Source organism: Seriola aureovittata, chromosome 1, assembly GCF_021018895.1.
Source record: "Seriola aureovittata isolate HTS-2021-v1 ecotype China chromosome 1, ASM2101889v1, whole genome shotgun sequence".
NCBI classification, from domain to species: domain Eukaryota; kingdom Metazoa; phylum Chordata; class Actinopteri; order Carangiformes; family Carangidae; genus Seriola; species Seriola aureovittata.
In genome coordinates, this window is record NC_079364.1 from 24,456,843 (window position 1) to 24,528,931 (window position 72,089).

The window sequence follows — 72,089 nt, forward strand, 5'->3', positions numbered from 1 at the left end:
GATGCCTGCCTGCCAAAATGACACTCAAGTGAGCTGTAATGACTACATTGTTTTTACTGCCTCTCTCTCCACCCTTCTTCTAAGCAGCAGGCAAACGCACCATCGTAAGCTAGCGGCACACTGAAGTCTGTGTGCTCTGAGAACTTACGGAGTTTTGAAAGTTAAAAGACGGCTTTTCTTCTCCCTGATCCTGTTGTGATGTTTCCCTGGCTGTCTTTTGTGTTGGAGTGCACTAGACGATGCTATTATGTTAGAGGTAAAGTAATATGACTGTGACAGGTTTCAGTATCCATTTGAAAAGCGCGTTTGGAAGACAGCCTCGTGTAGTGCAACGCCTTCCTTTAAGAAATGCACTTTTCCCTCATGCACACTTTCAAGATTCTTGTTAAACACAAAAGGAGCAGCACCTGCTTCTGTGGGACGAAGAGGGGGGAAAAAAGAGAAAGGAGAAAATAACTTTCAAAAAATATATTATGAATGTGCTTGCCAGGTATATGAATGTCGAGTTGAATTTGGTGCAAAGCCTGAAACAGTGCAGTTAAAGAGCTTAAAGGCTGACCTTGAAAAGTCTACCGTCAGAATCGTGTTAGTAGACCTGCTTCTCGCCTGTCAAGGTATGGTAGAATCACGACATTGTTTATTCACTTTGATTTGTCAGGGATGCATGCAAGACTATTGACAAAAGATCTCTCCTTGCTGCACCTCCTGCCTGTGTACCCCTTCTGTATTTCCATCCCGCCGTTACTGTGCCTGGTGCCATGTGCGCCACAGTCGTGCCCGTGCACGGGCCTTTATTGATGTCCCACCCTAATTATGTACCTCTGCTAGTGGCACTTAGGGAAACATTGATAAAATGTTTTTTTTTTAAGGGTCAGCGACGCCCATTAGAATTAGCGCCGACATGGGCGAAGGCGTTTGTCATGCGTGTCACACACCACTCTCTCTCTCTCTCTCTCTCTCTCTCTTCCAGTTCTGCCCCCCCCCCCCCCCCCCCCCCCCCCCCCCTATGTGCACTCCATCTGGGGGGTGTTGGCAGTGGTGGTGAAGGGGTTGATGGGGGGTGCTGTCCATACGGGGGCTATGGTCCTCTCAGTGTGGCACATCAAACTCTATAAAGGGAATCATTTATGTGCCACTCCCTATTACTGAACAGCATGGAGACAGCTAATGAGGGCCAAGGCAAAAGGAATATATCCACCACTTTGCTGTTAGACAGACACTGGCAGGGAAAGAAAACCAGGAGTCTTCGGGGAATCATTGTTTTCAGGAAAAAAAAAAGGGAAGAACAAAAGGAATATGTGTGTGTGTGTATGTGTGTGTGCGTGTGTGTGTTTTTCTCTCACACCCGCTTCATCTATCAGTTTATTTATTTATTTTTTTCACCCGCTAGCGTTGTACTTAAGCTATGGTAACAGCTTGAGGTGAAGATTCTGCAAAACACAGAGCAATTTTTTTTTTTTTTTTTTTCTTTCTGCTGGAGAATTTATGATTGGTGATGATGGGAGTAAATAGGTGTGTGCTAATGTGTAAATAAATGTGTACCCCGGACGTGGGTGAGCTAATGGACATCTAGGTATAACCATGTATGTTTGCAGTGCATGTGTATACGTGCACATGTACGTGTACGTGAATTCACACACGCACAAAGGGGTCTAGTGGTGCTGATAAAAAGGTAGCTGTGACATTTCCAATTTGCCATGCACCAGCCCACTCCATTTTCTTCCCTGCTGCCTCTTACATGGTAGAGTAAGCCTCTAGGATTGACAATAATTACAGCCTGCATAAAATGAAGAGGGTAATATGAACACAGCTTTGCCATAATTGCCTTTTCATTATTTGCTAACAGTGAGCTATTCAGTCATAAGAAAGAGATTGCATAGTAATTGGCTGACAATGGGAGGCTGAGGCTCTGTTCAGAGGCTGTGGTAATTTTTGTGTTGCTGTGAAGGTTTTTTGAGGGGCTTTTTTTTATTAAAAATCTGAAGCATTAAACTGTAATTTAAAACTACAATTTCCAGCATGAATGAAAATCTGGGTATTAACATGAGCTCCTATTTAGAGTGGAACATCCTATTAGCAGTATTAGCACTATTTGGTAACTTTCCATATGGGCCGCCTCTCAGCCCAAATGGGATTTGAGACAGCTTTGTTTCTCTTTCAGTCACTCTCACACGTCAACAACACAACGTTGTTTACACTGGTGGAAATTTCCTGTGTAACATCTGTATATGCTAGTGTGTTTGTGGTGAGGAGAAAGTCAGACAGTCTGTTGCACACAGACGCACACACAAACAGAATCAGGGTGCTCACAATCACACGGCGTCACGCACACACTATAAACATCATCACATCGTAACGTTTGGATTTCAATACGGAATAAGTGGACAGCAAAACCCTCTTCTTTTAATATGAGAGGCACATACTTTTGCACCCTGGCAACATGAGAATAGATAGGCTGTTCATCCGATAATGTTTTTCAGAGCAATCCATCTCATATATTACATCACAAAGGGTTTGCTGTGTTGCAACGCCACTCCTAATGTTAATTTGGCTAAATAGGATTTTGAGGTTATTCCGGGGCCTCTGGAGATGCTGTTACAATATGATGTCAAGGACGATGAAACAAGGCAAACAGACTCTGTTTGTGTGTGTGTGTGTGTGTGTGTGTGTGTGTGTGTGTGTGTGTGTGTCTGTGTCTGCTCTGCATGCGTGTGTGTATGTGGGTAGTGAAAACATAGGACCCTGCGTGAGTGATCCTCTACAGACATAAAGACCCTCTCACATATCAGGAAGAATTCAGGTCACCTCACATTGTTCCTGTCCTGTTTTGATAACTACATTTTTGGCACTTACAATAGATAACACGCACACACACCTTGAATGCTTTTTAGAGAGTATGAATAAGTCTAATTATTTTTCCTGTAACTCAGCTTCCAAACGTGGAGGTTTAATCTTGAAATGTATTCCTTTGCCAATTACTTGTTAAAAATGTCACGAGTAACATCATTCTATTGAGAACAGGAACTAATTACTTTGTCTGTAGGACACAATGATTTGAACTCTTATTGTCGCCATTATTTGATATACTTGCAACTGGTCACATCTTTAAAGCATTCGTGATTTGAAATATACTCCCCTTTAATAATGCTCAATATGAATGTGAAATAATATAATGATTAAAACTATTTTAAAATCAAATTGATTTAAATCAAATGACCAGATTGTTGTACTTAATGCTATCCAGTTACAGATCATGTCTTACAAATTAACCTGGCCCTGTCCGCACAGAGCACAGACAAGCATGTCAGCAGCTTTCAGCACATTGTAGCTAAATGGACAGGAGGAAAATTCATAGCAAATGATGCTCTCGTCTAAAGAGAGCGAGTGAGAGAGAGACCCAGTCTGTTTGGTTTTAGATCTGAAAGACTGAAATTCCTGTGAAATGGTCGTTTGTGGCTGAGCCAGGTCGAGCCAGCCTATTCTTTATTTGGAACAAGCCTGGTTGGCACAAGACAACTCGAGCCCTCCCACTCCCCTCTCCTCTTTATAGACGTCTCTTCTCACTCAAACCTTATTCTTCACTGTAGCTAACAAACCCTCCATTCAATCAATATTTATCTTATATAGTGTGCCGCTCCTCAGTAGCCATAATCGTTTAGCTCAAGTGCTTGCATGAGTGAGAAATAAATTACATTTACAGTGCTATCATTGAGGGCCTGATGTTTCCCAGGCATTAACGGATATTTAGAGATGGCCAAACGTGGTAGGACATTAAAGAACAAGGCTGAAGGAGATTGATTAGATGAGCAAACAACAGGCCAAGCAGATGTAGAGAGTAAGTGGAGGTTAATATGATTGCTGAACTGAAGACTTTTCCATCTAAGTCACTTAAGCTAATATTGACTATTAAGTTTTTATTTTAGTTAAAAATAAGTGATGTAATTCACTCAGGGTGGCGTCCAGCCCAATTCAGCTTCTGGAATTGTTTTTTAAGTGTGTTTAGTTTTTCATGAAGTGATACGCATACAGTGTAGTGTAGACACTTACCTCATTTAAATACATTTTTGCTTGTTTTTTAAATGAATAATTTAAACAAATAAGAAATACAAATTTAAGGTTGCTTGTAAAAATATTTTTTTGATTGAGGAGAATTCTTCAAACAAGTGATACGAGTGAGATTATGTATTTGGTCCATTTTTTTTGTACCTTATATAATGATCAGAATGTGTTGTAAGTGTGAATATTCTGAGATACTGATGCCAGTAACTTTCTGTGTCCTTCCACTTGGTCTACACGAGTCTACGCTTGATTCCGCTCTTCCCCCATGATCATGAGAGCCATGGTACACCCGCCAGCCAGGGGCTCTGTGTGTTTGAGGTGCAAGTTGGTGTCATAATTATCTAACACAACGGGGTTGCTGCTCTTATTAGTAATTAGCTCCTACCAAAACTGATTGGTATGGGTTCCTCCGCTCATCCCTTTTAATGTTTAAACATTTACTTTGTGCTTGAAGGATTTGTTTGTATATATCTTGTGTGTGATGAGCGCTTTTCAAGTAATTGGCTCCTAGGGGACAACACTTTCTAACAGTTAAAGAATAATTACAGCCCTATGAAATGTTAAACTGCCCCGACTGTCTTTTCGCAGGGGCTTAATTGCGTGCAACAAGTAAGGCAGGCTTTTCATTTTGTTCCATCACAGGAACGGACTGAACTCTCATGGAAACACACAGAAATTTTGTCGAGTTGTAAATAGCTTCTCATATGGTAATTTTGTAGGACACCAAAGCAGTTTGAAAGGCGTAGCTCTCATTGAAAGCGATGCCGGTAGTTTTTTTTTTTCATGTTGAGGAAAGGGGATGCGAGGGCTTGGTGTCTGTGTTTTTATGCTCTAATGGACTTTTGCATATATTCATTATAAGATAATCCTTAAAGGGGGAAAGACAGCATAAAATACTGAAAATTACTGGGCTTATGCTTCCTTTGGATGTGTGGTTGAAAGGGTTTGTTTATATCTGTCCACTGTTGATACCTAAACTAACACATAGATGTTATATGAGCTTATAGAGCTTATGATTATGATCCTGGTTGTTTTATGAAACATACATTTTTCAACTGACATGTAACAGTGTATTATCATTTTAGTCTGAATCATTTACATGTATACATTTAAAAGCAATCAGAGGTATCCTGTGAACAGCTGATGGTTTGTTTATATGCCTGTGTGTGAATGTCAGTTAGCATGTATGCTTGTGCAAGTGTTTTGACATTTCTTCTTGGTATTTGCAATTTTATAAATATAGATTTCAGTGTAAAATTTGATACATCAGCTAAATATTTGGTTTGGTATCACCCTTTCCATTAAAACCAATGCAAAACAGCCATTTAACTCAGAATAATATGCTGGTATTATCATGTTGGATATTCGCAATACCAGATAAATGATGTGGTTCTTCTGAGCCCCAAGGGTGCAATAGGTCAGCCCATAGGTGATATTTTCACCCTTGCATAAAGTGGAGATTATTCAGATAAGCTGTCAGTTCATAACCAACAATGAATATGAATTGAGCCATATATTTTCATACATTGTGCGCATTGTGCATTCATTGCACTCCATATGTAAGTACTGCCGTACCTTGAACCTTCTATTTTGACTGCGCATCGGATGTAAATGTTGTCATTGCTTGAATCAGTCTGAGAAACGAGTAAGCCATAAAATGTAATGACCAAAAAATATTTTTGTCTTTCTGCTCATATTCGTAGACACACCTCTGCTCCTCATATGCATTGATGAAATTCAACATGTTGTCACCATGTATGAATATTTACTATTTCATAATCTGCTGCACCACAAACTAATGATTTAATGTTTGGTATGCCTTTATGTTTTCCCCTCTGCGCGCTGAAATAGTGTGTTTTATTGATTTTGATCCAGCGGGTTCCTGGCTAAATGCACCATTGATTTAAGAGGAGTGGATGGGCGTTGCGGTCTGCATGCTTCACATTCCTTCCTGAAATACAGTCCTGCTTTGGGTCCTTGCTGGGGAGGCGATGCCGGTCCTACTATAGTCAAATGGAACGATTTGGGTCGAGCGGGTTAGAGCCGACTGGCCCTCCCGTGTGGTCCTCATCATGCCTCATCATTCTGCTTTTATAGCTACTCTGCTCTTCTTTGCTGAGGCTTGTGGGTGTTGGATTAGGTTTGCCTTACAGGTATCCATCAGCTCTCAGCTGCTGATAACCCAGTGTGACTACAGCGCTCCCTTTCCCCAGTTGGATTGCCATATAATGCATTCAAGTGAATTGCATTGGCCTCAGTTTGGCAGTGTTGGCATGCATTGTGCCCAGTGGGCCCTTTGTAAATAAAATGTTATTACACGCCTTGATATTTCATGCCCTGTGTGCACATAGGGCTCACTGGTGCCATACTTCCACGAGATCACACACAGATGTTAATCAGAGATTAACACACACTCAACACAGGACTCAATCAGCCTCTCAACCGCCATGCTTCCTAACACACTGATTAAGAGAAGAGCCTACCATGCAAAACTCTCATGTAGCTTTTTACTCAAGGATCTTAGGTGCTGATAATTATTTTCTTAATTAGTGGATAGGCGTATGATGCAGTGAGGTATGTGTTGTACTGATGCGGATGTGATGTTCCGGAAACACTTTATGTGTTTAATTTTCTCCCCTTCTGGTGTTTTCCTACTTGTTTAATTACAGGGGTGTATGGAAGCGAGGCAGATGAGCTATAGTCGCTGTTGTGACTGCCAAAAGTCAAAGAAATAGATAATCAGATTAAAAACTTGATGTGCACCAGCCCGGTCGTCGTAGTCCCTGATTCCTTCACTTGATTGTCAGACTCTCCTGAAAGAGAGGATTGTGGATAGTGTTACATGTTTTCACACTTCTCTTACAGTGTGTATAGTTATGGCGAGGTTTTGACAAGACATCCAGGTGTGGGCCTTGCAGCCCACCAGACCTCTGTTGGTCTTGGGGGAGTTTGCTATGACTGATTAAATCTAGCTGAGCCTAGACAAAAGACAAGCTAACCGAGACTGCTTTGTTGTTTTCAAGACGACATACTTTAATTTTGTGGACGTTTCGGTTTGGATAAACCCGTCAGGGACATGCATTTATGTCAGAGGTAGATGTATAGTGTTTAATGTTTAATCTACTTCAATTATGTGGGTCTGTAACCCAACATATATTTGGGGATTCTGTGGTAGCTGTGATGAATTTGGGAGATAGTGCTAATAGACTGTGCCTGCTAGATTGAGCCCTATGATCCAGAGGGGAAGAAACACAGCCCATGGCTAAACAAATCCTCCTTTGTTTTGGGGTGTGCTGAGTGATCTCCATTGAGAGGAGGGGATGGGTAAACACTGCTAGCTCTATAGAGCTACACATTGTAAACACACAGCGCTCATTAACTATAATGAGATGTTATGAGGAACCCTTGAGCTCATTGTGTGGCTTCTACAGAAGAACCTGCCTGCTATTGTTGTTGTTGTTGTTTATGCAAAGCAAATCATGGCTTTAGGTAGAAAAAAAAAACACTGCATTCCTCTCACAGTTTTCACCCACTAATCATCAACGCCAAGGGAGATAGTTTAGAAACACCTTGGCCCGTGATTTTTTATTTATTTTCTTCGTACTCTTACCTTTCATGCCCTGTGTTTGCCCCAGCCTTTCAAGTAGTATTCGCTTCTTTCTGTAGGTCTGCATGTTTAAAGTGTGTTACCGTGTGTTTCCATGGCCTTCTAAGATCTCACCTTAACTCTGTGTGGTCTTAGTGTATCTCTGTGCTTAAAGCTACATCCACACTAATATGTCTTAGTTTTAAATGCATCACTATTTCTTTTTTTTTTTTTTTTGAGCCCCTAAAGCAGAGAGTTTTGGAAACGTTGCCGGCCCCATTTTAGTTTGAAAACTCTGCCATTGCATTTTAGTCTGGATGGAGACAACCAGAGACTTTTGTGAAATGATGAAGCAGACATCCATGTTCTCTTCCTGCATGGTTCTCATCAGTTATGACGTATCCTTCCCTGATTTGTCACGCTCTTATCACATGACCCTTTTCCAGAAGAAAATACACGGCGTCAGCCTCGACTACCAGTGGTGAATGCAACATGGATAATGAATTACAAGTCCTGCTGACCTTGTCTTTGCTAGCAGCTGTTGTACAGTTAAATCCTGCGTTTTACAATGCTACAACTGCCTGCATACACAGGAGGCAAGCTAATGACCGTGAATGGTCTTGTGATACACATTTTCAGGCGTTTTAGTATGGATGTAGATTATTCCTGATATGGAGCTAAAACACTTGTCTGAACGGAGATCGTTTCTCTTTTTTTTATTCCACAAACACTGTTTTGAAAAGCAAACAGAGCATCTCCTCCTCTTTGTAAAGCTCAGGATTTTAATGAGGGCACAAACTGGGTTACCATGACCTTTCTCTGGGTTTCACCCACTGTGACATTCCAGCCAGCCCTGCCCACTTCCCCACTCCCATAAATACTGTAGACCTACTTTACTCTGTGAATGTGTACTTACAGTTCCACCGCTGTACCTACCCAGCATGCTCTCCTTCATGTGTCATTTAAGGCAGCACTGAGCCCACCGCCATGCAGCACTGCTCCGCATTTCGAGCCTAATTACAAAAGTGCCATCGGATGCTGGCAAAGTAACGGGGAGGGTAGGAGTCTAACATGCATGGCTAGCATAGTCTCTTTGACGACAATGAGTGGCTTCACCTTGGCTGTTAATTGCCCCTCCCGCTCGGGTCCCTGGCTCCCAGTTGCCGGATCCTCTCCTGCCTTTTCTTCCTCGTTCGTCTCCCCGCTGATTGGGAGCGATCTTAAATCGGCTGACAGTTGGCTGAGATTTCAGCCACATGCAGCCTGACACCCCTAATTAGATGCTCCTATATGGCGGTTTACATTAGACAAACATTTGTGCAGGCCATGGGAGATGCCAGCTTTTGTTTGGAGAGCTCCTTACTCCCGCACACACACACACACGACACACACACACACACATGCACACACAATATTGCTGGAGAAACAAGCGAGTTTGCTCATTTGCGCCTGTTTCCAGACTTTGTGTGTGCTGTATGTCTGTCTGAACGATAGCATGGATTTGGATAACTGTGCAGATAATGAATTTTAAATCCTATCCCAGAGATGGCACATTGGTAAGAGACCCTTAAAGTTAATTTGCTTCCTGAAAATCATTAACATATTCCTAGTTATTGGCATAAGGGCTGTTGAGGAGCTTCGCTGGTTGTTTTTGTTTCGTGCCTACAGCTTGCCAAAAGCAGAGTATGGATTCACAGCTACTGTCTGCCCTTTCTCTCTTGCGGTGGAGATGCTCACTTGATAAGCGTCCTCCAACGATATGCGTAACACAAATGCAGACATATTTCCATCAGGCCTGCCTTTTAATTTTCAGAATAAAAGCCACCCCTTCACACCCCTTCCGCTTATCAGCTCCACTATCTCTGGCCCTTTCAAAGCCAACAAACCAGGTTTCAAATGGCCTCTTCAGTCTGTGACAAGATGTAGCTCATTTCCCTCACAGACCCACAGCAAGGTCACCAATCTTTTAGATTCATTCTGTGGAAGGAAGAAAGGGAGAAGGGGAAGGGGAGGGAGCCACAGAACAAGGCCTTGTCCTCTGCCTGGAGGTCATTCCAAAAGCCAGTCATCATATTCAGTTGGATAAGGGAATTGGAGAGATAAGTGTGTGTGTGTGTGTGTGTGTGTGTGTGTGTGTGTGTGTGTGTGTGTGTGTGTGTGTGTGTGTGTATATGTATGAGTGTGTGTGTGTGTGTGTGCGCACACTCGTTTAACTACACATACATACTATATAGTATTTCTGTGTGTGTGTGTATGTTTGTTTTCGTTATTTGTATGTCCACAAATATGTGCATGTCTGTAGGTGTTGCAGTGCGTCTGTGTGCCTCTGTGTGCGTCTGTGTCTGTGTGTGTGTGTTGTAGACGTGATGGAGAGGTACTACATCATTACCATAACCCCACCGTTGGCTATTCTTGGGGATTTTCTATAATAAGAGGGCCTTTGTACTTTTGCCTGTCCTCTTGTGTGGCTGCTGGGCTTGTCAGCCTGATAGTTTAATCAGCCAACCTGTCATAACCAGTGCTGGAGTGGGACTTTGCCCTGTAAATGCAGATTTATATCTAAGTTACATCATTGAATTACATTTTCTGTCTAAATAGCAGAGAAGCTGGTTGAGGGATGTAATAAAGCTAATCTACATACAGCCCTGGGTGGATAATCACATCTAATAAGTGGGACTCACGCCCCTATTAGCAGGGAAACGATGGGGGGAGGACGGAGGACAATTCAAGGAGTCAGCTGTGCTTGCTAATTATCTCTTTGCAGTCCTGATGCCTGTGTGTGTTTGTGTGAGCGCTGTTGTGACATGTGAGTGTGTGGATTTAGATTTCAGTGCTTGTGCAGCAGGTCTACTTGCTCTGCAGACTCTTTGTGCATTTGTCAGGGTGTTTTGGATCACTGACTGTGTGTTATATTAGAGGTTACATGCGTTTCCTGTGGAAGTTGCACATGCTTTTCTTTACACACTTACAACTCTCAACATGTATGATATGGGCATCTGGTAAATGTTTTTATTTGGTAAGTGCTAAGGATGGTTTTTTTGCATGTGTGACCCCAGTAGGGATCCTACACCTTGCTAGCAAAAATGCACTTCAACTACGTAGTTGTCGGGATACTGCCCTGTGCTTGACAAAACCACATTAGCATTTTTCCATGTAAACCCATTCTCACAGTCTTAGTTTCCCTTGCTCTCCCTCACAACTTTGACAGGAAGACAGAGAAAAGAGGGAGGAGAGAGGGGAAGACTTCAGTTTCAGGCTTCAGGGTTTGTATCCAAACCCTCCGTGGTTTGGCTAAATTATAAGCGTACATGCTTAATAACTAGTCTATCCAGGGCCAGCCAGAGGCTGCATCCCAAAAATAAGCCCTGACACATTGAGAAAAATGCCATCTGCTTTGAATGATGGTCCCAGCGTCTTCTCCTTATGTGGGTGGGGGCCCCGAGGTGACAACCTCAACACCTCTCTTCCTTAATCTGCCTGTTCCTCTGACCCCCGGCGCTACCCTGTGCCATGGCCCTCTGGGCACCATTATCCAAAACTAAGGCCCTGTGTCAGACTGGACCCTGTAGCCATGTGTCCTCTCGCTGCACATCAAAGGAATGATTAGTGACAAATATGCAGGAAAGATTTTCTGGAGATATAGCAAGCACAGCAAACCATCACATTATTTTGTTTGGATCTGCAGAAAGAGAGAAAATATCATAGGTTTGAGTGTAAAGGCAGTCAGGCTCCTCTACGCTCCCCTAGATGGAGCTGGTGAGAGTAGACCAAGATGTACATCTTCTGTTGTCCCCCCTCCTCTGCCTGTGAGCAGCTCTCTCAAATCATCACACACACACAGCAATCAATATTCCGATGCAACTGACACAGTCCTCTCTAATACGTCACAAAGTTGTTGCACCATTACAGCAAAGAGAAACAACACCGAGCTGCAGAGCAAAATTCGTTTTTTTCTGAATAAAGTAATTTGAACTTATAATAATAGAACCATACTCACATGCAACCTTTACTGTGAAGAGATTAGATGCTTTATCTCCTTGACATTTGATTTACATATGATATTACACATGGTTTGCTTTGAAACTGAATTATTCAGAGATCTGCTCACATCATTTTACATTAATGAAAATATAATATGAAATTAATGAAGCATTAGCCATTTATGATTTTTCCACCTTACTTATTAATACCACACCACATGTAAAACTTGACTTTGTAATTGCCGGACAAGTATTTCAAACATGATCTTCAGCTCATGCAGAAATAGACCTCTTAATCACTGCTGCATTTTATTCCTCATCAATTATTGATTGCCGTATTAAATGAAGATATTTCCACCTATACTGAAAACCATTCCCTCACGTACTGCCTCCATCATGTGGGGAGAGAGAAAGAGAGCAGGAACTGAAAACAACAGGTTATGACACTTAACACAGCCCTGTGCAGAGCCTTGGTTTAAAATGACATGTTTGGGTGAAATTCACAAAGACATTATCATCATCTCCCCGAACTGTGCAATCTCGGGGCCCCTGTGTGTACCGCTGTGTGCCACTGGCTGTTGTTAGCCAAGCGGTTAAATGAACGTTGTTTTACCCTGATTGAACTGTCTGCGTAGCACGGAGCAGTAAGGCCGCACAGCCAGCCTATTTAGAGGGGAGGCTGAGCCTGCCTCGCTGTCGCTGCACGCCAAAGTATTACCTCCCTAACTGGAGACTCCTGTTTCACCAGAGAGCTATCACATTTCATAACATGGAAAAATAACACTTTAGCAGGGGGGTCAGGTGGGGAAATGGCACCTCTAAATGAGGGTTAAGGCCATATCATTGTCTTCTCTGGCGGAGCCACCCCCGCCTCCAATAATTCTGCTGACCTTCGGTGCCATGCGGCTGGTTCGACATGGAAGGGTGAGCTGCCGGGGAGACGATCCTTTTCACGCAGCCCGTTCCCCTCAAAATGGCTTTTTCTTCTGCCAGACAATCATCTGATACGGAGGCTGAATGAAATCACAGATTACATAAGAAAGGTCCTCTCTCTGCCGCCGATAAGGGCTGCACCTGAAGTGACTGCTCTCACAGCCCTCCTCTCATCTTCCTCTCCCTCATCTTCCTTCCTCTCTACGCTTATCTGCTCTTTTCTCCTCTCCTCGTTCCTGTGCTCTCTCTCTCTTTCTTCTTTAAAACCTGAGCTCTTGATTTAAAATATGTCGATTGCAGTAGGCAGAGCAGATTAATATGTAAATGTCTGTAAGCTTTTTAATTATATAAGATTAACTGTATTGTGGTATAATACTTGAGTGAGATGGTGAGTTCTACACAGTCTATTGTCGGTTCTCAGGTATGTATTGCTCAATTTTTCTCATAGACTCTGACCTAATGTTTCCACTTTTATATCTTCTTTCCGTAATATAGGGACATCATCAGACGAAATATTTCCCCTCTGTGCCACATGCGGAATTGAACTAAGTATTAAATAAAGAATGATATCCATTATACATTTGAGGATGAAAAATAATACTTTATTTCCCTTGTGTACATGCACTATATATGAGAAGAGAGAACAGTTCTATTGATCTTGGGTTTCATTAGGTGAAAATGCCTCCCCCGGTGTACAACAGCAACTTTTCAAGCCCATTGGAGTCAGGGTAAACCTATGAGAGGGACACTCTGAAAATATATTCCCCATCTGAGATATTCTTCAAACAAGGCCCGAGGAATGTAAATGAAGAGGCTTCGGTGATGGAGGGATTGTAATAGATTCAGAGGCATCCGCAGCAATGAGGGTAGCTAGACAGAGCTTAATCAAACACATGCACATACAGACTCCCTCTCTCTCTCACACACACACACGCGTGCGCGCGCACACACAAACACACAAACACACACTTGCTCACATGCGCAGACGTTTAATAGTGTGAAAAGTGGGGGGGGGACAGATGGCAGATGCCAAAACGAGGCTCATCTCAATCTGCTTTGACTCAGTGCAACAGACGAGAGAGCAGAGCGCCACACTGTGGACTGGAGGGAGATTGAGGGAAGCGGAGGACGTCAGGAAAAAAAAAAAAAAAAAAAATTGGTAATTTGGTAATTTTGGTAATTTTACAAATCACACAGTCACATGATTTTACTATACACGAATATGTACACAAAGCAGTAGGATTTCCTTCAGAGGCAGTACTGAAAATATAGTTTAAAAAAACCCCAATACACACAGACACACACACACACACACACACACACACACACACACACTCTCTTTACTATTATCTCCATTCCTCTCTCTTTCCTGGCACTTCTCTCCGTCTCTCCCTTTCACTCTTACAGCAGAGGCAGAGATGGGGCTGGAGGGTTGAGACTAGGTTTAAATCAGTAATCAGTAATTAAACTTGAACATGGACCTGATGGTTTTCCTTCGTGTCCTGGGGATCTACTCAGTAAAATTAAATATTTTAGTGCTGGGAGGTAAGAGGGGGGTGTGTCACTAAATCCATCAGGAATGGAAATGGGCTTAGAGCTTTTGCATAGATTATCCAAATGCAGTTTTGTCTCTATTTTTTTCCCCTTTTTTTTAATATTGTCTTGCTTTAAATTAATGTTAATAATAATCTTTAAAATGAAAATATTACAATAGATTAACATAGATTAAACCACGTCACTGTAATAGGTATATGACTGAGGGCTGTGCGAGCACAGACTCGGGAGTGGGAAGTATGGATAAGAAAAATATTTTTGATACAACTGCAAGCAAGGGAACATTTTTACAATGTTGTTTGGAGGGTGGGATCATGAGTTGTTGCAGTTTTCCTTGTTGTGATTAATCGGATATATTTACATCACAATCTTGAAAGACTTATTCATGCACCGAGTTTCTGGTATCAAGTGTTTGTGAGATAAGAGGAGGAAGCCAGGTCTTGTCAATGGCTGTACTTATCTTGGGAAGAAGTGAGAGGCAGATTGCATTTCAATCCACATGTATTATCTTAGACGCTTTGAGGTATTTTGTATAAGAGCAACTTAGCTACTTAAGAATGCTTTCAGTGTTCATCTGGGGATGCACTTCAGAAAGTTTTCTGAAAACAAACATCTGCATGGATTAAAAAATTAAAAGATTTCTTGGGAAAAGTGACCTGAATATATAATCTACAAACAATACTTCCCAACAATTTCATTTATTTACTCACAACACAGGGATCTGATTGGCTCCTACAAACACAAATTATAAAGTAAACTATCTTACACAGCAATAGCGACTGCTCAGAATGAACCCTGTCCCATATAGCTTAAAGGTTCACTTTTCCTCACTCTTTGTGTAAGAAAATGTCTAAATCAGGCGTTGTTATCTTAAGCAGCTCTTCCTGATTACAGAATGAGTTTGTGAAACTCTTTCCAACTTATTTAGTCTGATTTGTTTATCTCTGAGTAAAGGGGGTAATTTTCCGATAAGTATTCCCCTGTTGAAATCCTCTTTAATTCATTGGTTAAAAAGCACAAAGGAATGCAGAGGGCTCTAATGCCGGGACAAACCCAGGCGACGGCAGAGTGCACATCCAAGACAATCCCAGTGCTACCTGTGCCATGAAGATTAGACCATTGTGTGGGGGGAATGTTATCGTCTGCGTGCCAAGCGCCGACTGTGCACTGTAAAAGTCGCCAGTAAGGTGCTTAAGATATGCAGTTTTGTCCCAGGATTTATTGATACTGTTACAGGAAAAAAGGTGACCTGGTATCTTGGATATAGTCTTCAGTAGAGCCCCTTTGTGGTTTTTATGCTCGTATATATATATTTTTACTCCTCCTCAGCAATGTTTGGGGACAGTATCATATTCGGCAAAGGCCTGACTCTGTTCACTGGTTAAATTTTATCTGTATTCTACAGAGATCAGGAGCCTCAGCTCAGTGCTTTGCAAGTTGAGTGCTGCTGCCAGAGGAAGTGCAGGGCTCAGGGAACCATGAACATCCCTCAGCCCCCCACCCATTTAGTCCCTGAAACTGCTAAACCTCATCTGACTGCCACCACCACCAGCACTACTGCCTCCACTGAGTCACACCACTGTAAATCCGTATGAACTAACAAAAAAAAATCAAGTTAAAAGACTTTGAACTTGGTATGTAAAAACACAACGCACTAAACGTAATGGCTTGAGAGACCATGAAAAAGCATTATGATCATATAACAATAGTCGTATATCTCAAGCAGACCTTATTAAAAAGACAAACAACCATGTGGAACGAGCCGGGAGCCTTGGAGCCATCTGTAGACCGTTGAGTGGACTCTGGGCGCCGTGGCCCCTGAGGCTGTTGGGACTGGTGAGAGCAATAAACAAATGAGGAGAATAGGAGTGGAGTGGCAGAACGTCGTGTATCAGAGCTCTGCTGTGTCGGCACTCTGATTTCGTTTGTGCTATTACATAATTAAATTTGGACTTGGATCATGCTTTTTAAGAGATTATGTGAGCATATGTTGCTTGAACATGTGCCAGCCTGTGAAATGGGCCTCCTTTCATGAGCACTGTATTAGGTTTAGAGAGTTTATTGAAAATCAGAATTAGTTCGCTGCCAACAGTTAATGAATTGGTGTTATGATCTTAGTCCAAAGGATGCTAGTGCGCTATAACTTAGACTTGACGTCAGAATAAAGGAGAAAGAAGTCTGCAAAACAAAGATTGTAAATTAAGATTTTTACTTTCCTCCAGTAAAGAAATTTATATACTGCAGCTTCGAATATACTTTTCAGTGCGTTGCACTCAATACTGTAATACTGTCTGTGTATTATTTTTTTCTTCTTTTTTTATTAGATGCGTGTTAAATCAAGTAATTCAGATAACGCAATTTGACTCATAAATATATTTATGCTAATTGTACCGTCTGTTCTCAACAACATGAAATTCTTCATCCATAGGCTACATGTTACTGAACACACAGATGCAGTTTGAAGCAACATCAGGCTCAGTTTAAATAATTTGCTTAATACACTATATTAAGTTCAAGTGTCAAATAAGCGCAGTGTTAGGTCTGCATTGAAACTGCATTGACGCACTGGCAAGATATATTTAAAATATATATATATATATATTATTATAATTATCATAGTATTGTTATTTTGTCTTGTATAAATACTATTTGATATTTTGTGGATATCCCACAGAAACTGCACTTTTTTTTTTCTTTTCTCTTGCCATTTTTTGTTTGCCCTCCCCTCATGTCTCAAGCCCCATGCATCACTTCTGTCTTCTCCCTCTCGTCCACTCCTCTCTCCAGCTCTCCCTGTTGTGCATTCATCAGGATGGGAATGGACAAGCCAGTTGGCTCCACTTAAAGAGACACACATATCAGGGTGCTCTCCCTTTGCATCTGTCATTTTCCCTTCGGTTGAAACATGGCCCCTGTCAGTGCACTGGCTGAATATATCACTCTCTCTCTCTCTCTCTCTTTATTCCTGCCTTGCTCTGCTGTCACTGCTACCATGCGGCTGTGCAGGTCCGTAAAGGTTTAAGCGGTTATTTCAGTCATTATTGGCTGTTAAATCTGGTGATGGTCGTAAAGGCCCTGGCTGTTCCCCCGTGCCTCAGAGGTCAGCTGATGGCCTGCTTTATGAGCTTGCAGCGCCGTGCATCACTGCTGGGCCACCGTTTCATTCCCGCCCCCTCCCCGTCCAAGCTTCATCCCACAGGCAGGATGGATGGATAGTCAGGCCACTGACCGCCATCTATTTGTCCCTGTCTGTTGAGCTAACCTGAGCTGCCAAAAAAGCCTCAAAAGTCCCATATCGCTCCTCGGAGGCTGGGAGGCCCTCTGTGATTTGTGACTCCAGATCATGTGAAGTGACTAGACTTGCATGGCCCACGGAGTGAAAGCAACCATCATCTTGGGGATGGCAAGAGCAATTCTGCAAATTTATAGCACATTTCAAGAAATTGTCATTTTTTACAATGCCATAAGTGCGAGAGTGAGTTACTCGCACTCGTAAGTTGTGTCGTTTTCCCATGCCGTTTGTTGGAGTGAAATTCCCCAGATTATCATTGAGTTTCAAAAAGTGAATGACATCAATTTTATTTGACTTGTTTAAAGGCCTTTGCCTCTTAATAAGCATTGTTATATGAGACTACTGCTCTAAACTGCTGTGCCACATCAGTTATGACTCAAGGAGAGGAGAGGACAACTTCTATCATTATCACTGGTTTTATTGAATGCTCATTCATCACATTGACACATTATTCTCTATAAAAACGATGAAAGTTTTCAAATAGAATAGAAGGTGGTCGGAGTCAGCGTGAAAACGAAACGCTCGTTTTATTTTTTATTTAAGAAATCCGTTTACTCGTGTGAACCTCTGTTCTTTTAAAGGAAAGTCACATTTAGTGGAGCTTCCACCAATAAGGGACATTGTTCTTGCTGTAGCTACTGCGTGTGCTAATAATTCATTGGTCTGCCAATTATTATTTCTCCCACAATGGGACACAGGAAAGAGAAGAGAAGGCAGGAGCGAGAGGAAGTTCGTTCCGCTCGCCTCTTGCTCAAGGACTGCCGCTCTGGAGCCAAAGACACTTGGATGTTTCCCTCTTTTTTGTCCTCTTCTTTCTTAAAGGTCTTTTTTGGAGAGCTGCACACAGGCGTGCTGTCTTTATTTTGAAGTGCAGCCCCTTTATTACCAGGCCTCCTGTGACCTCACCCTGCTGAATGAAGTCATTGACTGAACTGCAGGAAGACAAACCAGCGTTCCGGGGAATTAATCAGGTCCATCAGCGGCAGGGCTGCTGGGCGCTGGACGGCCATGCTGGCTCGGTTGGCTCTGCTGCCCCTGGGAGCGATGCAGGGTAGTTACCGAGTTGACAGCTAGCTGATAGCCCTGCGTCCTTCATATTACGAGCACATCAAAGGCAGGCCTCCTGGATAAAGCGTCAGGGTCGTGGAGTGGAGAATGAGGCCTCTCACCACTGGCTGGATGAGTGCGGCATGACCTCATCCCTAACACACTCAGCCAGAGTTGGGATGATGGAGGGGACCGAGGGGCCATTGGGAGGGGAGCAATTTGGATGTTTAGCCACCTGAAACCCAGTTTTCTAAACATGTCTTTTCCCCATGGTGAATAAAATAATAATAATGATAATGACCCTCCTCCCTCTGCTCTCACTTTTTCCTCTCTCGCTGTCATTTGTGTCTCCTCTGTTGTGTTCCAGCCTGTCTGTCTATGTAATTTGCCTTGCGTGATGGCATGCTGCTCTGTCCAAAAATAAAGAGAAGACCCCCTTTAGACATCACCAATTAGAGAGACAATTAGACTGAGCCAAGCCACTCTAGGGCTACGGAGCGCTCACAAGGCTGTCCTGCCTGCTTCGTCTGAGTGTGTGTTTGTGTAGTCGTGTCTGTTTCATAACGCCTTTGGAAACGTACTAATACCCCTTGTCGCATGTTTATTATTTTAGCTGACTTTGTGTGAGGTGTGATGTGTGGATGTGTGTAGACTTTGAGCTTGACATTGGGATTTCCAGTGTTTGAGTGTAGGAAGGTCAGGAGCAGAAGTAAGGTGTTGTTTCAGGCCACTTTATGAGGAGCACAACAGTGAAAAGCTAGTGAGCCCCTTGTCACAGATGAAGAGCCATTAGCTCGCCAGCCAGTGCTTTGTTATGCTAACAGTTCAGCACTCTATGCAGAAAATGACCCCTTTTTACCCTTTTTGAACAAAATAGACTTTATTTTATCATTTTATTGCCGTCTTTCTTGTCTGCGAAAGGCAGTCATTTGGTGATGTTTGATGGTGCGAGCGTGTTTGTGTGTGCCTGAAGAGAGGCGGGGGTGTTTTGCGTCTGAATTCCTGAGCTGTGTGAAAAGGATCGCTTTCTTTGGGGCTGAATTTAATGAGATGATCAATGACCCTCAAGATTCACATTCACAACAGGGAGAGAAAAAGAATGAGGGAGCTGAAGACTCAATAGGTTTACTGCGATTGTATGTCAGCTGTGGTCCCCTTTGAAAATGTGAATTGTTTTTGAAACATGAAATCCTTCTTTTTGATTGCCGAGGGTTGAGTTTCCTTTGATGTAGCTGAGGCAGACAGAAACAGGTCTAGGATTCTTTTTCAAGTTAGTTTCTGTATTAGATGAGACATTGGTCAACAATAAGTATGAGAGCCTGATTAGACAACCGCGGTTTTTATGCATGTTACATGGGTTACAAGGGTCATGATAAGAGGGTCATTCCACGAACGGCAAATGGACTCTGATGTCTTAGCATAGAACAATGCAGTCGGACAATTTGTTCTGACTGATTTCAGCTAATTGTACTCACCTTCCCCTCTCCTTCCCTTTGAACTGTAAAGGTAAGAAGGGAATCGGAGAGGTAGGCTGGAAACAGTACTGACAGATAGGACTGTGTTCTCACTTTGAATTATGGAGCACACAGTTGGATGTCAGAATGTATCGCTTTTGAGATCATACAACCCTAATATTTACGAACAGTATGGGCGTATTTGTTCTGTTCTGCATATAAATTAGACTGCATTCTATATTAATTATGTTAAGTGATGTTATGTGATGCATTTATGTTGATATCAGCATCAAAAGGTAAAAAGTAACAACTACGCGTTGCCCACATGAAGAAAACAAAGTAAGAGAATGTTTGTCTGCTTGCATAGATCTGGTTGCTTGTCTCTTTGTGTATGTATATACTGTATATCCATACACTTATGCAGCACATGAGCAGGTGGGGCTACCGATGTGGGTCATATGTCATGACAGAGGAAGGACACTGTCCTCTGGTATGTTGTGCTGTGCCCTCTTCCTTAATTTGCCTATTGTGAGTGTGTAGGAGAGCCAGGAAGATGACATCATGCAGCAGGCAGTGTTTGAAGTGCCAGTCCTGAAGGAACCACTTATAGCAATTAGGATATCCTTGAACAAGCGTTTGCGAAACATTGGCTGGTTTTTGGCATTTGCCTCCCGTTCCTGCCTACTAACTAGCGAGGTTTGATCTCCCATAATTATCTACCCACCGGCTCCTCACTCCTGACAGCTCTCTCCCTGGAGAGGGCTGAATGCCGGGGCTACTCACTGATTGCATCAAAGTGTCAGAAATTGCAACATCAAAAATAATAACTGATATTCCGGCGGCAGGCTGCTCTTTGAATATTTCCTTTAAAATGCTCTCTAATTTGTGTCTCGCATGGTGCCAATGTGTGTGTGACTGTGAGGGCTTAAAGCAAATAAAAGCAGGGGAAGTGCATTCATTATTGAACCCCTATTTACATATGGCAGACTATTCTGTCTGAACTGGCATGAAATAGATATGCGTTTATTCTGGTGCTGCTTTTACACCATCCCGCACTTCTTTCAGGACTTGCTCAGCATCTGTCCCTTTTGCTTCCTTCCTCCTGACTTTGAAATATTTCTGCGGTGCCTTACAATGCGGAATTTGGCATCAACATTTAAAGTGTCCCATCAGCAGAACTAACAAAAGGTGACTCGGCGGTGCGGTGGTAAAAGTGACCATTCTGCAACTAAAACACAACATGTTTGATCCAGACCACAGGCACACACAGCGTGAGAAAGAATTGCGGCAAAATATTATCGTAACTACCCTTTTATTGTAAAAATGTGAAATCGAACGTCTTAAATATCAAGATTTTCAGACAAATTCTCTTGCGTGTGTGTGTGTGTGTGTGTGTGTGTGTGTGTGTGTGTGTGTGTGTCTTCATCTTCATGTGTGTTCACTGGTTAAATATGGCAGAACTTTGGACATAATGAATGACAAACTGACATTAAATGAAAACCGGGTGCAAAGTTCTTCATGAGTCGCAGCCATCGCTGGTATAAGAAAAATCTGAAAGCCCTTATTTTGTTCACAGCTTACCTGCTGTGGTTTGGTAGCATGACCAGTAATGCACTGTCCTCAGATAATGCTCACACAAAAAGTAAGTCTGTGTGCTGGCAAACACATAAATATTCTGTCAGGCAGTGTGTCCAGAGGGTCTACTTGCAGCAATGTTAGCGGGCTCTTTGAGGGTGACATCCATATTTCAACACCTATCTTGACTTCCCCGACCTTGCCGCGTTACGCATTAATAACACATTTATAATACATAATCTCTTTCTTGTTCCTAGCGTGTACATTTTTCTGTTCAGCGTTGATGGCATTCGTATTTAATTGTGGACATCAGACGAATAATTTGCAATGTCTCGCACGCTTTAGTGTTTCACTAAAGACCATTTGCATCACCTGCTCAGTGTCTATGGATAGGGCTTAGCCTTGCTAGTGGTGAGTATTACTTCAATGAATTGAAGGGGACAATTGTATGTTAAAGCAATGAATTGAGATAGACAGTCAGCCAAGGTTTTTGCAAGGATGAAATTAAAATCAGCGCAGCGGCGAATGGGGCTGCTTTACCAGAATAAATTAATGCCAGAAGAGAGGGGAGAGGCAGGTTTGCTTTGCAATGACAAATGTTGATTTCCCCCGAGGTATTTAAAGTGATTTGACCCAGTCATTCTTTTAAATCACAGACAGGAGATGATAAATGTGCTACTAATGAGGCCTCTGCATTTTATCTCTCACTCTCCCTCCTGCAGGATCGCCCAGGCTCTTAGAGGCGCCTGCTATGCCTTCACAGTCATCTAAAAGCACCCTTAGCTTGACTAAATCCCAACAATGCAGAGTACAGAAAAAAAAACATCCACATGTATCCCTTACATGCTGCGAAAGATTGTCAGAAAATTAAAATCAAACACGCAATCACATTGTTCTGCAAATGCACCCTTTTTAAAAGCCCCACTAATCTGAAAAGAGTCACTGAAATTCACCCCTGTCAGCGTTTGTAGACATTATGATAATCTTCCTACCAAGGGCCCTGTTTTTTCTCTTTTTTTTTTTTTTTCACTGTCGCTTACCTCCATCTTAAAGGTAAGCACTTTGCTTATATACACATGACAAAAACCAGAGCTGCAGGAGCTGTTAACAGCACGACTCTCATTATCTGCAGCATTGAGCATGTTGTGGAAGGAGACGAAGGCTCTTTTCAGGTGCAGATGTAGAGCATCATTGATAGGGTGTGCTGCTTTCCTCCTTTACAGCCAGCCTCTGATCAATCAGTGCTGACAGGGCAGGGGCTTTGTGTGCCTCATAGCGGGACAAATGTCTGCCAGGGAGCGGGGCACACCTGAAAAGAGGAAGCGGCACACACCACCCATCCCCACGCCTGCAGATTAGCCCCAGCCCGCTTTGATGGATTAGCATGTAGAAAAATTGCTTGATTATTGATATGAAAATGTTTTGGGAGGGGGGGTTGAAAGGGGAAGAAGAGGGTCCCGGACTGGTGTGTTTCTGAAGGCTTGTGTGTGTGCGGTGGTGGTGATTATCTACCTCGCTTTCCCTTCTCTCACCTGCCCCCCTTTCATCCCCTCTCTCAGAGAAAAGAGTTGTACAAAGGAAAGACGAGGACATGGGGAGGAGACAGAGTGAGCCTGGGCTCTCTCCAGGAGAGACACATTCAGACGCCCTTCATGAAATATTGTTCATCATCATATTAACAGGGCTGAATGTGGGGAGATAAGGCCTGTCTAAAAAAGTAAGCAGAATGTCCCTGTGAGATATTTCAAACCTCGCCCCCCCCCCTACATTCCTTATTCATTCATTCAGAATGAATATGAAATGTAGCAGGACCTTTTTTGAGCCAGCCCCAGGAAAATGATGACATAATCACCTCCCCTTTAATTGCTTGATTTGTCAATCCCTCACAATCCTGTGCAGCTGCACTGTACATCCCCTGTCTGCAGCATCTTTTCACTGTCAAATATTACCCTCCGTGATAGATCATCCATTTGCATAGTATTGAATTATGTTGAATTATGTTACAGTATGAATTAGATACAACACTTGCAAAAATGTAAAAAATTATAGCGCTTAAAATGCACATATAAAAGGCCTGAGTGAGCAGCCTGAACTTTGTGACTTAAACCTAATCAGCCCCAGAGAATGGCAGCACACTGGCATGCAGAAAGCATAAAAACTGGTTCCATCTTACCTGTGGTGGTGACCCCGCATATACAGAGGGATGTTTTCATAGGAAAGACATCAGCAACAGCTACTTGATTCTTGACCCTGTCGGGAAACAGCAGAGCTGAGGTTGTAAACTGAACGAAGATTCCCTGTCAGGGCTCCGGCATTTATTACCAGGCCTTGCTGAAGTACGAGGTGCAACTCCCATGAATGGGATTGACGTAATTATGGTGTGCTGTATCAGTAAAGAATAGAAAATGGCAAGTAAAACCAACACTAGTCACGTAAGTCATCTATTCAGAGCCAACTGGTGCAATTTAAATCAAGCAAAGAGCCTTTGTGACTTTGTTATATTTATCTATCCCTACTCTGGGACATCAGGTTTGCATCAGTGGGAAAAATGACATTAAACGTGTTTTTATAGACTTTCGCCGAGAGCAGCTCTCTGAACAAAGCATGTCACAAGCAATCAAGTGGGTTGGGGTTTATTTTTTACAAATATATCCACTCATTCTAAAAGATGTTCTGAATTAAAACATTAACCAAGTAGTATTTTGAACTGAGACGTGCATTAAACAGATCCCATGTTTAGCCTGAGCATGCATATACCAGCTGAGATCTGGAGGTCGACGCAGGCGATAGTCGTCCCACAACTATCAGGCGCTGCCCATCTCTGACAGCCGCAGGACGAGGGTGAGGGATTTGTGAGAGCCACGGATTAGCTTCGTGGTTACTGCTGTTCTGATCACAGGAAGTTGGGCCCTGTCTGTTAAATGTCATCATCCATGACCGACGGACGGGCCACTCTCTCACGGCCCGGGCCCATTACTGCAGACAGAGGCCTCTCGGAGGAGCGGTCCCTGACTAATGGAAACAGTGTGTGCACAGTCTGAACTCCAGAACTCTGGTGACAAATACAAGTAACGCAAAAAGCGTGTGTTTTACAACCCCACGTGTAAAGGTCCAGTCGTAAACTAAGAATTTACGCCCTTCATTAGAGGTAATACAATGCACATAACTCTAACGTATAACAATTGGGATAGCTATAAAGTAACCATTTTATACCTTCTCAAATCTGTGACTTGTAGGTGACCCTGGCAGAGGCAAAGTTAAGGCAGGCAGATTTACAATGACTGCATATTCCCTCTGATAGGCCTTTGCGTTTTTAGGGAATTAAAGGTGCCAAAATACAAAATGACTTAAATAATAATTTTATGTACCCCATCAGATATATTAGTCTCCAAAGCATAACTTACAACTTGTAACTTGAGTTTTTTGTTCAAGGAGATTTCACATTGATTCATGTCTAACTTTGGTTTTATAGCCAGTCAGGGACAGACAGAAACCCTTCTCTGTTTTCCTGGTTGTTTCTTACTCTAAAGCCTCACCCTGTCGGGCCATTAATATGACATATGAGGTGTAAAAATAGCTCAGGTAAAGGTATTCAAAATTAACAGACTGTTCATAGAACGCTACAGTGTCAGGGCATTTTCTCCAGAGACTTGGTAGTGGGGGTACGAGGCCTTTTGTTCAGCTGTGACCACGTCTTTAGGAAAAAAAAAGCCACAATTCATCAAAGTGGGCATGTTTTGTACACACCCTCTGTGGAAAATTTGTAGCTATATCAGTAACCGTACTGATCTCATAGCAGGAGGGAAGAGTTGGAATCAAATCCCCTTTTCAACTTTGTCATAGTAATCTGATATTTAAACCTGTGCCACAGAGTGTGTTTGTTTGCTTGAGGTATGGCACTGGAGCTGGGAATGAAACGGGGGAAACAATCCGGCTGCAGTCCATTCTTCTGCTCTGCAGCATGACACAGTTAGTCACCTGACTGCCATCAGTGTCGAAGGGTGGCACTCACTCAGCAGGGGATCCTGAGTTGAGCACATTGATGAGATGAAACAGGTTGACTTCTCCCTCGGTCTGAAGTGGAATGAAAAACAAATGTCATGGAGGGTGACAGAGAGCGTCTGTGTCTTATCAGCCTGGCCAATGTGAGTGATGGCTCTTATCTGGCCCCCTGCTCCGTGGCTGTTTATTATCCTAAGGTGGCAAGGCGGTGCTGGGAAGAGAAGAGGACTGGGAGCCCCTTCGTGATCCATCACTCCGGAGGTCTCCTTCCCCTCTTATCTGACCGCTACATGGATAACTGCAGCTCTTGTTTACAGACGCCAGCCCATTTGAATGAGTAGCAGGCGCAGGAAACGATTCCTTTGCTCTCTTTATCAGTCCAGGTGAGTCATAGGGAGATGGAGTGTGCCACATCATTTTCTTTGCACACCCAGACATGCACATGCACACACACATACACACACACAAAAAAGCAGGCCAGCATGTGCTGAAACACACATGTACACTAGTATGCACACACACACACACACACGCACACACTCACACTCATACACATAAATGCATACTATTCTTCTCCTGTGTGAAATAAATGGAGGTTGAAGGGAAAAGGAGGTGATAGATGGTGAATGCACGGCAGTGCTGCACACACAAGAGGGCAAGCTTCTGTGTGGCCCAGTTTATCTCTTTTCATGAATTACATTCATTTCTGTTATCATGTTTTTTTTTCTTGGTTATCTGAGCCAGCATGTGTTGTCAGTGTATACAAGAGTGAGAGTTGATATGAGAAAAAGAAATGATCTACGCCTGTGGTGGTCAGTGGGTACTCTACTGAGGTTATAGCATTACAGAGCATCACATCCTGAATAGGAAGTGTTGCTCCTATATTTACTCGTGTTTTTGAAAGGAAAACCTCAATAAAGATGGCTATTTTTTTCACTTGTTCCATTTCCTTTCGCCGTCTCTGTTGGGATATTCCTGGTGCTCCCTGGCAGGGCAGAATGTGTGGGTTTCCATTTCAAACATGGCTCTCATGTCCATCACATCACCAGGGGTCTCTCCTAAAATACATACCTTCTGTCAAAGCTGTAGGATAGAAGGTGAATGGAATGGAGCAATGGAAGAGGGGAGGGAAATAAGTGAGGGAGAGGTGTTTAAGGCTACCGGTCGCCCATTCCCTTGGGGATCAGTGGCAGGCAGGCTTTTTCCTCAGATCCAAGTCAGCTTTCACCGAAGCTGAAATAACTAGAGTTTGTTTGAATGCACAGAAGAGGAGAGGAGGCCCGGAGGCCACTGCCTGTGGAACACTCTCCTACTGCCACCCCACTGACTAACGGTGACATGGCGTAGCTTGCGCTCTCCGGTTTTAGCCTTGCAGAGCCAACCAAGCAGAACATCATGAAGGATGCTAATTGCAAACCACCAAAGACAGGCTGCCTTCACGAGGTGGGAGTGGGAATTGCCAAAGTGCCAGGGTTGGGAGTGGATACGGGGAAGTGGCGAGGGGGAGAAAGGGAGAGAGGAATGTAAACACTAAATTGTGTGCTCTCATTAAAGAGTTGTGAAAAGGCCTTGAGCTCAGTGCAGCATGCCAGGCTGTGCCAGTGGAGATGCCATTCTAATGATGAACAGGACTCTGTAGACATTGGCCAAGTCATCCACTAAGACTACTGGAAAAAAAAGAGGGTAATAAGACAGATGACAGTGCAGTGGTTACAGTAATGCCTTCATCGTATTAAATAACTCCATATCCCTTCTCTCAAGATTTGTTTTCACTGTGTATTCTTTCTTTGTACGATATGTACTTAAAACCCCACTATACTGCTCCTGAATACCAGCATCACACTCTCCATTAAATCCTCTGTTTCACTGCCATGTGTGCAGATAAATCTCCACAACTTATTTGGATGTATCGCTGCCCACAGAGTTGATCGCTTACCACAACTCCTGGAATAGATTGTCCTAGTCCAAAACATTAAATCCACTATTCCGTCCTCCAAATCTACTTTAATATTTAGAGATCAATCAGTGCAGCAGTTTTAATCCAGGAGTCAAAGATGGTTAGGGTTTGGGCCGTGCAGAAATGAATGCATTGGCTACTGTCTTAATTGTTTTGATTCATAAAAACACATTAATTTAGTGCTCTGTGTAGATAAAAGCAAATGCATACTTCAGATCCTCCGGCTAACACGGCTGTCTGCAGGCTGGGGTTTGTGTTCGAGGTTACGTGGTAGAGTAGAAACACGTCTCAGAGCTCATTCTTCCCACTACAAGGCTAAGAAAAAGCCAAATGTCTCGGCCTGATGCTTACCAGAGCGTGGTCTGTTGTTTCTCTTGTGTCTGGAGCCTGCACACACACACACACACACACACAGCATAGCACAGAGACACACGCCATAACGCTTACATGTCCAATCTGACATTGGCCAACTCTCTAAATCATTTTTTATTACTATGCCACAAGAAACAATGAAGAAATAACGTTACCATATTTCTTGCTTCTATCATAGAGAAGCCAACGGAGGCAGAAGCTTAACGCCACCAAAAAGTAATTTATTGTAATTTGTCTGTGATTAATTTGTAATGTAAAAGCAGCATTTATAAACAGGCATGATCCACCTCAACTTAATCATATTCAATTAATCACAGGCTGGCCCCACCAAAATAATGGCAATTTAATAACGCAACGCATATAACAGGGCAGATTACCAAGTATTTATAAATGTCATTTGCTAGCCTCTAATACACAGTGACAGGGAAACATGCGCTAGGCCCAGCAGTGTCTGCTCCTATGTAATGCAACAAATGTACCATCCCCATAGCAAAGAGGCTATGAATAACTGCGATAATCACAGCACAATGGCTTCATTTATCATTGTATGAGGAGTGCAAATGTTGGGGCGATTACGCTGCCTTTCTTCTCCCGTGAAGGTTTGGTTTTGCTGGAGCGTTGGACAGGCGTGTCTGCGGAGTGATGCACAGGTGACTCTTCAGCTGTCCGTCTGTGTGTGACCTCTGTTTTTTTGCATCATCTGTGACACATACAGAGCAGATCAAGTCCTTGTGAATTTGACTGAGAGTGACAATGATTACCAAAATGTCAGTGGCAATGTTTAGTAATCCACACCAAGAGAGACTGACCTGCTAATAATTTATGTGGAAACTACTGTATATTATTATTAAAACAAAAGTGTAAAGAGCTTAAGTAATGTCCAAGATCATCAAGTTCAGAAATGAAATCGAATGTAGAGGTCTGTAGATAATGAAATAATTACATTCACAAAGCTTTAAAAAAGCCATTTAAATTCATATTAATTTAAAATCAAATTAATTCATAGTAAAGTTTGTAAGACTAGTCAGTGGGACCTGTTTAACCATCACTCATAAAAAAACAAAAAACATAAAAATATGTGCAAAAGAAAAGAATGCTTATCAAAGAAGTGAAGTGAACATGAGTTCAAGTTCAAGGTTAATGGCCACATACGCAATCACAACTCTTCACCTTCTTCATTTGATGTTGAAATGATATTTAAATCAATGACTTCTGCTCTGTCTTTTAAAGAAGAAGATGTTTTCTTTTTTTATCATTTTTAAAAAAATGTTTTATTTTAACTGATTCAGTGCATATTTCTTACACCTATTTCATGATACACTCACAGTTTGTCTGCTGTCATAGAGATTTCAGTAGGATCGGCCAGGTGATTTTTTTTTCTTTTACTACTATCACCACTTTAAAACAGCTGTGTAAATTTGCACCTGCTTCATACAAAAGTGACCCTTGCAAATTGACTGAACCTTGGTAAATCCAGTGGAATTTTCAATTAACCACTTGTCGTCGCCCCCCCCCCCCCCCCCCCCCACACACACACACACACACACACACACATTCATATGTAGACAGATGTGAAGCACATTTCACTGAAAACATGCAAAATATTCCTCAGATTACACACAAGCAACTTGTCTTTTACTAAATCAGGTCCATCACAGTCTTCCACAGCAGATTGAATCAGTCAGTCAGCTGTCATGTCGCTGTAGATGTTCAAACTCTCCATGATTCTGTTCTTCTCTGTGACTTCTTCTCCATGTTGACTTAAAAGTTGAGGTTACTCTTTGTTGCAACTGTGCTATTCTGTCAGCCTGATGAAACTTCTAAGATATAAGTTTTTTTTTCTCTGTCACATAAGAAAGTGACAATGTTTTGACAGGGAAAGTGCTTGAGTAGGGATTATGGCTGTGACTGGGCACTTTTCAACTGTGACAATGCTGACTTTCCTGCATTGGTTACCATCCTGTTGATACCCTGAAGTTTGCAACTGAGTGAGCATTGATGTCTCACACTAGATTGTTCAATCATGCTGACTCATTTTCTCATTTTTTATTATGTATTTCATCTGTTTGCTTTTAATCAGGGATATCCACTTTTGAGGCTTATTACTGCAAGGTATTGTGGTAATTAAGTACTTCTTTTTTCTCTCCCTATGTACCATATTTCAATATTTGTTCAGCAGTATAGTCGTCTGCATCTAAAACAAAAATCAAAAAATTATAGTTCGCACAAAACAGGGCTGCCAGGCTTGTTATGGGCTGCTATACTAGAATTAGCGCTGAGAAGTTTTCATGGTTCACCACTGAGCAAAGGATTTCAAAGCAGTAACAGTCATATTGTGGTGCTCAGTCCAAGGACCAACTTGTTGAACTGTCATTTACAGAGCCATAACAAATAGGAATAATTTACCTCTTAATGTCTGCCTAATAAAAAATTAATCATCCTTTAAAAACAATATGCTGAGGCATTTGTTGGTATACAGATGACAGACTTAATGGTAGCTAGTTTTAATTGCTGGTTTTCAGTATTTGTGCTTCGCTTTATATGACAATTTTTCAATATTTTTAAAGGAGCTATTTGTAAGTTTTGCTATTGCTACATAGACAGCATTAGCATTAACAGCATTTACTCACCAGTCTAGAAGAAACGTTGCGAGCTCAGCATCGAACTCTATTCCTTTACTCGCCAAGAGATGTCTCTAGAGGTGGAAAGCAGCATCAATGTTAACTCCTCATTTTCACTTTCCAATACTGACTCACTGTAGCCTCCAATCTGCCCTGAAGATATACTACTGCTCAGAGGGCTTATTATAACTTCTTGTCTTGTAAATGCAACGATGCCCAAAGCTCTTAGCAAGTGACAATCACCACCACCTGCTCCCGGCAAAAAACAACATTCGGCAGCAGAGAAAACTTACAAACAGCCCTTTTAAATTTAATCTATATATTGATTTTTAATTAGTATAATATGTACATTTATGTACAGTGATGAGTGGCTTAATGCATTAATGAATGTTGATTTAATTTAGTGTGTATTATGCAATTAATGTTCATCACATTATGTTGTGTATGTCAGGTGTGGACCCCAGAAGGGTTAACTGATTGCCATGGCATCAGTTTTAACACATTTACCTAAACAAACAAACAAATTACTGCATTGTTCTGTTGTGATCACACAAAGATTATAGTTTGTTACATATTGTCTGGATGCTCATGGTTTGACCACTGCATGCCCTTATTGTTTCCATTATCTGTCTCTCGCTGGATATGAGTACAAACTGCTGTATATGTCTAAAAAAGTCCATGTAAAAATGGTACATATAAGTGGTTACAAGAGTGAAGGGTGTGTCCAGAGTGTGTCAGAGTTTGTGCGGTAAGTCGGGTGACAAACAGCTTCCCGGCATTGTTGGCATAAGAAAAAGTCATCACACAGGTTTTAATATGAAAGTAACATTTGGTGGCTGAAAACAATACTAACAGACACTAAGAATAGCTTGGGTGTTGGAAATGGATGACTCCCATCCTGAGGGGAAAATTTCACTGCAATTACAGCTTTATTTAGAAGTAGTTGGTGGTCCTTCATTTGATATGGAGTTGTTTAGATGTAATTTTCTTAGTATTCATCAGCTCCATATTACTTACGCATTTGCACTGTGTGCAATGCTAACATTTAAATCAGTGCAAACAGCTGATGAGAAGATAAATGAGCTATGGGAATTTGATCCCGTTGTTGGCGGGGGGGGAGGACTTTTCTGTCCTGTCCGAGCAAAAGTGTGAGATGGATAGGCTGACACATGAAAAAAAGAGTGACAGCAGTTGAGCGGAGGCTGCTCAGTGGGGATGTGAGAGGAAGGAGGTAGCGGTGGAGCTGACCACCATTGGGACCGGAGAAAGGTCATGGTGAAATGGAAACTGATTCTCCACCCTGGCTCCCTGGGTAATATCCAGTAACTCTGCCTTTCTTTCCCCCTGTACGACAGCGTCGCGCTGCCTCCACAACCTGAAGTGTGTTGAGCGAAGGAGAGAGCAGGTCACCAAATCTGTTGGGGTACATCCTTTATCTTAACAAAAGGAGGGGCTGTGTCACGGTGGGGGTGCAGTTGCAGAGCAAAGTGATCATTTCTGACAGCCTTTAAGCTACAAATCCTGACTCTACCAGAGGTTCTGACCCGAGCTGCGTGATAGGAATGCAGCGTTCTGCCTCTGATGGGCCGATTTCCTGCTCACCTCTTCAAAATGCGTGCAGGGTTGGTTTCAGCAGAACCTTCACATCAATTACCCTGAGGGAAACCAACCTGCGGCCTGATGCTGTAGGTGAAGGGAGATATTCATTGTTAGGACATGCAGTAGGAGTAAAAAATATATATATGTGGAGCAGAGCTATGGTTGGTAATGCTGTGTTATGTGTGTCAAAGTATGTGTGAGATGAGGATAAATAGTTACTTTTGTTCTTTTTGGTTTTTTTCTTGTTTTTTTTTCATGCGCTGTGACATGAAACTTTCCCATAACTTTGTTTGTGCAGGTTATTTCTTTTCACTTGTTTCTTTTTTCATCCTGTCACAGTACCTCATTATTATCCTGCCAACATTATCCTCACCAGAGTTATTCCATCATTTACACTTCCTTTAAGCAGCAAATTCTGTATAACCCGTCGGTTTCAAATGTCATCCTTTAAATTGCACAGCACTATATAAAAGAAAAGTTCTTGATGTCTTACACTCGCCACATAGCCACCAGTGAATGTTATTGTTGCCAACTGCTTCACTGGCCTTTTTTTCCCATTTCTCCTTGTTTGAAAAAAAAAAAAAGATCTAAGAAAGTAAACCTACTTTCTTGAGATGAAAATGTCAGTAGTGTTACTGCACCTCTGACCACTCAAAACCTTGATGGCTGCTACCTGTGACACCAACTGGTAACTTTACAGTCATCATCCACCTTCTGCCTTCTTAAGCCAAAACGCAGCTCTGGCCTGCACATACAGTACACTATTAAAATATTAAGGGCTCTGCACAACACGCCCTGGGCTCAAACCCCTAAAGACAGCAGACTGTTTAACTACACTCAGCACAAACACTTCCCCTTTCACTTTTCCCCTCTGAACAGTCATGCTCGGTGGCCACGTGACGTCCGTACCCCTGAGTAAATGACACAACTTTGAAAAAGGCAAAAGCAGCGTCAGCTTTGTCCTCCTTTCAGCTTTCTAACATCTCGCACCTGGGAAGGCGAGTAACGCAAGTTGGGCCAGCGGTAAAGAATTCAGTGAACTGTACCAGAGGCGAGATTACTTTGTGAGACATTTAAAGGTCCACCCTTTAGAGTTACAATGGTGTGGTAAATAGCCATCATAATGTGGAGTGTTTAACAGAATTGCTTCTCATTTTCACTTTCACGGATGGTTTGAGGATCTCCTGCAGTATTGAGTGCCCCTTTGTCAGATGTTAATCAGTGCTCAGGATTGTTTTGGAGACGTAAAACGTTGTTAAACAAGTGTAAAGGGCAGACTCTGCCACTGCATTGCCAAATGACATGCTGCGAAGATAGCTTGTGATTTTTGGGGCTTTGTAAGACGTGACTTCATGTGAATGTGACATTGCGAGGAGTTTACAAGTGCTGACTTGCTGTTATTTTTGTGTATAAGTACAGAACAGTTTTGCAGTGTTTATTTTGGTTGTCAGCGTGTGTTTGTGTGGACTTGGCTTTCATGGCACCACATCTGCTCTCTCTCTGTTCTTTTTTCACATACATGATGGAGAACACAATTGTAGGCTTCTCAGGGTGTATGTACATTTGTCAGCTGTTCCTTTTTTTTTTTTTTTCTACCTTTTAGACCCAACAATAAAAATAACATTTAGAAAGTTACCCAGCCCAAACCATTACGGGACATTTGCTGCCAACTATCCAGAAAATGTGTTTCTGGTTCCTTACACTATTATATGGTTTTCACCAGCAAGGGGCACAGAGGTTGGCTGGCTTCCTGATAGAGATTTATATAGGCTTCATGGTTGTTTCTTGTGTTAGAGTGTGTGTGTGTGTGCGCGTGTGTGTGTGTGTGTGTGTGTGTGTGTGTGTGTGTGTGTGTGTGTGAAGGGGGGGGGTGTATTTGGACATGCACATATGAACATTAAAGGTATATTTCCTTTTCCACTGGGAAAAATATGAGGTCAAGTGTCTTTGGCTCTATTCCCTTGCATGTCTTGTTGATGTGTAAGCAGTAGACTGTGTGCTGCTGATAGCTTTTATTTGACTAGTGTTTTAGTTCCATTTTAACACACAGCTAAACACTGATGGAGAAGTATTCATGGACTGTTGGATTGAAACACAGATTGCACCAGCAAGGTGTTGATAATGCTCAAGATTAATGGCTCAGCCGTGGATAATCACCCTCATCCCCCACTTTTCTGCGCAGCAGTCGCAGATAGACTCATTCAACTTCTCACACCGGCGCCCATAAGACGAATGGCACATATGGTCTTGTCAGAGAAGACACATTCTTGTTCACTCATACACACTCATAAACAAACGCGTACAGTACATCACAATCATCCACACGCAATCTCACACACACACGAATATACAAGGCGAGCGAACGAGGCTCACCAGGATGTGTTATGTAGAAATCATGAGAGTCAAATGTCCACAATGAAGGAGGTACACACACTGTGAAAGCAGCCTTCACTCAAATCTATTTCATCCTGCTGTTTCCCCGTCATCTCCATTATCCTCCCCTGTGTTGCAGATCTCTTGCACTTCTTTCGGCCTATCCCCACTTTGTGGCCATAATTCACTATGGTCTGGCTTTTTGACATGCGTGCAAATTGGCAAATTACAGGATGGCGAGCTGTCACAAGTCAGATTCATGTGGTCACAAGGGGCTTGTGGAAGGTGGGGAGTTGGGGAGGTGCTGGTGGTGGGGGTTGGGCAGAGCGAAGAGGACATTAGCCCTTCTTGCTTTGGCCTAACATTGTTAACGCTGACCGCTTGATTGACACTCACTGCTGCCATGATTTGAAAGGGCCCTCAGTGCTGTGCTGCTTTAGGAGGCCTTCTCCCCTCCCATCCTTTCTTTGTGTCCGTTTTCCCTTCATGTTGTTTTTCTCTCCTTGCCCCCACCACCTCATTTGCATTAGAGGCCGGGAGGTTTCATAGTGTATGGGAGGGAAGCGGGGGACTCCCCGACTAACCCCCTCCACCCCAACTATCCACCCTCCAGCAAGCACTCTTTGTTTCGTTCACCCAGGCCAGATCGAGGGCGCAGCGGGCCTCCTGCCTGGTGCTCCTGGCTGGGATGGGGCTGGTGTTTCAGGACGGGCTGCTGGGACGAACAGCATGAAGGTGTTTTCGTAACTGGGCATGGCCAGGCTAAAGCAGCATCTGCATCTCTTTGTCTGGTTCATCCAATCGATCCCCCAGGAAAGGATGTCTCACTTCAAGGGAACAGGAAGCCGCTGTGGAGGATGGGATTTCTGGGTAAATAGCAAGGCTGCTGGGACAGTGTCTCCTGTCCCACTTACATGGACTGAACTGTACTGTTATAAGAGAGAGGCTGAAAAAGAGAGAGTAGAGGATGCTTTTCAATGTAACATTATGCTGACTGATTGTAGTAAAAACAAGGCATTACCAAAAAGGTTAATTGTTGTTAAAAAAAAAAGTCTTTCACTCTCCTTTGCTGTTATCCATTATTAAAATGAAGGACTCTTTCCAAAATAACAACTCTCTATACGTTTCAGTAGCCATGTAAACCAAAGCAGACCTGTTTTCCCTGCAGATAAATGCCCCCCTCTTGCTTTTAAGTGGTTAGAACATGATCTTAGTCTGATTAATTACACCCCTTGCTGCTTGCCCCCTCTCTCTGCTCTCCTGGCTAATGGCTAGTGTTTATGCTCAGAGTACAGCCGTGGTTTCAGGGGGCGGGTTGGTGGTAGCAGCGCTGAGTCCTCGTGTGAGGGGAGCAGTTTTAATTAACGTGGAGACAACACCTCTCTCCCTACTCATCTTTCACCTGGGAGACATGGGGGAACTCTGACACCAGCCCGGCATGCCGCTGATTAAAGCGGGGCCTCATTTACCGTTGCCTGCTGTCAACAAAACACCACTAATGGCATTATGCCCAGGCCTGAGGGGGGGCAGGCCAAGGGACTATCCCCACCCAGGTTCAAATGAGAGAAAACAAACTTAGCCTAATCTCTGATATAGGAGCTTAATCTCTCTGTGATTTTATCTGGGAGAGGTCTCACGTGTTACAGGACCCGACCCTGCTGAGGTTAGATGGACAGGGCTTAAGCAGGTAAAAGCTGCCCTGTTCTCTTTGTTTGGGAAGGTCAGGTCTGACCGAGAGTCGGTATTTAAAGGTGACTTAGTCCTCTTAGTGGTTTGGCCATATTCAGAAGGCAATCGCTGACCCTGGACTGGCAGGGGAGAACTATTTGCACTTCTTTCATCACCTGATGGATGTTGGCATGGATGTTCCTTGCATTCTGACGGTGACCTCATACATGTCCAACTCCCTTCGTCCATCACTTCCTCTATATATAGATGGGAGTCATTGTTCAAATAGCTCGGGTTGTCCCTTTGATGTCCTGGCAGAACAAAGCTGCAGTGTCCTTACACACTTGGAGAACACTCTAGCCTGGAATCCTGAACATGATGCTTGTGTCAACCAGTCCATTAACACCTCCACGCTCCCTGTCCACGTGTTCTAAATGTTAAATGGATCTGTTACCTATGACAGGTCCAGAAAACTTTGTATACATTATGAGGGAAAATGTGACATTGAGTTAAAATTTGAAAAACCCAGATGCATTAAACTGATCGGTTTTAAACAAATGTCTTAATATCCAACATTTTTTTTTCCCTTTCATTATACCCCAATTTCCTATCCCCCCCAGTCTGTGTTTTACTGTTTTACTCCATTATTCCCTCTCTCTTTTAACAGTCTTAATAGTCTGCAGGCAGCTCGACTATTGGCACGCCTGTGCTGTTGCCCCCGTTTTACATTTTGATAAGTTACATATTTTAACACGAGTGAAAGGGTAGTATAAAATTTAATGCTAAAAGCTAGGTCACTTCTCTTTGGTGTGCATTGTACTTTTACAGTCTTCCTATTAGTTTCTCCAGAAAAGAAAATTTAACAGCAGCCTTTTTATTGATTTATGCCAATAGCCATTAGTTTGGGCTTTGCCTTTTCTTTACCTTTAATAGGGGCATGCATTAGACTCGAAACGCATTAAAAGACCAGGGGTTATTAGTGCGATGATTAATTAGAAAAGTTTGTTTCTTGTAAAGTGACAGCTCTTCTTTAAGCAGCCCTGTAAACTTTTATAGGACCGTACAGCTGACCTCAAATTGGAAATTAGTGTTGGAAGCAGCCTGGCTCACCATCATAGCTCCTGACTGTTGTTAATTTTATACTTGTCCAATAAAAGGCAGTGGGGGTTACAGGCATGCGCTGTATGCTTCCCCATGAACCCTACTCCTCCTGCCTGCCTCTCTTTCATGTGGTTGATGAAGGGCTTCCCAGTGTTTGAGTACAATGGCGTAATGTTTTTGGTCACAACCTTTACGAAGTGAGGGCTGGATAAAATCAAATAGGTTTCTATTTATGTGTTGAGTATTGTAATCTAACATTTCATGGAAATGTGTGTGTAGCATACTGTAATTACATTCAGAAGGCGAGCGGTGTACATAATGGAAATCCCACAGTGACATTAGAGTAGACTTGCATTGGTTTAGTTTGCCATTGACCCAGATGACTGATTTCTTTGTATTGATAATGGGTTAAAAATTTCTGCTGTTAATTAAACCCGATCATGACCTGCAGACACCTCTACTAGTGGAAATACGTACTTTCCTACGTCCTTTAGTCCAAGTCACCATAACACAACAGAGCTTCTGTTGGTCGGCCCTCTCTCAGCTGTTTATACTGAAGTCAGCGTAACGTTAAGAGGCAGAAGAGGAAGTGCACAATGAAGCTTCTTGATTACCGCCCTGGGGAGACCGAACTGTGGAACCACTTAAAAGATAATGCCCGAATGATGTTTTTTAAACTCTGGCCGCCTATTTTGCGAGTTGAAACAATATCAATGATGTAAAGGAAATGGGACCTGAATGGCACTGTTTACAGTTGTTGGATGTTCACACATAAGCAGCAAGTTCCAACATAAACATCCACTTAGTGCATGTAAATCTAAGGGCTATTAATAAGCTCTTTTATCTTCTCTTCTGGAGAGTGGCCCTGGAGGCCTTAGGGTAATCTGGCCCTCACTGACTAGCTCTCCAATGTGTTTTTTTCTTCTCTCTGTTTCTCTTTAGCAAAGCCTGTGCCTTTGGGCAAAGAAACTCATTACCAAGCTTTAAACACCTCCATTTCATAGTGCCTGCTCATTTGCTAAAGAAAGTTTGTTTTAGACTTGTGTTTACACCTCTGTCTATTCCGCAGACTGTTCTGTATACCTGTATCCCAGACATCCTTAAACCTCACGAACCTGCCAATGTCTGTGTTGATGTGGAAGGGTTTTACTGAAGAGTTCCCTGGCTCTCAGTTCACTCTCCACCAGCCTGTCCCCTCTGTCTTGTGTTCAGGAGGACAGTGACAGCGCTCATATGGTTGCATCTCCCTTACATATTTTCCCTTTGCAGACTGATGAGTTCTGACGGAGCGAATGCCTCTGTCTCGCGCTCTCTCTCTCATGCAGACCCTCTTTCAACTGTTGTTTTTCTTATTCCTGTCGACAGAAAGTTGTTTTTGCTGCCTCCCTTCCCTGCATGTCCGTGACAGGCATACTTCCTGCATTGTGTGCGTGTGTGTGTGTGTGTGTGTCTGTTTGTGCGGGGCTGCATGTATGTGTGTGTGTGCACGTCTGTCTTTGTGTGTATGTATGTGTGTATGTATGTATGAGTACTTCAGTGGAGTAGAAGCTGCTTTTATGTCAGTGCCAAGTGTGGAGAATGGTTCTGCTAGTGAAGGACAGCCTCTCGTGCTGCACTGGGCTTCCCACTCTGTTCCGAAGAGCCAAATGCCTTTATCTGATGTTGGATCTTTGTTATTTGTCCATGAAACTACAACTGAGAACATCTTATACCTTTGGGACCAGCCGAGTGATCTCCTCCATACTAGCATGTGGACATGAACATAAATGGAGCAGTTTGCTCCTTTGCCATCCTATATTGTTATTAAATTGCCGCCAGCTTCTTACTTTGACTGTCTTTGAAATATCAAATGCGGTTTCTCACAAAGTCTTAGTACGACGGGCATACGGGCAATATCCTGCTTGGCCAAAGGCTCACTGGCATCATCCCAAAAAACTCAAATGTTTGTGTCATCATGTCACACCTAAAGCGGTTCCATATTTCGGTCCTATATCCTTCAGACTCAGAAGAGCTTTGTGGCTTGTGTTTGCGGACCGGCTTCCATCTTGAGTTGTGTGTTTCAGCCACTGTCTTGTGGTTTGGGCTGGTCCCAGGTCTCGAAGCAGATGGTGGCACAGTTTAGCATGAGCAACACACTGGTGGCACCAATTTCCCTATCATAAGGCATCTACTGAAGTGTGGGCTTCTCAGTCCTGTTTCCTCACTGGGTAATTGTAGTCACACCTCTGATCTCCTACAATTAGTAAGTTAACACTCACCGTTTTCCAGTTGACATCCAGGTCTCTTGACTTGATAGTCTTAGTTTCACTGCACATATACTTCTGTGAATTTTTTAATCCTTATAATTTTTTGCTTAAACTGTGTTTTCAATATGCTTTATGTAACAGACTACATTGTCTTTACTGTATGTATAAAAATGGTATTCAAAAAGCTGAAAACAAGAAAAAGAAAAAGAACAAACAATTTGCAAAAGGTTACAATGACCATGTCTGAAAAGTAAGAGGCTTTATTACTTTATTACTAGTCAAATCAGAGAGCAACAGCAAAAGTAATGCTGTGAAGTCTTGGACTTATACATTTGTAAAGTTTTTTTCTGTTTTCCACTACATGCCAAAATAATCAGTGTGCAAAATGGCAAACTACATCTTGCAAATGAAACCCGCAGATGGCCGTCTCAGTCAGAAGTTGTTGTTGCCCTTGTAAAAGGTTTGCACTTCAGCATTGTAACTCTGCTTCACACTTGAGATGGAAAGTACAGTCTAGCTGCCAAGGATAGATGATCCAGAAGGACGCTTTGATATCTGCTTACGTACCTTTGATGCTCACAACATGAGATGTGCAGAGATATTTACCGAATCAAACTAACTTTTCTCTCAACAGCTGCATAGAATTTGAGATGAATGGAAACAGTTGTATATCGCTGAAATGCTATAACAACAGTACCTTAAGGAAAAAGTGATGTTTCCACGTCTGGTGAAATGCAATACCCATAATATGGCTTGTATTTAGTGTATGTCAGGGAAAAAGCAAAATGAAAGTTAAATGTAATAACGTGAAACAGAATCAGCTTGTACATGTTGTGTTATTAATTCAACAGCGACAGTGTTATGGTAATCAACTTAAAGTCAATTAAAAGGTTTGATATTTCAGTGTCATTGTCATCAATACTATACGGAAGACTTATATAGGTTACGTTTGAAGCAAGTTTTTCTTTTGATTTTGTGGATTGATTAGATGCTGGGAAAGATGCCAGAAAATCCCAAACAGGCAGCGAGGGTGAAGTGGGAACTCCTGGCTGAGCCCTCTGCCCATAAAATGTTCAGCTCCCACTTCCAAAATAATTTTCCCCCAAATCCTGCAGGAGATTGGGGACATGGACTACGAACGGGTTATGTTTAAACCATCAAGAGGTCCCTTGCCCAGGCTGTTCTCAGCTAGAAAGAACTGCTGAACCTCAAGTTGGTTTATAGTGGCGCAGTGGAAGGAGCTCCGAATCTGACAGACAACCTCATAAGCGCAGATAGAGCTGGAAGATTAGAGGGAAGCCTTTCCCAGCTCTGTGGCCAAGGTTAGTGCGGTAGTTCAAAGGCTTGACAGACTTAAGATCAACAGGCAGATTGGTATACTGTCCAAAGTAATGCAGGTGTTTAATTTATGCATCAGTTTGTAGTTTGTAGCCCTCACCTTTGGTCATAAGCTCTGTTCAATGACTGAATAAAGAATTTCGTGTGTGTGGTGTCTGACTTCACCAATATGGACAATGTGATGAGTTCAGATATGATATAGTAACTTTGAGTAGAACCACAGCACTTGTGCGTTAAAAGGAGAAAGTTGAAGTGGTTCAGGCCTCTGGTCGCGGTGGTGTAATGTGTCTCCCTTTAGAGGTGTTTCAAGCAGAGAGGGAGGAGACTCTAGAGCAGACCCAGACCATGCAGGATGTACACCTACTGCATGGCTTAAAAACCTCCCAGGATCTCCCTGGTAAAACTGGAGGACATGGTGGAGGAAAAGGAGGATATTTTAATTATGTATTGCCACCAAGACCCAGATAAGTTGGAAAAAAATGGGATAAATGGATATTAAGCATATGAATATTTTGAATGTTTAATTATTTCAAATGCAACATAATCGTTTAAAAAAAAAAAAAAAAAAATTATATCTAAATTCTAACATTACACCTGAAACGTATTATTTTCTCAGCACTTCTGTTGGAATTCTTTCAACCACCTAAGACAAGTGTTGAAAACAACCCTAGAATGTGTTTGAGTGACAGGAGTGGCACTGGAACAGGGCTGGCTAGACAGCCCATATCCCTTTCACGAGCTGGAAGTAGAAGCTGGCTGAAAATGGCATCTCCCAGGGAAAGCCAACAACTGGCTATCACCCTGACCGTTTGTCTTCATCAATCAACCTGCGTTTGTTGACCAAGCAACATGATGTCACTATTAATTTCATGCATTCCCTTAATGGGGTCCAGAGGGGAGCCTTATCCTCACAGTAGGCATTTCCTGTCCTGTTGCATTGTGGGATGTGTCCGCTTCCTTTTCAGAGATCAGTTGGACTTTTTCAAAGTTTTACTTCTTCTCTTGTTGTTTTTTCTCCCTCTTTTTCATCTCCCCTTCATTCCTGTCTGCCTGTTTCCCCCCTCGTGGTGTTATTTGCTTTGCTTTGTCATAGCTACTCTGGTTGGAAGCAGCTCCACTGTGTTTGTATCCTTGTTATGTGAGTACTTGTGATGATTTCCACTTATTTGCCGAGGTATACACTGAACTGGATGTACCGAACCTTTTGATCAACCCTCAGATTTCATGAACAGATACTGGCGCTGTGTGCTCAGATCAGCGCATTAGCGTTTCATTTGAAAGAATGGTGTCACTGTGTTGACAAGCTCATGATAAGTTGGTGGCTTCTAAGGGAAAATGTTTAAAGCAGATAAATGCCTGAGGACTCCATCTGTCTGTCTTATTGTCCTGATTGTAGTTTATTTTCGGTGATTATGAAAACGTGCTTTAAACAGGCTTTGGGGATGTTGGTTTATTAGCTTTAGATGAATTATGCCCCTCGCGTGATGATTCCACACAAGGTACTTAATGTTATCTCCTCTGACTTTTGTGCATCTGTATTTACTGTGTACATGACTGGCTTTTTTTTATCGTTCCTTTGATTATCACAGAGGAGGAGGGAGTTGTGAATGATATTCTTTGCTCTTCGTCTCACTTACTCCCTTCCTTCCTTCTCAGTCTCTCCCCCCTCTCTCTGCCTCTCTCTCCCTGTTACTGCACCTCTCCTCTGGCTTTAAGAGGCTTAGCAGCAGCTTAGCGCCCAGGTCAAACTGGCCTTTGCCCTTCATCTGTCAGCCTTTTGATGTGGTGCCAGCCTGGGCTGCTTGCTACGCTCTGCATTTAACAGCACGTCCAGGGGTCAGAGGAGGGCTCCGCTTCAGGACCCCACCCCACCTTAACACCCTCCCGCCCCGTCCCCAATCCACAAGCACCGCTACCTCCCACCTTCCTTGCAGATGTGTCTGTCTGTGATGCCCCCCTCTCCACCACCCTCTACCCTCCCTTGCCTCTTCCCTGCCCCAGTGCCCATTATTATTTTATAGTTTGGTTCTGCATTCCTTTCACTCAGGCTGCGGTGGAAGGCAGACCTTTGGCTTTATTGCTTACACATGTCCATGGCTTTCTCCCTCAGCAGGGAGAGACAAAACAGCAAGAGGGAGATGGCCAATAGGGGCCAGCCATCTAAACTCTCCCCACCTTGAACTAATCGTTGGGGGCCAGAGAGTGGCTCTACCTCAGCCTTGTGCCAGTGGGGTTTCAATTTGTAGAGACATAAACAGATACTAAAGCCAGGGTAACAACACAGTGATTTATCAAGCCAGTTCACATCAAATTATCACAGCGCCCCCCTACTGTCAGGCCCCATAATAGCCCCCAGCTCAGCCCCTGCTTCAGAGGTGCACCATGGTCACACTTCATTTAGGAGTGCACAAACATGTGTCCCTCTGTCTGGTTTCCCTCTGAGCGTGACGCTTCTCACCAGCCAGTTATCATCCTGGACAGAGCGTCAAGAGATTAAAGAGGATGTGAATGTCTGCAATTGTGTGTGTGCTGATAAAGGTATATGTGTGTGCATGTGCTTCTAAAAGTGCATAGAGGCAGTATGCTCACTCATTTGGATGTGCTGTAAAATTAGTTTGCACTGATTGCAGTTGAAGAAAAAGTATCTGTACAGGTGTCTTTGCTATTTATGATAATACATTTAAATACAGTAAACAACAAAAGTGAGTGCACCCCTGTACAATATCACTGAAATGTTAGTGTTGATTCGTAATTGTACTATCTTACAGTAATTGTATTCTTTTTAAATTAAAAAGTGTGGTGTATTTGATCTAAAAATAATCTAAAAAATCTAAAACTGATAAAAAAAACAAGTGGATTAGATAGACTGCATTGAAAATACAGGCCCCACAGTAACAGTAATAAGAAAGGGCAGTGCAAATCGAGATTGTATGAAGTCAGCCTCTACAGACAGATGGGATCCAGCATGTCCGATGTAGACCTGGCCAGGACTACACGGTGCCAACCATGAAACATGGAAGTGGGAGCGTACTGTTATGGAACTACACGAGAGCAAAAGGTCTAAGGGAGATGACATTTATAGACGGCACCATGAATGCAAGTTTATCAACCCAAATACTGAATGAAAAGATGATTCCCAGTCTCAAGAAGCTTGACAGGAGAGGAATTTTCCAACATATCAATGATACCAGAACAACACTGCAAACATCATAAAAGAGTTTGTAAAGAAGAAAAAAAGTAAAAAAAAGAAAAAAAAACTATGACCTGGCTGAGTATGTCCCTGATTTGCATCCAGCAGAGAACCTTTGAAGGATTTTAAAGTAGAAGGTAGAGCAACAAAATCCCTACAGCAAAGAGCAGCTGAAAAGAATCATTTGTGAGGAATGGCAGAACATCTCTCCATAGATTTGTGCAAGACTGGTATCATCCATGTCCAAGAGGATCAAATCTGTCAAGAAAAATAAACGCAGACATACAAAATATTGACATTTGTTCTGATTTGTTCTTAAACACGGACCTCTAATTATGATTTGGTAAATATTTATGATTTTCAAATAAATTGGCTTCACTCTTCCTGGGCTTTGGCTAAGATTGTAGCAAATGGGCAAGATTTGCTATTGCTTAATGTTTTAGTGATATTGACCTGGGGTGTACCAACAGTCCAAATGTATTATTTCAAACATATGTTGTCTTCATTTCTTCATTTCATCACCTGGAACAGATAACAATAGTGGTTCTTGGTGGATAAGCACCTGAGTCAAGTTGAATTGTGTATGCCTGTGCAAGCCAGGTATGTAACAGAATCTATCTTGAAATAAACAGATTATTTTTCTGTAGCAAAATCATGTTTCACTTTAATATGGTGCCTGAACAGAGTGCTGCCTTTGATCTCCACTAGCAGAGCCCAGCACATGGATAATATATCTTTCAGAGATAAAAGTAAAAATGTGTGCTAGGTGATGATGTCATGCAGTTGTGGCCGCAAGCCTGGGAGAAAAGCAAACTTTCACAGGCGAGGCTATCCCAGGGATCACTAAGGGTGCTCTCTGAGCCTTTGGGGAAATCAATTACACATTGTCCGAACTGTGATTCCTGCTGTAGGAACTTAATTGTGGGGGCCTTCTGCAGAGGATCATCCCGATGAGTTTGGACACTGTTTTTGCTCCCAGGTGTCCGCTCTCCTCTTCTGTCGCCCATCCCCCCACCCCAACCTTTGCAATTCGCTACATTTGTGTGCAGCTTACAATTCTGCAGAGAGTCATTCATCATCATTTGCTGGCGTATCTGTCTTGAGTGCCTTAGCTTTGATCATGTTGTATTTTATACTTTACATCTGTTCTGCATTTAACCTTCTGTAATGCTGTTGCTCAGAAACTATTATCTTGGCGTAACAGGGGAAGAGTTTACCTGGTGACTTTGTAGCCAGTGTAAATCTTGCATATTTGTCACGGCCCGGTAAATGAATGATCCACCAGTTGAAACGTTGTGATAAGCAGATCTCCCCTTGCTATTTCCTGCCTTATGGGACAGGACTGAGAGCAATCCTGTGCTTCCTCTTACGTGATCTTCTCTTCTTTCAAAAGCTTATCTACTCCTAAATCATTCTCTTTGAATTGGGAGGACATTGTATTTTTTTTTTGTATTTTCTCGATTTCCAGCTCTATCATTTCCAGTCATTCTCTGAGGCTTTGCTCTCTGCATATGTACACTGGCACTCCACCTATGCCCCCCAACCCCACTCCCTTCCTCTCCCTCTCTCGCTCTCCCTCTCTCTCTCTCTCTCTCTCTCTCTATCTTTCTGTGTTCTCTCTCTCTCACTCTTACTCTGGCCTCAGGATCCCAGGAGCATAAGGCCCTGACCCTCCTCCTCCTCCACCAACACACTAATCATCCCTAATCAGAAGTGAAATGCATTTTTCTAAGGAAGTAGCTGGAAAATTTCACAATCTGCATTTCTCCGACCAAGCTGATTAGGGAAACATTATCCTGCTTTCACAGTCACTTCCAATCTGCCTTTAATCTGTCACTTCAATCGCCTAATTATTTAGTCAATGACCTGGGGACGCAATCTTACAAAAGAATGAAATGCATGCCATATCATTTTCCCTTTCATTTATGCATGATATCGCTGGTTACATGTTATGTTCCCTTGAGCTAAATATGCAAGCCTTGTTCATGTACATGTATATGTGTGTCTGTGAGTGCGTGCTGTGTGTGTGTGTGTGTGTGTGTATGTGCACTGTTGAGGCATTTATTGTCCTTGCCCATTGCATCCATACATGTGTGGATGTGTGCTTCAGTGTGTGTCAACAGTAGCTTGTTTAGAAGCTGCTGAGCTGTGAATGCTGGCTGGGGGTAATGCAGTTTAGCCCTGAGTTGGAAGAGCCTTTAGGGAATGAGACTCTGTGGGGGAGTCGTGTTATTGGAAAGGTCATGATTACAGTAGGGGGTCAAAATAACTCGCTGACACTCTTTATACACAAGTGACTGCTATTGTGCCTCGGGGTGTCAAGAACTATATTGAGTATTGACTATATGTCACAGCAATAAAAAGGAAACCTGTTCTCCGCTGGTGAATGTTCTACCTCCAAAGATTGTGAAGTCAGGACAAAAGGTAAAAATATCTTCAATGTCAATAAGACTATCATGTTGACATGCTAACTTTGCTGCAGAAGGGAAAAGAACATTAAGGTCTTTCAAGACTGCAATTTTAAATAGAAAAAAAATAGATTGAAGAACTTAAGAATTGCAGCATTTTTCCCTTTTACTTGTTTGTACGTCAAACTATGAGTGGGGGCAAAAGATAACTGCATTACTGACTGAAAAAAAGAACATAACCTTCAGGCCTCATTTACAGATTGTATGAAGACATGCATTTCAGGGCATCAGAACCTGTATCACATAATGGAGGTTGAATAAAAAAAGAAAAAAGGTGGTTTAGTTGTGTTCACATCACTACAAAGTGAGAGTGAGTGATTTTTGATGGCCTTACCCACTTACAGATGTGAGTGTGAGAGAGAATAAAGACAAAGGATAAGGAGGAAATAGGGAGGGGAGGACTTTGAACTTCCGCACCGTGTGGCCCACTTATAATAGTCCTAGTGTGACACAGGGCCCAGCCAGCCCGATAAGAACCCAGACCTGTCTGGGGCAGCTGTCCCTCTTTCATCTTTCCTTCACTGGATGGCAGCCCCTTCCTCTATTTGCGGCGGCCTCACTTGTTCTTATCAACTATGGATTCTGGAGAGCCATCACGCTTATTTGTTCCTGACACCCAATCCGCCAATGAATTTGCTTGCAAACGTGCTTTTAAAAGAGTGTAAGAAAACATTCCACCGTCTGGCCATGAGGCAGGTCCAGGCTCCCACCAGCCCCTTTGCTAAAGCCAGCGCTTAGCACCTCCAGCCAGTGTCGCAAAAACCACACCGTCAGAGGTCGTGAACTCTGGCACTCAGAGAGCACTTTGACCATGGGAATGGCTGTGTTAAAGCCAAAACAAACAAGCAGTGTACATCAAACACACACAAGACATTCGGTTGTTATTTTGGCTGCCGGTTTCATGCATTTTGGTCAGTGTCCGACCTGATACCGTGTGTATGATCACACAGTGGTCACTCATTAGAGGACTATGTTTTTGAAATTGTAAATGTGGCTCAAAATATGTTTTTTTTTTTTTTGTATATATATTGTCTAATTGTCTTCTACATTGGTGTTTTTACAATCAAAGTCTCACTTTTTTTTTTCAAGACTTTTCTATCTTTCCATCAGAAACCAAACCGAATTGATACAAAATGAGCTGCAAGCAGAGTGTAGATGTAAAGCCTGCTCAGACACAATTGTTTATTCATGTATTTTATTTATTTATTTCACAATGCCGACACTCACAAAACAAATAAGTCATAATTTGATTATGTATGGACTTTCTTTGTTAAAGAATGCAGTGTGACAGTTCTTATTGACATCCCCAGCTGTTAAATGCAGCAGTAAACCGACAAATCAGACCTGATGCTCGAACATCAAGGTTAAAAGTGCATAGCAATAAGCATAACTTTTGTATCAGAACAAATATTGACTCGTTCAGATGTCTGAGTGGCAGAGACACTCAGTGATCAGGCTATAATAACAGATGGTGCTGTAACAGAGAGAGAAAGAGGGGGGTTGAGAGAGAGTTGATGTGTGAGCTATTTCAGGAATGCCTGAGAGGAAACGTATTGATCAGGACACTTAGATGTGATAAGGACATCAGGTTTAAGAGGAGCAAGGCAATCATTAAGTACACCACTGGCCGCTGTTGTTCAAAAAATATATTTACTGCACCCCCACCCCCACCACTTTCTTTTTTTTTTTTCCACTTTATTTGGCTTTTTCTTGCCAGAGGTGAAAAGAAAATCTCATCTCCATCAGGCTAAATTGTGGTGGGCAGCATTATCAGTTCAAAAGACCTGGGGATTTGACAGCTCCCACTCCATGGTGATTAATTACTTCTCGACTGTGGTGGGCCCTCTACTCCCTTCTCTCTCTCCCCGCCTGCTGCTGAAGTGGTGGTGGTGGTGGTGGTGGTGGCTGGAGGCAACACATGATAAGTGCTGCCCTTATTACTGGTCTCACTGGGAAAAGGCCCAGGCAGCCCTGGACTCACGTAAGCCAATCACACCGCCTGCACCGCATGGGGCCAGGAAAGCTTGCAAGATACATGCCCTTCGTTTACTCTTTTAGTGCGTAATAGAAAGGTACAGTGCTGCCAACTCTGTGTGTGATGTTGGCTTAAATAACCTCTTCTGCTCTTCAATCTCCCTTTCCATCCATCCATCCCTCCTTTACCCCCCACACCCCACACCCCCCGGGGTTATAAGGGGTTTCGATCTCTTCTTTAATCACTACGCCAGTCTGGATAGCAACTACAGACTCTAGAGCTCTCTATTATCATCAGCCAAGGGGAAGAAGGACACTCTTCATCACGTCTGATGGACAGAATTAATCACTTATGGACATCGTACAGGAGAAGCCATCTATTATAACCAGTGTAATCACACAGGAGAAGTAGCTTCAATCAACCAAAAGAGACCTTAGTATAGTTAAGTACTTAGCTATGTACATATTTGTATTACAAGCCTGTGGCAGCCTTTTCCACTATTATTTGCATTCTGGGGTTCTCAAGGTTCTGCACACAGCTGGTCCTTGAGCTTCATGTCTCCCTGTAGGCTCCACTGTTTGGCTTGTGTGTATGAGTGGCACTTTCCCCGAGGCTGTGCCTGTTCTGTGCATGTGTTTTTGTGTGTGTTTCTGCATATGTGTCTCTGTGTGCGCATGCATGATCAGTAGTGTGTGTGTGTACGTGCGTGTGTACGTGCGTGTGTGCGTGCGTGCGTGCGTGCGTGTGCGTGTGTGTGTGTGTGCGTGCGTGCGTTTGTGTGTGTGTGTGTGTGTGTGTGTGTGTGTGTGTGTGTGTGTGTGTGTGTGCGCGTGTGCATGTCTAAATAAGCCTACATTGGAAAGCTTCATTATTGGACCTGTCAGTGCTGGAAGTCTCCCTGAAGGCAACGAGGTGGAGATGAGAGACAGAAAGACACACGGTAGGGCAGCGTTCACACACGCCTGTCACACGCCTGTCCCCAACGGTGGGCACGCAGGCCATTATGATGTCTTCCAGATGGACACATCTGTCTGTTTCCCTAGGAACAAATCTGCTAAAAGCAGGGAGAGAGTCATGAACTAGCCGTCTTTGGGGGAGTTTTATTTGTTTATATCTGCCATCGCAGGCTGCCTGGACGTCGTGATGTGTGGCCTGAGAAGACACCTCCGGAGACACCTCTGGAGCTATGAAAGATCCCTCAGATAACACGTGTTAAGATGCCAATATTCTATTAGAAGCCAATGTTCTCCTATGTCGCTGTACATCATTATTAGAACGGATTTCTATTGTGGAGAGGGGTCTATTTTTACCCCACAGTGTAAAGCTTATGCTCCTGAAATTTTTTTTTTTTCACTGGTTGTAGCCTGTCATGTAGATTATTGGGCCTCCATTTGTCCCACCTCCCTCTTCCAGTGGGAGCAGAGAGGATGAGTGTTGTCATTACAGACAAGCAAGCAAGGTGAACCTTTCCTAGACTGGGGACCTTTCCCTGGTACGCAGAATGCGAACAACCCCTCGTCGCACCCCGTAATCCCTGGCATTTTGTTTTGATGCTCCACAGCATGAAAATGAGAGAATATGGCAATGTTATGGCATTTGAAGTCAATATGTATTATAAAATCAATCTAGATGAAGATCTGCCCATCCTTCTAATTAGACGGGGTGATTGGAGATTGATTTTTAATTGCAAAAGTAATTACATGGAGCAGATAGCCAGTGACATTTGATTATCTAGGTGATTGATTAAAAGGCCTGGCTGCTGGGGCAGACTGTCAGCCAGCTGAATCCAGACAAAAGAGAAAATTAAAAAAGTTGTCCCGTTTGTAATCACGAATTTCAAGGGTGAAATTACAAAGCCAAACATCCCCTCAGAGAAGCCCAGCATCCTTCCACTTTGCGCCTGTCTGCCCTCCTATCTCACCCCCGCCGTCATATTGCCCACAACACAAGACCCCCGTGACACGCTAAAAAGGGGAAAACAATGATGTGAAAAATGAATTGAGGAATTGTTCTGTTACAGACAGCCTGGTGCGTAAATGACGGGTGCATATATCTGCTTAGCAGCCTTGTCACATCATCATAGGCAGCAAGGAAAGAAAGAGAGGGAGAGATACAGACAGCCAGAAAGAAGGAAGGAGAAACAAAGTAAAGGAACGTTCTTAACTTTCAGACTGCTCCTTCACTCATCTTCATCTCTTGTCATCTCCCTCCAATAGGTGCCTGCACTCGTTCATTGTTGTTCTGTCGACCGGTAAGGGAGTGAGACTAAATAAACAGCAGCATAACATCTTTTTTTCTCTGTGTGGTTGGGAAAGCCAGAAGAAATCCTTTTTCATGTTGTCTTTTTCTTCTCCTCCTCGTCTGTCATTCTTGTGGGATCCCTCTCAGAGAAAATGAACGATGACAAGGTAAAGCAGCGGGGGGACAGCTGAACTGTTTATGAGCCTGACAAAAACTGTTTATGTGGCTGTGATGGACAGGCTGAGTGATGACAGTTGGAAATGAAATACATTCTTCATGTCTACCTGCTACCTGCAAGTTAGACTATATATCACCTGGTGGGTACATTAAGTGAATGTACTGTACAATCTTATGAATACATACTCATCTCCATCTTTATTTGTCTTTACATCAAATAAAGTTATATTATATCACATTCTTTGTCGTAGAATAAAATTAATCTCAGTCTTACCCGATAGCTAATGTCATCCTACTTAGCCACACTTGTTGATAAGCCCCGACTGACACACACACACACACACACAACCACACACACAAAAGCACATGAACGGAGCAACATGTTCTCTGTTCACAGTCTTCATAACCAGGAGATCCATTTATTTGTCACCATAGGACGTGCCTATAAATTATGCCTTGTTAAGGTATCATTTAGCCTGGACTGTTAAGCCACTCCTGTCATTTTAGTGGAAGGTTCACTCTTTGCGCTTCCATGAAGGCAACATTTATGTCTTTAATTTACAGCTCCTTGCCTGGAGGATACTCCTTGGCTTTATGAAGTGGTATTAGGGGGCCTATTTAGTTGTCATGGCAGAGCACTGCTCAGTGTGGTGCAGCCAGCAGAAGCCAGCCCCTGAAAAAGGAGAGACGAGGGAGCAAAGGCAGTGATTTCAAATGAGAATCGCTGTCCTTTTAACTCAAAGAGCTCTGTAGCCTGGCAGGAGCAGCTGAGCAGGGCCTTTGAAGGGAGGGAAAGAGAGAGAGGGAGGGGAAATGAAACAGGCCCGGGCCAGCCCCGCATATTATTCCCCCTCAGGATGTACAGAGTCTATATTGGCTGAAGCAGCACGGCCCCTGGGGTCACAGCTCCTTCTCTGGCTCAGAGAGCCACAGCACTAAGAGGGACTTTCCTCTGTCTGCCTCAGAAACAGGCCGGCGAGTGTCTGTGGGTAAACCATCACACATGTGCCTCCCAGCACCAGGCCTGGGCTCTGCGGGTGAACACAAAGCAGCGGCACTTATTAAATTTCCATGAAGTTTACCGAATTTGCGGGATCAGTGGGGTGAGGCCGTTAGGGAGCTCATGCCACTGCCTGCAGCTTCCCTCTGCCACTGAAGCCCAGTGTGGTTGCCCCCCCACCCACCCACCCATTCCCCCTCATTTCTCTCTTTCCTAGCTTAACACTGGAAGAAGATTTCTACCAGCTGGACCTTGTACCCTGCAGAACTCGCTGCCCACATCCTACAGGGGCCCCAGAGGGCCTAGGTTTAAAAAAAAAAAAAAAATACCTGTGGAAAAGCAAATAGATGTACACACATGGACACATGGGTTGTGATTTGCTGTGGCCTTAGGCATAATCAAACACTTATAAATATATACCGCGTGCATACTTACAGTCCAATCATGGACTAAATGGTCATGCTACAATAAAGTACACAGGATCCCAAAAAAATGAGAGGCAAATCATAGTCAACCCCAGAAGCTGAGGTAGATAATTCTCTGCATGTCATGGGTAGTAAATGCTCACAGCGGGCTGTTCATCAGGGCCAGGTCTCTTCCAGATGTGGAATCAGTTACTGAAAAAAAAAGATCATCAAGGTTAAAGAATAGAGAGAGACCGTTTGGAGTAAAAATCACAGATCAGTCAGGGCTTCATGAGACTCAGATTTGGACACAATAAACTAACATTTCCCAAGTGGCTACTGAAAGTCTTCATGGTTGACAGTAGGGTTAACACTCTTCACTAAGCCTACCACAAATCATAAGGCACAGTGCCTCGTTCATCTTTAGCAAACAATGTAACTGTACCCACCACACTTTCATTTGGTCTGTTGTCCTAAAATCTAATTTTCTTAAAATCAGAGCAGAAGTGGCTATGACAATATCCCACAGTTCCAACACCAATAAACTTAACAAAAACTGCACTGCGTAAAAGTGGAATAATTTCACCCCATCAGCAGATTTATTTTTTGTTTACAGATATCTATTTGCATTAGCATGATTCATTACAAGCACTCTTTGCAACCATACACAGCTACATTGAGTTAGTTGATTATGGAGATGGACATGGAACAGTCACTGTGGACACCTTTAAGTCAAGAGAAGAAATTTCATTCCATTACTTATTTTTGATAAAAGTATTCAACAAATCTATATCTATATTGAATGATTCAATTTAAGCATGAGAAATTCAAGCTTGTGCAATACAAATGAATGTCAAGCGAGGCATTGCTTAACAAACTCCTCCATTATATAAAAGCCAAAAGAAAATGTTTTGTCTAGGTTCTTCATAGAAAACAACAATGCATATTACTCATGCAACAGACAAACCAGGTTTAGCAAATGAGACTGCATAAAGTGAGGATGTGGTCAATGGAGAGTCAGCTTCAGACGCTCAATTACGGCAAGCGGCAGCCATATACAAATACTTTGCTTGTGCATGCATAAATGACAGTTTATTCCCTTGTTGTTGTGTCTTTTATGTCCTAGTCTAAACCAAGACCAAATGCCTAGGTTCTGGTGCTGTTTACAGGACAGCGTCTATGTGATTCAGCAGGCCACTTCGACCCTGCAATGAAAAGATATACACAGACAGCCATTCTGTGATTGCAGGTCAGGGCAAAACATCGGCCACAACATTTTCCAGGTGCAGATCAGAGCTGAACTGTGGACAACATAATGGGTTAAACAAGGCTGTGTTTATTCAACCAACAGTTTTCATCATTCTCGCTCAGGAATTCCTGTAACAGCCATTGTCTGGCTCTTATGTGCTTTAGGAGCTAATGAAAAATAAGTAGCTGTGAAAATGTATTTTTCATGCACCAAAAAGAATATCAGAAATTTCCATATCATGTATTGAGCAAATTTTTCTGTCTAAAATGTGTCAAAGGACAATATTTTGAAAAGAGGACCAATGTGGAGCCAGCTGTGACCTTAAAGAGTGTCTGGGTCTGGCCTGTTAGATCTAGATGGAGATGAGGCATACAAGAGTGTCCCATTAGCTCTACCTTTTCACTGCCCTCCCTCTCTGGGTGATGCTGGCCATACTCCAAAAGGACTACGTTTCGATCCCAGGGTCTGATAAAGTCTGGCCCGTTGATGGGTCTGATGACATCTGCACTGTCCGTCTGTGCTCCCAGACAAATGCAACCCAGGAAGGTTCGTGCCGGCCCTTCTGCCCCTTATCAATCAATTACATTTGGCTTTGTCAGATTAATTGTATGGAATTGTTTGCAGCAGATAGGGTCCAGGTAGATTCGAGATGGGGGTTGGGCAGGGTGCCTGTGTGATCGTTGGTAGATTGTTACTGTGTGTTTACCTTGCCCTTTTTTTTTTTTTAACCTTGTCCATTTATAGCTGTGACTCGGTTTGTAGCGGTAAGCTGATGTTTTGGACAAAAATTAAATTTACTGTACCATAAAAATCAACAAATATCCATTCTTCTGTCTGTCACCTGGAATATAAAAGTATTTCCAAAATAGATTAAAATCATGATTAGTAATTCATTTGAGCGTGGCTTTGACAGTGTTAGCTAGTTTGTATCCACTTAGCAAAAAGAAAGCACACTTTGAGTGCACAATTTTCACTTTTGGGTGAGGTAGTCGGTGCCATGCCAGTGAACCCACCCCTCTTCCTTCTTTGCTTATGAAAAGCTGGATTAATTACGTAATGTTCAGCTCACTGTGGCTAATAGCTGATAATGATGTGTGAGAGGTGTGTCAGACGGGAGAGCATACTGGACTGCCAAGTGCTGTTGGACCCGGGTCAGGCTGCGTTCATCTTACTAATGAGATGTCACACGGAGAAGATGGAGCGACCAGAGCGACCAAGTGGCCATTGCAAACTAATCCCCCCTCCAGCTTTGGATTGTACAAACAGCCCCAAATTCAGAGAGGAACTTGCGTGGCCTGCCAACTGACGACATCACTGTGAGGCTTCATTTTTCAGAGGGGTATTTGGCTGTGGGGAGTCAGCTAGGTCCGGTTCAGCTCAGCAGCTGTGTCATTTGTAGTCCAGCGAAGCTAACAGTGGGCCTCTGGTCCTTATTGGTCTAGTGAATGCAGCCAGTGATCCAGTCTCCCATCTAGTCTTTAGTTCCACTCTGAGGAGATGAGTTGAGGTTAAATCAACGCTTGTCTCCTCCTTCTGAACATCTAAATCTGCAGAGGAGAGAAGTGAGATATGCTCCTCCCTTCATCCACCCCCTCGGGCTAGCCTTGCTTCTCTTAAGTTCTCTGCTGCATTGCCAGTGGGTCAGGTCGGCACCCCCCCCGTCATTGAAACTCATTCGGGGGGCATTAAAGTGTAAACCAGATGAAAAAACAAAGGGCTTAGGCAAATCAGATGGCTCAAACAACAACAACAAACGCACACTCTGTAATCTGCTTAGGGAAATTAATGAGGGGGAGCCCCCTTGGCCAAGGTGGATAATGATCCTGGACCACGGGGATGAGAGGCTGCAGTGGATCAGGCAGAAGGTGAGAACGGGAAGGGGGGATTAGAGACGGACTCCCACCAGAATCAAACAGGACTCTGCCAAAGGGATCCCTCCCCTCCTATGCCCAAACTTCAAAAACTCCAGCCTAAGCTGGAAGTAGGTGTCTGTAATCCCCTCTGTGGCTGTAGATTTATGCGGCCGACTCAGGCCCAGCTTTCATCCTGCAGCTTGTTCGGCATGCTCTCCCTCCATGTCCTGGGAACGTAAACTTTTGCACTGTGGCCCCCTTGCAGATCGCAGGGATCCGCTGGCTCATTACCTCTTCATTAGCGTGCTGCATCATTGGCTGCCAAGAGGATCAGACCATGCGTGGAGTCTAGCTGCACAGGCTGCTTGTGGGGGCCAGAGACCTGGACACGGCGGCCAGATGGACGGATGCATGCTACTGGAAACATGAGCTAGGAGCCTATAGATCTTTGCACTGTTGGAAGGTTCCATGTAGCCACTGAACATTTCTTTGTGTGACACACATTTTAAAGGACCCATTTGTCCTTAGCAGTGTTACTTCAATAGATCCCCCAAAAAGTATCCTGTGATTGTTATTATACCTGCCCGTTGCTCCTGCATGGTTGTCCGATCTGATCATCTTAATGGAATGGAAGGATTTTTCTTATATGTATATATACACTCCTATTTATTAGGTTCTTAGAATTAGTGTCAGAACTGTCACTTACATCCTCTGAGTATGTTTTGAGATACCTTTGAAATGTGATGCCAGATGCCACTCAGAGTTGGATTTATTTGCCTCTGCTTTTCTTTCTTACAATTCATCGAATGCGGGATGATTTAAAGGGAGGTGTGGAATTGAGAAAATAAGCAGGCTTTGTAGTGCTTAATGGGGCCCAAAGCTCACTGTTTAAGCCCTCCCCTGCATCCAAAGCAGCCACAGTCAGGAGCCAAGCTCCATGGAGCCAAGTCTCATCAACCACTCTGCCATCCTCTGGTGTGATCATGGCAATACACACATGCACATGCATATTACCAGCAATCTGCATTCAAAATGATTATAAAGGTATGTAAAGGCATGATAAAATCCATCAGAGTCAGTGAAAAGACATTATGTAAATGTAAAAAAAATATGTGAAAGTCAGTTTGCAATTTGTTTTGATTGACAGCTTACCAGCAACGAGTTCTCCTAATTAACCTACCCCGATATTCTATTATTCTAAGATGGTTAAATAAAACATTAAGAATTTTTTGCAACATTTTTTGACCCTGACTTGACTAAAAGTGCTTGAATGGTTAGAGTGCAAATCTATGAGAAGTAATGCTTAATCAACTTCAAGTTTATCCATAACCTGACTTTTCTCTGGTTTCGCCTTCCTCTTGCTTTGCTGCCGCTGTGATCCCTGCATCTAAATTATGCAGTTCCTTATCTGACAGTCATTTCCAAGGCCACGCATGCAGTGTGGCCCCATGTGGTTATGGCCAGGTGTAAAAGCTTGACCTCTCTGTAGGACAGCAGAGTGACTTTCATTAGAGCGCCCACTGGCTGCTTCCCACTGAGCTCACTCATAGATTTAACACAGCAACTGCATACAAGATGAGAGGGAGGGTTTACATAATCCAATAAGAGTCATTTAGGGGAGATGACAACAAGGGCATTTATGGGTATTAAGATAACTCAATACAAAAAGTACCATTTTGATATTGCTATACCTCCTTGAAATAGAGGCCGGTAAGTCCATTGTTTTACACAAACTGCAGTGATTATTGTGTGGAAAATGCAAGCATCACCTTTCCAGCCTGCATGGCTGACAGGGCCCACTGTGCAAACCAACAATGTGGCGCTGAGGGTTTTTTTTTACTAAATAAACGTGTGCACACACAACACACATCTGATGCAAGCCGAATGCACATACACACTTTGAATGCCCCTGGATTTCCCAGCATGCTCGCTATTGCCTCCCGCCCAGCTGGTGTCGTCACGTTCTCTTTCATACGCGTCGTCACAGTTGTTTTTGATATTTTCATCTACTAGCCAGAGGATATTTATCTGCGGGAGTGTAGTGGCTGGAGAGCCTTTTTCAAATGTTAACAATTGCCGGGCCACAACATGAGGAGCTCGCTAATTAATGCATCCAACACGGTCCCGCAGTTGTGCTGGAGAAGCTCAAACGATTAATGTGTGTCATTATATTGTAATTGCATGGTAATTCTACATCTAAAGCACACACACAGACACACATTTCTTTTCAGCCTAAAGGTAGGTATATTCCACACTGCTCCTGGAAGCAGATTAAGGTCGGAGATTGTTTCTCTGTGGAGAATAAGGATTAACTAGTGCAAAAATATTCGCTTAGCTTCCTCACAACTTCATGTGTTAGATTTGTTTTGGTTTATTGTTTGTTTTAGGAGACAATTTCACAGGACTACAGCATAAAAATGAGTAGATAACAAAGCTTAGGGTGGAAGTCTCATCCAGGAAAAGATGAGAAAACATCCACTAGGTTGCTATTTAAGAACAAGTGTTAAGCTAATACTTGTTCATTATATGTTTATTGTATCATTTGGTTTTGATGGAAGTGATTGATTATTAGTTAACTGAAATCACAGGAGGAGCCATGCATCCACCTAGATCCATCCAGGTGGCCTATGTGTGAGGACACTTCAGGGAAAGATGCGTGTTATTTCTCTGCTCTGGCATATACACATACTGTACATATGCATTTAGTGTGTGTTGGTACACATATGGGAGCAGGAACAGAGAGGTAGATTGAGAGAGGAGGAGCGTTTGTCTATTTCAGCTTGAATAAACTAAACTGCTGGGCTGTGGGATCATTGGTGGCCCCTACCGCGGCGCCTCATGAAGACATATGGGCCTAAAGAGCACTTGATGTGGCTGCGGCCGCCCTGCTTGTCATCCACAATTTCGCCTGCCCTAATCCCTGCTTTAATTTACTCCACTCCACAAGGCAAGCAGTGACTAACACTGTCCTCGGGGGTCCTTTCACTTATGCCACCGGTGACAAGGAATATGCAAAGGCACAATTTCTCACCAGGAAGGGTGACAGAGAGCAGTTCCGCCGGGGAGCACACCTCCCGTTTCTCAGCATCTTTTAATGTCACTCACAAGAGCACTTTGCAGTTGCAAACTATTCTTCAGAGACCCCTTTATTAACATGTTGATCCAAGGGGTCATTAGGTGAAGATTGTTTGGCGCAGAGGATGTGGCTATTGATTTGCTGAGCGATAGACTTTACTGGAAAGTTTGTGACAGTGCAGACAGACTACAGAGACTACTTCTTCAGACTCAATCTAAACTCTTTTCAACCCCTTTATCCTTTGCTTCTGCCTTATTTTTCCCACTCGTCTAATTTTCCCCTGGAATGCTGGGAGGGAGAGAAGCCGTTGACGGGCACAAGTAATTGCTATCAGTCTGTCATTAGGTTCTCTCTCTTGCTCCCTCTCCATTTTTTTCTCTGTCTCTCTGCACAGGCCTGTGCTCAGCATTGCTTACAAATAAGACACTTAGGAGACGAGTGGAATTTGCTCCCCAAAAGCTGTGATGTATTGGATTTTTTACGGTCAGAGCAGCTCCTCCAACCGCCTTTTCATTCTCTGTTGTCCTGAGAACCATTTTCTCTGTGTTTGCTATATTCACTCTCTCTCCCTCTCTGCCCTCTCCTCTCCGCCTTTCAGGGTATCATTTGCAATTTAATGCTTACCTGGGGTGAGCCTTGACAATAGCTTCCACCATGAAATGGCCCAGGCCTTGCCTGCATGCCTAATGAGGTTGATGTTGAGCTATTTAGGTCATTGTCCCTTTACAATATCTACTTAATGCAACTCCATGGGAGTGGATTGTTGGAACGGTTAAAGATTCTATTAAGTCTTTACAAAAGCCATTCCATTCCGCTGTCCACCACATACTACCAGGGGCACTGCTCTACTTCACTTCTGCTTTGTGTGAGGCTGTCGCAACAAAGCATAGCAAGGAGGTGCAATGTTACTCTGAAGGGTCACCCCACTAATATCTCCCCAGTATTTGGCAGTGTGTGTTTTTTTTGTTTTGTTTTTTTTGTAGGTGAAACATCCAGTCAATCAGCAGTTCCTTTTGTAACATATGAAATCTGGATTGAGCTGGCAAATTCATATTAATCATCGCACAAAATGATCTGCCAAAACAGACGGCCAACACCAACTATTAATCAGAGCAGAACCCGTGACAGCCTTTGGAATCGGAAGGGAAGGAGTCGGAGGGGGGGCCTCTTTGAGAGAGTACTTGATATGAAAACTGTGTTGTTGTGCTTTGTACCAGCCTGTGGGAGTTTTTAAACAAGCCCATATGGTGGTAGCCACCAGCTTTGGAGAAGGCGGGTGGGTTGGGGGGTTAGCCAGGGCCAGGATTTCACACAGTCAGTATTGAGTGGGATTGAGGAGGCGAGCTCTTAAGCTGTCTTTTCAGGCACAGCAAAAGCCCTCCATCTGGCCTCCCCTAAAACTCAGGGCGAGTTTACTCAGCTCCCTGTCGGCTGATTGGGCCTCCTGAAGCAGAAGTAACAGCATCAATAGTGTAAACCCTTGCCACTTGAGAGTATTACATTTCTTTTCATGCTTGACTTAATCAAAAGTGGGGAAGTGAAATTTACACCTTTTTGATGTTCTTTTTTCCCCGCTCACTAAGAGGGGCGATCTTAACCCATTTGATCTTCACAAGCGCCCACTAAATGGCCAAATATGCCAAGCAGACGGAAGCAGACGGTTGGCAGTTGCCAGTTTGCGCAGGGTCACTGTTGGAGCACTCCATGTGGTGGGGCAGGCAACCTCACAGAAGGCTCCAGTCTTCACAGAGTCCAGCCAAGCTTCTGTCTGGAGGCCCACTGTCCCTCGCTCACTGTCCGCACCCAGCCAGAAATCAATCCACCCTCATGCTGATTCTCTGTGCTCTGCCTGAGCCAGTGTAAGATTTGTGTCGACTGAGCAGCATCAAATGAACACTGTAACTGGGGCTTTATAACAAAACGGATAGACAAAAAGCACCAGCCAAGTGTCAACGCTATGATGTGTATATTTGATGGCATTAGCATGGCTTTGCAGAGTCAGAATCTAGCTCGGACGCACATTATATCATGTACACACTGACAAATTGAGTCGTCAGTAAGTAGTGTAAGCCACCTGAAAATTGCGAGGATCATGCTTCTTATCGCTGTTATTTAAATAAATGGCCATCTGATGGCGGAGGAAGGCAAAGGGCAGACTGGCTTTGTTGGGTGAATAAATGTTTTGACTATGGTAACCTCACTAATCCAAGCTGTTGACTGGTGTTGGAGCAGAGGGAGCCGACCTGGGGATGTGTGAAGATTCCCCTCAACGGGAATCTGGAGAGAGCAGTTGCTGGAGAGCTGCTAGCCAGTGACAGTTGCTCCAGGAGCCTGGCTTTAATGAGTGTGTGATGTCTGGAGTCTTTAGCTCATGTTAAGCCCGGGCTAAGGCCAGGATCTGACTGATGGAGCCCTAGGCCTGAGTACTGTGGAGCTGTGTTTGCACCTCTTAATGAAGCTGGGGGCCGACGACACTGCCTGGCCCTCCGCCTGCCCTTCCTCTCTCCCCAGGACCAACCCTGTGCCAGCCAAGACTGCAGCAGAGACCCACTCCATTAGTTCCTGTTTATTTCCCAGGCTTCCAAACCCTACTCCCTTAGTCATCGTGTGCAGCAATTTTCCCCCTCCCCTTTCTTAAACTGTTGTTGGTTATTCATTTTGGTCCAATTTTCTCACTCACTGTTGTAGGCAAGACATGAAAAAAACGGAGATAATTAAATGCTTGTGCCCTGTGGAAAACAATGTTTTCCCCCTCTTTGTGTTGAATATAAATTACCATTACAGTGCCTGGGTTGCAAAAATGTGTGTATGTGTGTGTGTGTCTCTGTGAGTGTGTGTGGAAAGAGTTTACTTGGTGTCAGCATGAAAAGAAGGGGCCCCCATCCAGGCAGCCAAAATCCTGCCGAGGAACTTGTCTGGGATCGTGATGTTCCGACAGCTCCACTGCGACAAGATACATAGTTTCCATTCAGCGACAAGCTTCTTATTGGTTACTATAGTTTCACTAATGCCCAATTGAAGGCGATGCCTAATCTCGACAGAATGGGTTAAAAGGTGCCGATGTCCAGAGCCACAAAACCACATGTTGAGAGTCAAGGGACCAAGGCCCCACAAAGCACTGCTCCTCCAGCTTTGATGTGGCGCTATCAGGGGCAGGAGATTGAAGAGAGTGGGGGAAGAATACACAGAGGCCCCGCAGCATACAAACCCCTCGAAGGACCCGCTGACAATGGCAACTGCTGAAGAGCGGGTGAGGGCCTCACAAAAGGTGGGGCATCTCAGGAAGAGCAGCAGCACCACTTCCTCCTCTACTTCTACCTCCACCGTCACCACTTCCATCCTCATTGCTGTCATTTCCCTAGCCAACGTCACCACAATCACTATTTCTGTCATTTATATAATCATCAACACCATCCTCCAACATGATCAAAAAGTGCCACACCATCTTCTTGGTTTTTACAAAACATTATTGCATCATCCCAGCCTGCTATATCACACACTTGTCTGTACTCTTTGCATCAGTGCAGTTCAGAGTAGGGATTCAGAGTTGGAGCAGTGAAAAGACGGAGAGCAGAATAAACAAGGAGGGGAGAAACAGAGGATGAGGAGGAGTGAGAAGCTGCTGGTGTGTATGCCGAAGGGTGCTATGTTTAAGGCTCTCACATCTCAAGTGACTACGCTGGAGTAGCCTGTGGATGGCAGGGTATGTGTGTGTGTGTGTGTGTGTGTGTGTGTGTGTGTGTGTGTGTGTGTTTGGGGGGGTTGCTCTGTTTCAATAGACTGCCGCTCAATGGCTCTGAGGAGTAATTGAAAAGCTAATATTGTTCAGCATATCCCAGGGATTACGTCTTATTGTAGTAACAAGTATGCAATACTGCAATGTTTATTTTTGGTCAGGCTTTGTTGCAGCCACTAATTGGTGCTGAGTGTGAAAATGTGGAGTGCGCATTACCATGGCTGAGTCATGACAGCACAAACAGTCCCGCAGTAATCACTTGCACTGTGTTATCTTTGGAAAGTATCTTGGCTGAAAATCAGACCAGCAGCCAAAGTTGCGATCGATGGGCATCATTTTACAAATGTGTTCAAAATGAGTCTGCGAATATGTTTGAAATGTGTGCTTTAGTTAGTGATGCTGTAAAATGAGCAGGGTTGACTGGCAAAGCATCTGCTTGTGATGTTTATCTCACAAACACAGAGCCAGCTGTTTGCAAGCCCATTCATTTATTAGACACACATTAACATTAGTGTTGAAAAAAATTCCCACTCAGCATTGCTCTGTCATCGAACCATTGCCATATCTCCCCTCATTGTGCGGTTTATGGCAGATTTTAAATCAATTAAGTATGTAATTTGTAACAACTGTTGAGACTGGTTCAGGCCTAAACAATGGCAATGGGATAACTGCCCTTTAGTGAAGCATCAATGGGCTTACAATGTGCTGAATTAGCTGGCATATTAATGACCAGCCGCAATACCCCTCCATTCTCCTCACCCAAATCTGCTTATGCAAATGGCCCATGAATCCAGTTCAAAGGAGTCTCTTTTAAGTGAGGCCTATACCCATCCACACTGGGGGCTGTGAGAGAAAGTGACATGAGAAAAGTTAGGGACACTTGTCTTTTTTTTTTTTTTTTTTCTTCTCACAGAACATGATCCAGTTAGCATGCATCTCTGCTGGTTACTAGCATGGTAGGGGTTGTCGAGTCCATAGGATTGCTCCATGCAGGGGGGGGGGGGGGGGGGGGCATGGAGCGGGTTAATCCAGCCAATTGTGACTGTGTGTTTAAAATGTGGTGTTCAGCAGGGGGGAAAGCAGGACCCATCCAAGTTCATGCCCCTGTGTGAAAGAGAGGAGAAAGGCTGTGAGGTTCGAAGTTGAAGGAATAGAATAATCCCCTTCACATTTGTTAAAGGGCCACTGGTCTTTTGTGTTGGCCTAGACAAATTTAAAAGGCGATGTCATAATGGTTCAATTGGAATGATATCTTTGAACACAATAGATGTGGCTTCTTTCCACGAACAACTTAAAGCCCCATTGTTCCTATTATTGGGTGAGATGTTTGGATACATGCGTACACTCTGAATGAGAATAAGTTGTTGTAATACAACCTGTTATAAAATATTGAGCATGATTACACATGTTGTGGTCTCATGAATGATACAGACACAGTGAGAAAGGAAGGGGGGTATATGTCTTGATGGTGAATGTGATTTTTTTTTTTTCCCCATACAAAAAAAAACTAAAAAACATATGTTTGCCAACATCTAATGAATAGATTTAATAAACGGACAAACTGTTGAATTCTTTATTATATTTATCTTCTATTTTTTTTGGACAGCTCTGAAAATGCAAAATGATGAAACTTTAAACACCAAATTACTGTAATGGTTGTATCGAATGTTACTATAAACTGTAACTGAATGTATAGCATTCAGCTTAAAATAAAATGATTGTGAATGAATGCTCTATGCTAATTGTCTTATGACAAAAACATTCCAACCAAAAAATTTCCCCACTTGACCTTGTTAAAACTCTTTCAGGTGAAATAGCTTTGAACATGTTTGGTTTTCATGTTTGTTGTCTTTGGGGCTTTGGCTGACTTTGTTCCTAACATTAGTGATGATGTATATGTTGGATATAGAAGTGGAAATTCTTGCTGGAGTTAAAAGGCCTCTTGTTCTCACATTTCCATTTGGGGTGAAAGTACAAGCCCTATAGTAAGCACTTTAATATCCCAAATGAATAAAACATTTATCACCACTAGCAGCCCTCCTGTTGGAACAGCCTTTCTTTACAATGCCTGACATCATGTATTTGCTTGCATTTCCCAACAACTGTTGCCTGTGTATCTAGAGGCTTAATGCTAAGTTTGTCCATGAAGTGCACATTCAACACACTGTTAACTCTCACAGGGAGTTGCCAATTAAACACAAAGCCTTAATTTATAAATCTAACTCTCTAAGTACACATAATACCCAATTGAGAGGTATTATTTATTATTGCAGGATTTTTCATGCGCTTGCTGGGAGCAGTCCAAGTTCTGGGAGGCTGTGTGCCAGCACCAGAAGCAGTGAGAAAGCTAACATCCTCGTGCTCACTGCTGGACAGGGAGGTCATTTCACCGAATTCGAGTGCAAACAGAGGCTGCATAGTATCTGCATATCTTTATTTCAAACTACTTGCAAGGTTGGTTTTACCTCATATTTACATTTAGCAAGCGAAACATAAATGTGTAAATTACAATTGCAGTGACTTTAAATAACATTATCATGTTATTTATTTATTTTGCCAGTCAGTCATTTATTGACTTTGTCCATGGCTGCTCGGCAACATTCTGAAATGTCTGATAGAAACTACTGAAAAAGGAGGAGTAATATAAGAGTTTCCGACAGTATAAAAACAGCAAAAGCAAAACAAGTCTGCTCTAACTTATGACCCACACCTCCTCCTTCCCATCCATCTTGGCACTGGGGGTGTTGGACGCCGGCCTCTCAGTGAATTTTCCCTCCTTAAAGAAGCTCATAATGGCTGTGTGAAGTCCCTAAGAGGGAGGGTTCCACTAGGTGACAGATTCTTCCTGTCCGTGAAATTCCCCCTGCGATAATTTGTCTTTGTGCTGATGGGCCCGTAGCTCCACGCGACATGGGTTATGGCAGCGAGGGCGGGACCGTGCTCATCACCTGCCATCTCCGTGGCCCTCTTGACACCCCACACACATAACCCCCCACCCACACCCACACACTCTCCATTCTCCTGTCCTCCCTATCCCACACCCCCCACTTTCATCTCTCCAGCAGGAGCTGTCTCCTTACTGGCAGAGCAACCAAATAATGGAGCTTGTCACAGGCCTTGTTCTTTGTGTTTTTCAGGGCCCAAGAAAAATGCAAACACTCTATTGTAGTCATTAGTTTTCCCATCCTTTCTGCTGGGGCTTGTGGGTGGGGGCTTTGACCTGGTTCAAAAGGGACTCGAGGAGGAATTCGGCTTTTTAGAGAAAGTGAATTCTTGATGTCACATGCTTGGTGTGTGTGCATTATGCATTGTGAGTGTGCTTGCTTGTGTATGTGGCAATACTGAATATGTTCTTGAGTGCATGTTTTTACATTTGCCACAGACAATGTTTTTTTTTTTCTTTGTTTGTTTTTGGAGTGTGCGCGCTTTGCTGTGTGTTTCCTCTTTTCCTGGATCTCATCGATCACTCCACTGGATAGCCAGTCTGTACATGCTAAATTATCTGTAGTGTAATTAGCTCATGAAGTGTCAAGATCCCTGTGACATGGAGCGATGGGACCAAGTGTTTCCTGGGACCCCAGCAGAGGTGTGGGTCAGGAGGGGGATGTTTGAACCAAACTGCAGGGGTCCAGGAGGAATTTAGGAGCTGCTGAAAGATAGAGAATGTCTGCTATGGTCATCATACAGCTCTATAAAGCAGTTTTTCAGCTTTCTGCTGGTGAAAATGGCTTTCATCACTACTCATTTTTTTTGTGTGTTTTTTTTTGTTTTGTATTTCTTTACCATAGAATATTGAATTCTGTTTGTGTAAGTGTTAGCGATGGAAGACATTGGAAATAATACACAAAATGTGGCAACATATTTATTCATCCATTAATGAATAGATCTTTCATTTCAAGTGTTTCTGGAGAAGCGCATTCAGCTTTATTCTGCTAAAATATGCCTGTTTGAAAAATCAGATTTTACATCCCTGAATCTTTGCCATTGTACAGCTCTGTCAAAGACTTCACTGACAAGTGTACTTGGATTTTAACCTCTGTATTCAAATCCATCATCCTGGTTAGTCCATTCAGTATCTGGTGTTACACGGAAGCTTTGAAAAGGCTTAACAGGTCTAAACAGGAACCAGACACAGTGCCTGCTTTTCTCTGCCAGTGCTGTTATGATATTGTGTGGATGCTTGTAGAAACAAACCATTTGGGCCTGATTGAGAAGCTCATCAATAGGCAAGCATAGACAAAGAGGAAGCCCATGCTTGCTGCCTTTGTACTCACTTTAAATTCAGCTGTTATCTGGAATGTACCAGCTGTCCACTGTACACAAAAAACTGCTGCCTTTCCCAAACCTGATCCTGGCATTTGCGCTGAGTGGAGAGAGACCAGGGAAGCGCAGGCCCCAGGCCCCTGGGGTACGACCAGAGGCCCCTGGGAAGAAACTGATGGACAGGAGTGGAGGGGAGTATAGCAACAGGCTGGCACTCACACTGGGCCCTGTATGGGTCTGAAAAGAAGCTAGGCCTGCGATTCAGTGTGTGTGCGTGTGCTAGTGTGTGCACATGCAGGTGCGTGCGTGTCTGTGTGCGTGTGTAAATGTGTGTCGGATTTCTGAGTGGTGTTTCCAGACGTTTCGGGGAAGTACTTTTAAAGAAGCATGTGTAAATATAGCCATGAAAAAACAGTGTCATATTTACACACAACACATGTACACACGTCTGTACCGCTCAGCAATCAGGCTCTTAGACCAGAGCTAGAGCCCCTTACAGCCCGATAACCCAAAGAGCATGACAGATGATGGCAGGCACTTTGAAGTAAAGCTTATCTAAATACGGAATAAGGAACTGCCCTTTAACATACAAGCTCCCCATTCAGCAGCACAGTCAATAACACATACCTGAACTTCCATGTAGGATTAATGCTTGTCAATATGAGCCCAGAGAGCACACCCATCACTGTTCGCTGGACTTTAATTCTTAACATGCATGGACTCATATGATATGAAAGGGCATTCGTGTCTATATGTGTAGATGGTGCTGCCTTTGTTTGTCGCTCATTTTCCTGGAAGCACAGCCACTGTGGCTCACGGCTGTATAGATGTGTATTTGTTCACAGTTCATTTGATGTTGTTATCTTGCATTAGCCACAGTATTCCTCCTCGTCTGTAGCTAGTGCTCTGCAGAGCCCTCGGGTTATAGGCCCTCGTCTCACCCATCTCACTAAACGTCTTAACCAAACTAATGAATTATCCAATTAATCAGAGCAGGACCCTCTCTCTGCCCTTAAGTGCTCGTTTATAGAAGGAGACCGCCCCTTTGACCTCTATCCCTCAAGGGCTGTTTCAACCGGCTTCACTGCGTAACATTAAATAAATATCATTTTCAAGGCCATATTAATTCCTCACATACCCATCCATAAGTAATTAGTCACACGTACTGTATGCATTCTAGGTTGTCAATACATGTGTGTGTTTCACTCCCATGTATGTATATGTGTGTGTGCATGCCCACACAAAGTAGGCCCATGTTGGTGTGCCTCTGTATGTGTGTTTAATCCATTTAAACCAAGTCCAATTCAGCCACTTCCTCTCTCCGTCAACCTTATCTGTAGCTGCTGGGGACAAAAATCATTTGCGGTAGAGTAAAATGACTGAAAATAATGGGGAAATATCAAGTGCATCTTTTTGCTCCCCCATTTATTCCGCCCGCTCTGAGTGAGCTTTATCGGGCCTAACACATCGCAACATGCCCCCTCCTTTTTATTTTACTTAGATTTTATTTTTCCCACTCAAACTTTTCATTTTCTGACAGATTGAGGCACCCTATTTAACAGTTTTATTCATCTGTGCCTGCAGGCAGGGACTGACGTTACAGTCAATAAAAATGGGAGAGCTTTGCAGGCACCTCTTCTTCCCCCTTCCCATTGTGTGCAAAGTGGCAGCCGTGAATTTAATCGAGGGAGAATGTTGTGATTACTTAATGGTTTCCCAGGCAGCCATGGACTGGAGAATTAAATTCCGCATCTGCTTTCCAAGGCGTTAATCTCCTCTCCTCACATTCCGCCTGTTATGATGTGCACACAAGAGATAATGTTTAAACCGACTAAAGCAGGGTAAACCGGCGCAGGCTGTTATTGGCTTTATAATTACATAATTAACTTTTTGTTTCTAATCGTTACGGAGGTAATGGCTCCGCTAAAACGGGGGGCATCTGCCGAGCACAAAAACCAAATCAAAAATCAATAATCCATAGAATTCCATCACAGTAAGTGCTTAGTACTGAATCACAAGAGAGGGAGACAGAAAGATGGAGCAAAAAGGGAAGGCAGGTTTGTCGCCTCTCTTCGCCCTTTTCTTTTCCTTTCCTCCTTTTCCTGTGCGGTAAATGAATCTCATTTGGAGATGAGAGTGTTATCTGTGGGAGAGGAGGCCCAGCAGCTGTGGGGAGCAGCAGGGTATCAGGCTCTGCCAGGTGCATGGCAGGAGAGAGAGAGGGCCAAGCGTCACCGTAAATTACACCTGGCCTCCCAGCACCGCTATTGTAGGGCGATTGACCCGCTCCAAATGAATTCCATCTTCTGCAGGTCCCTCCTTATTTCTAATTTACATTGTGATCATATATGTCTGAAAAATGATATCATAAAAAAGATGAATGTACTAATTACCTCTCTTCTTATCTCTCCCTCGCCCGGTGCTCAACCCTTTGGACTTACTCCTCGCAGCATGTAAGTATGTCACTTATTTCATTGTGACAGGTGTAATGTATTCACAAAAGTGCACCATAAATACAGGCGTTCAGGTTGGCCACCTTGCACTCACATCGGGGGCCTCACAATGCCATGCCTGCTCAAATGAATGGCGAATTGACAAACATTTCTAGAGCCAAATTACCCCCGGTGTCACTGTGAAATTAGGTTCTTGACCCGGCCTCTGATGCATTCTTACATTTCTACATATTTTCCCCATCGATTTTCATGCATGGCGTCTAGCCATTGCCGTGTGAGACGAGGCTCCCTATGAGAAAGGGGTTAGGGGTATTTTAATACACCTGTGAAATGAGACTCTACTCGTCATGAATATGCTAAAGTAGAGCTGTCACAGCAGTCAGAGTGATATCCCCTCACCTCTGCCAAATGAGCTGAGAGGAGGAATAACTGACTTCTACTCTGAGGGATAGGGGGACCGAGCTTATGCTGCCTGCCAATGTAATTTTAACAAATAGGCTTATTAACAGTTCAGAGGTCAAGGACAACAGCAAGGTTATGCAACTATACTGTCATATATGGGGAAATATGAGCGAAATATTGAGTTGGCTGATGGGTGCTTATTGTGTGTGTGCTCCCTTTTCATTACTGCACAGCCTTGTCGGAATGTCTTCTATGTCCAGCCATCACATAGATGGCTTCCTCAAGTGTTTATGTCTCCTCACCTTGGGATGAACTTGTACTCTGTCTGTCAACATCTGTTTGCTTAAGATCTCACCTTAGAAATGACTTTGTATGTATGTGTGTGTGTGTGTGTGTGTGTGTGTGTGTGTGTGTCTGCGTCTGCCTGGCGTTTTTTTTTTTTTTTTCCTCTCTGCATCTGCTAGTCTCTTCAGCCACACATGCTCCATCATTTGACTCTGTATTCCATGACAGTACACTTTGGCACTTGACCTCTTCACCTCATTCCCAGACTGCTATAACCACCCCTCAGAGCCCAGCATGGCCAACAATATAATGGTAATTCACTGTTGCTAACCTATATTACAACAAACCTCCCAAGTGCATATGAAACAGTGCTCAGCAGTGTCACGTGTGTGTCTAAAAAGAGAGCAACCATTCCTAAACTTTTATTTTTATTTTAAATGTTAATTCTTATATATGCTATAGCTTTTAAATGAAGAATAATATATTCCTATAAGATTTGTCAGTTCAACAAATATCTTTGAATTCAATGCACGTTGTGATTGAAGTGATTCTGATACTGACTACTAGAAATACAGTATCTCATTTTATTTTTAACCCAGAAACTCTGCAACAAAGTCTTATTTTCACCTCTGAAACTTTTGAAGGAGAGTACAGACTGGCGTGACAAAAGAGCCTTTCCTTAGAAACACCTCATTTTGTGTGTAGCCATTACCCTTTGGTGTCACTTTTGGCATTTGTTTTAAGTTGAGTCTTTTCAGGCACAAAGGCACTATCTCTAGCTGTAAAAGCCTGTGTGAAACGCTTTGCTTAACCTGCTGACACAAAGGAACCACTTAAGCCGTTTTCCCCTTCATCCTCTACAAGCGCAATGACTCACTTTCCATTTGAAATCAATAATGGGGGATGCCGGTGACCGAAGGTAACCGCAGCAAGAGGACATATATACTGAGAGATATTAACACCAAATAGGCCACCAGATGCATTCTGCATTTGATACAAGCATGTGTGTGTACGTGCATGTGTGCATCTGCACATGCGCACATTTGCCCGTGTATCTCCACCATTTGTAACACTTGACTAAAATGGCCCTTCTCCTTTTAACCAACTAAATTCCCGGAAGAGCTTTGCGGACCTGTTGAAAGAGTACCAGTGGCTGGTGGTGGAAGAGGAGCAGACCCAGCGAGCAAAGCTGCCCAAGGGGGCTGGGGGTCAGTGCTGGGTACACCCTCAGCCCCCTGAGCCTGTGTAGATGTCTGGAGGGTGCGAGGCCACCTGGCCAAAGAGGGGAGCGGCAGTGATTAATGCACCTTGTTTAGGGTGCCTTCATCGGAATGAGACGGACGAGGGCTCAGGATGATGGATGAGGGCCGGAGCAAGGGCTGATAAGACATGGCCCATGAATCTGTTCTACATCATCGGCTCCTTTGATCACTGACAGAAGTTCAGAGATGGGCCTGTGCATCTGTCCAAACAAACAAAAGCCTCTTCCCTCCCAGAACCCTCGCTTACTCCAAAACACTGCAACAATCTACCACCCCCCAGCTCTAATACCCTGCCTCTCAGGTTAGCTCTCACTCGTAAACAAACGGCGCAGAGACAAAAATGGAATGACAGCGAGGGCGTGCATCTGAGAGCGAGATGGAGTGATAAAAAAAGAAAGAGAGCAGGACATGGATTGGAAAAGACAGCGAGACAGAAAGAAAAAGAGAGCAAAGTATCCATAAGGGGGGCTTGGAGCCTGTGAACCATGGCAGCACGGTTTAAAGCCCCCCAAAAGGAGCCCTCCTCTGCAATGACAGATTCGGCAGATAAGAGATGATCCATGAAAGCCGATCGGTGTGCTGACAGCAGGAGAGAGGCCTTGGCCCCGGCCGGCAGGGTGCATTACTGTGGGCAAACGCAGCTGTCAGGGCCAAACGGGCCCTCAGCTTTCTGCCATGCCACCACACTGACGTCACGCAGCCAGAGCCAGGGCCCGTCCACCCCCTACTTCACTCCCTTCAGTCACCGAACACTGCATTCCGGCGCTGAAACGTTCCCAGGCCGTTCTATTGCACAACTTCATTTTTGGAGTGTATATCAGCTGACAGGTGTTGAAATTAACCTATCTCAGCAATTCTCTGACATATTGACAATGTGTAAAGGAATGCAGGGGTGCACTGAGTGAAGGATTTCTGACAGGTAAAGCATAAAAGATTAGACTTGGATTTATTCTTGAGAGTCGCATTGAGCCGCAGTTACGAGGTCTCTTTTACTCTTCTAACACTGTTAGACTAAGGAGCTTTAGCACTAGTCTCAAGATAGACAGACAGAAATATGGACAGCATGGAGAATGAGATCCACTGTGTAAAACAGGAGACTTTCATGTACTTTCCCTGCTGAACACGCGGCCGCACGGCGCTTATTCCACCAGCCTCCAAAGAAAATTAGCCCATCTACCAAGGGGGCTGAGAAAAAAGGAGTGCAAACGAGTCCCTCAAGGAAATGAAAGGCAGTAATAAGCTATTTAATTTATACTTGAAATTATTTTATGCTCAATAGATACACTCTGGGTCCTTAT